This window comes from Cervus elaphus, chromosome X, assembly GCF_910594005.1.
Source record: "Cervus elaphus chromosome X, mCerEla1.1, whole genome shotgun sequence".
In the NCBI taxonomy this organism is placed as follows: Eukaryota; Metazoa; Chordata; class Mammalia; order Artiodactyla; family Cervidae; genus Cervus; species Cervus elaphus.
The window spans coordinates 44,500,766-44,572,854 of NC_057848.1; the positions used below are offsets into that span (position 1 = coordinate 44,500,766).

General features: G+C 36.9%; 2 pseudogenes; both read right to left on the bottom strand.

Moving 5' to 3' along the window:
* Nucleotides 1-23,229: 23,229 nt before the first annotated feature.
* Nucleotides 23,230-35,030, bottom strand: LOC122690276 (annotated as a pseudogene).
* Nucleotides 35,031-37,674: 2,644 nt separating this feature from the next.
* Nucleotides 37,675-38,323, bottom strand: LOC122690277 (annotated as a pseudogene).
* Between the last annotated feature and the right edge of the window lie 33,766 nt (nt 38,324-72,089).

Sequence of the window (72,089 nt, forward strand, 5' to 3'; positions counted from 1 at the left end):
GCTTTTTTGTTACTCTTCCCCATTTTGTCACTCTGTTCCTCATATTGCTGCTTTCTTTTGCATTAACTGGGTATTTTCTAATGTAAAAATTTCACTTTAATAAATTTTTTATAGTTTCATGTTAGTTCCTTCACAGTTCCTTTGTGGTTTCTTAGGCTTACTATATAAATCTTAATTTATCAGAATCTGCTACAGATTTATACTAACTTAATTCCAATGAGATAAAGAAATGTTACTCTGGTGTAGTTCAGTCTTCTTTTTCCTCTTTTTGTGATTATTATTGCTATGCTTTTATATGTTAAAAACACAACACAGTGCTGTAATTATTACTTTATATAAGTTTAAATCTTTTAAAGTATTTTAAAGAGCAAGGGAAACCATATATATTGGTAGCTTTTCTTACATTAACCTGATTTCCTATTTGTGGTTTCTTCATTCTTGTTGATTCATGTTGACATTAAGAATAATTTCCTTAATCCAATACACCTTTGCTCCCCACCACCTCCCTTATGTTTTTATTGGAAGATATATTATATTTCTATATGTTATAGTTCCAATAGTACAATGATATATTTTAAAACTGCCTTTTTAAAATTGGTTAAGAGAAGAAAGGAAAGAAATATGCACTTATTCTGCCTTTTATAATAACATAATGTCCTTTACAAGTGCTTTTTCCTTTCTTTGTGAAATTGGAAATATTGTCTGGGGCCACTTGCTTCCAGCCTAGTATCTCTTGTATGGTGGGTCTACTAGTGACAGATTCTCAGATTGTGTTGATCAAAGAATACCTTTATTTCAGATAGCTTTGAGGGATATAAGAGTCTAGGCTGACAGTTTTTTTTGGTGTTATCTTGAGCACTTTGAATATGTTTTCCCCTTGTCTTCTGGCCTCTATTGTTTCTGATGACAAGTCAGCTATTAATCTTATTGGGGTTTCCTTATAAGAGACACTTTGTTTTCTCTTGCTGCTTTCATGATTTTCTCTACGTGTTTTGGCTTTCAGCATTTTTACTATGATGTGTTTTTTTGTGGATCTGGTTGCTTTTATCATACTTGATATTCATTGCACTTCTTGAATGTATGTATTAGTTTTTTCATCAAATTTGAAAATATTCAGCCTTTATCTCTTTGAATATTTTTTTTTCTGTCCCATTCTTTCTCTTCTCTCTTCTGGGACTTCCGTTGCTTGAAAGTTTGTGTACTTGATGGGGTCCCGTATTTCTCTGAAACCCTTTTCATTTTCTTTTTTCACCCCCTCTATTTTTTGAATTGCAAATAACAATGGTCTCTATTCAAACTTAGGCTTCCTTGGTGGCTCAGACAGTAAAGAATCCTGCAATGTGCGAGACCTGCGTTGGGAAGATCCCCTGGAGGAGGGCATGTTAACCCACTCCAGTATTCTTGCCTGGAGAATCCCCATGGACAGAGGAGCCTGGTGGGCTACAGTCCATGGGCTTGCAAAGAGTCAGACAAGACTGAGTGACTAAGCACAGCACAGCACATATTCAAACTTAGTGATTCTTTTTACTGTCAGTTCAAATCAACTGTTGAGCCCATCTAGTAAAATTTTCCTTTTTAATTATCATACTTTCAGCTTCATAACTTCATTACATTTTCCCTTATAGTTTCTATCTTATTTCCAGCTGTATTTGAGACATTGTCATCACACCTTTGTATATTTAAGCATGGTACCATTTAGTGCTTTGAGTATGTTTCTAGTAGGTACTTTGAAATCTTTGAAGTCTTTGTCCATCAAATTTGACATTGGTTCACTCTCATAAGCATTTTCTCTTGCCTGTTTGTTTCTCCACACATGGGTCAGACTTTACTGTTTTTTTTGCATGTCTTGTCTCATTCCCAAAGGGAAACAAATACATTTTAGGTAATATATCATAGCAACTCTGGTCACTGAACCACATTCCTCCCCACCCTTGAAGGTGGCAACTTATTATATTTATTTGTAGTTTGTTTATTGCTAACGGGATCATTTGAATGAAATGTATTTCCTCCTCATAGTATGAAGTCTCTGATACTCCTTAAAGGACAGACTTTGGCACAGGTACAGTCACCCTGGCATAATAGTCGTTTTGGCAGTACTCTCTTTTCTCTAAAGCATAAATTACTCCACAGACTGATCCAGTTAAAATCTGATCCTTTGTTCAGATTTTTAAAAAACTGTTTCCTACAGACTCATCTCTTCAGATGTTTTCTCTTTCCTCCCTCCTTCCTTCCCTTCCTCCTTGTAATTTTCCCCTCCGCCTTAGTGAGATATAATTGACATATAGTGTAAATTTAAATTGCATAACATGATCTGATACATACATATATATATATATAATGAAATGATTACCACAGTAGGGCTACTTAACACTTCCATCACCTCACATAATTACCATTTTTTTTGTGATGAGAACATTTACTCCCTTAGCAGTTTTCAGCTATAAAATACAGTATTATTAACTATAGTCACCATGTTGCACATCAGATTCCCAGAACTTACATATCTTAAAACTCTAAGTTTGTACCTCTTGACCGATATCTCCCCATTTCCCCCACTCTTCAGACCTGGCATGAACTATTCTACTCTCTGTTCTATGGGATTGGCCATTTTAGATTTCACATATAAGTGAGGTCATATATCTGTCTTTTCACTGTCATTAATTAGCATAATGTTTGTTCTCAAGGTCCATTGATGGTGTTGTAAATGGGAGGATTTCCTTCTTTCTCATGACCAAATACTGTTTCTTTGTGTATGTGTATAAAATATCATACCTTCTTATTCTATTCATTCATAGACATTTAGGTTATATCCATATTTTGTTGTTGTTGAGTTGCTTGTTTATGTCCAACTCTTTGCGACCCCATGGAGTGCAGCACACCAGGCTTCTCTGTCCATCACCATGTCCCAGAGCTAGCTCAAATTCATGTCCATGGAGTCAGTGATACCATTCAACCATCTTGCCCTCTGTCATCCCCTTCTTCTGCCTTCAATCTTTCCCAGCATCAGGGTCTTTTCCAATGAGTCAGTTCTTCGCATCAGATGGCCAAAGTATTGGAGTTTTAGCTTCAGCATCAGTCCTTCCAATGAATATTCAGGACTGATTTCCTTTACGATTGACTGGTTGGATCTCCTTGCAGTCCAAGGGACTCTCAAGAGTCTTCTCCAACACCAAAATTCAAAAGCATCAATTCTTCAGTACTCAGCCTTCTCTATGGTCCAGCTCTCACATCCACACATGACTACTGGAAACACGATAGCTTTGACTATTCAGACCTTTGTCAGCAAAGAAACATCTCTGCTTTTTAACATGCTGTCTAGGTTTGTCATAGCTTTTCTTCCAAGGAGCAAGCATCTTTTAATTTCATGGCTGTAGTCACCATCTGCTATGATTTTGGAGTCCAAGAAAATGAAGTCTGTCATTGTTTCCATTGTTTCTCCATTTGCCACGAAGTGATGGGACTGTATGCCATGATCTTAGTTTTCTGAATGTTGAGTTTTAAGCCACCTTTTTCATTCTCCTGTTTCACCTTCATCAAGAGGCTCCATATCTTTGTTATTGTGAATAATGCTGCAATGAACATGTGAGTCCAGATATCTCTTTGAGATCCTGATTTCATTTCCTTTGAATATATTCCCAGAAGTGAAATTGCTGGATTGTATGGTAGTTCTATTATTAACTTGTTTGAGGAACTTCCATACTGTTTCCTGTAGTGGCTACACCAGTTTTCATTCCCCCAACAGTGCACAGGGGTTCCCTTTTCTCCATATCCTCGTCAGCACTTGTTATCTTTTGTGCTTTTGATGATAGCCATTCTAACAGATGTGAGATAACATCACATTGTGGTTTTCATCTACATTTCTCTAATTAGTGATATAGAGCTTCTCTTTGTGTGCCTGCTGTCCATTTGTATGTCTTTTTTGGTCCAGCCTTTTTTAAAAAAAATGTATTTTAAAAATTTTTTTGCTATGGGGTTGTGAGTTCGTTACACAATTTGGATATTACCATGTTATGAGATAATTTGCAAATATTTTCTCTCAATCTGTATGTTGTCCTTTCAACTTGTTGATAAAGTTTTTGATTTTTTCAGTGCAGAAACTTTAGTTTGGTAAAATCCCATTTGATTTTTTTGCTTTTGTTGCCTGTGTTTTTGGCATCATATCTAAAAAACTGATTGTGAAGGCCCATTTCAAAGAGTCTTTTCTGTGTTTTCTTGTAGGAGTGTTATCGTTTCAGATTTTACATTTAACTACTTAAATATATTTTGAGTTAATTTTTGAGTGGTATAAGACAGGGGTCTCTTTTTATTCTTTTGCATTTAGTATGTTTCAGGTACCATTTATTGAAGAGACTGTGCTTTTCCCATTGTATATTCTTGGCTCTCTTGTCACATATTAGTTAATTATATACGTATGTGTTTATTTCTCAGCTCTCAGGTCTGTTCCATTGGTCTATGTGTCTAGTTTTTATGCCTGTACCATACTATTTTGATTACTTTGTTGTTATTCAGTCACTTAGTTGTGTCCAACTCTTTGAGACCCAATGGAGTACAGTATATCAGGCTTCCCTGTCCTTCACTATCTCCTGGAGTTTGCTCAAACTTATGATGCCATCCAACCATTCTACCATCTCATTCTCTGTCTCTCCCTTCTTCTCCTGCCCTCAATCTTTCCCATCATCATGGTCTTTTCCAATGAGTTGGTTCTTTGCATCAGGTGACCAAAGTATTGGAGCTTCAGCATCAGTCCTTCCAATGAATATTCAGGGCTGATTTCCTTTAGGATTGACTTGTTTGATCTTCTTGCTTTGATTACCACAGCTTTGTAAAATAGTTTTAAATCGGGAAATGTGCCTCCAGCATATTCTTCTTTCTCAAGAAGATTGCTTTGACTATTTGGGGTCTTCTGTGGTTTCATACAAATTTTAGGTTTGTTTATTCTATTTTTGTGAAAAATAGCAGTGAAATTTCGAGATTGCATTGAATCTACAGATGGCTTTAGGTAGTATGTATATTCTAGCAGTATTCTGATTCATGAACATGGGATACCTTCCCACCTATTTTCATTTTTTTCAATTTCTTAAATCAGTGTTTTATACTTCTTAGTGTACAGATCTTTCCCTTCCTTAATTTAAATTTATCCCTCTGTACTTTACTGCTTTGACATTGTATGTGGGATTGTTGTCTTTCCTTTTCAGATAGTTCATTGTTAGCGTATAGAAACTCAAGAGGAAAAGGAGGGCCTGTTGCATTTACCCAAAATTTTACTCTTCTAATTATACTTTTTTCCTTCTTGGTGTTCCAAAGTTTCATCATTTCCTTTCTGCCTCATGTATTTTCTTTAGCCATTGTTTTAGGGTAGGTCTGCTGATGGTAAATTCTCCTAATTTTCCTTAAAAATAGACTTGACTTCTCCCTTTTTATGAAGACTATTTTTACCAGATGCAGAATTCTGCCAGTTAGGGATAGAAGTTCGTGTTTTTCACTTGGCCACCTTTAGTGTCCCAAAGGGAGGAGTTTCTTGTTATTTCTGGGCAGGGATAGAATTTCAAGTCCCCATTAGGCTTCTGCTGATACCACCCATACTGGAAGGGGAAGGGATGCCTTGATACTGCACTTAACATGGCCTCCATTGTCATCATGGAAGGGGGGGCCTCCTTACCACTGAGAAAGAATGAAAGTCCTGGTTATCTACTCAGCCTTCTGTGTCACTATCCTGACAGAGGGGAAAAGGTGCCTAGTTACAGCTTTGTAAAGGTGGATGTCTAGGTTTCCTACTTGGCCTCTGCTGTCATGGATTGAGGTAAGAGCACAATGTTTGCCCCATGGTGTTTGGCTGATGTAGCATGATTATTGTCTAAAAGTACTCTGTCTTACTAGGCTGCCTTTTTCCTGGTCCTTTGGCTAGAGAGAGTAGGAGTGTTTTTTTCCTGTACATATTGATGTGTCCTGGTTATAGGCTTGTACTGCACCCAATCCAGGGTATGTTAGGCAGAAAGAAAATTCAAAGAATTTAACACCATGCCATTCCTTGAGTCTTAGAGTCCCTATGTTCTTTCTCCTCTCCACCTCCAAAGTCAGCCTGTGTTTTTTATATATAATGTCCAGTGTACTTAGGGCATCTACTTCTCCATCTTATCACAGAACCAGAAATCCAGGGAACAATTAGATATAGATATTTTAGGTACTGGATACATTTTGATGCAGATATAGTGTTAGAACAATTATGATAAGCAATAATATTTTTATTACTAGGAAATAAACACTCTTGTTACTAGATTAGAATCATTCCTGCCTCTTGCTTCATAACACCTCTGACCTCCTTGGAAGTGGCAACTCCTTTATCTCTCTAAAGGAAAGCAGAACTGCCTGAGATTAATGGGTTCTGTAATGCTGGTGGGAGATTGCTTAAGAGGCCTTGTGTTAAATTTCAACCTTTGGCTTCTCCTGAGGTGGTGCCCATTGATGGCTTATATGATTACCTCAGGAGAAAAGATATAGCTTTTAACCAAGGTGGAAATAGAAACAGAAGTTGAAGTCTGTAGCATCTGAGTTATCCTTGCAGGAAATGAAGACTTAACTCAAGTACTTACTCTGAAGTGGTTATTAAAGTGGAGATGCATACTGTGATCAGCTTCGAGGTCAGTAATAGTAAACTGTATTCTAAGGCTACAAAAGCTACTGAAATAGTGCCTTAGCTGCCAGACTTTATGACCAGAACAAGGGTATGACCATAACCAAAGGGTAAATGGCTTGCTACTTTCCTGGAAATGCAATCACTATGTTACTGTTTATAGAATTTTCTCCTCATCTCTTTCAACTTGAAATGATGGTTTTTTCCACCAGCATCTTAACTCCTATTCTTGGGGACTGTCAGTTGGAAAGGGACCGAAAAGTAGGGGTTTGACTACCTAGTGTCTGTGCATGAAACCTGCGTGAACATTGACATATTAAGATATGGAATCCATATCCTCTTTAAATAATACTATTAAAGATCATGAAGAAAAATTTCAGATTTAAATGGCATTGAATAAGGACAGTTAGGATGTTCGTTCAATAAACTTATTCAGAAATTATATGATTTTTGAGATTGCATTCTCAATAGTTTTTCTCTAGATTTTTTTTTTCCTTTGAGCATTATGGCCTACCTCTTAATAGCTCTAACCTTGGAGTCTGACTACATGGCTTCAACTTCTGGCTTTTCCATTAAGTACTTGTTAGCCTTTGGCAAGTTATCTAAGCTTCCAAATTCTTGATTTCTTTAGTGGTAAAGTAAGCATCATGGTAGCACCTACCTCTTAGAGTTATTGTGAGATTTAGATGCAATAAAAATTACAAATGCCTAAAAAACCCTGGCCCATTGTAAGCATTCAATACATGTTAGCTATGTGAATGGGTCCTAACTGTTGACAATATTTAATGGCTCTTGTTTTCTCCTTTTCTGACCTCTAAAGTGTAGAGTTGGATCATGTTTTAGCTTTTGGCCACTTCATAGTATTACCAGTACCTCAATTCAGTTTTGGGGTCTTTCTATTATATGAGATGCTGTGGAAATCTAAGACATTTGTCCAGAAAATCTGGCCATTAGATGATTATGGGTAACAATTTTTAGAGATCTAAATTGATGTTTAAAAAATCAGGCAAACCTGCTTGATAAAGCTGTTACCTGTCTCATTTCAATGTGGTCTGGGTCTCCTGTGAGAATGTAGACCGTGAATACACCTATGTCTTGAACTGATGTGCCTATGTCTAACGTTCAGGCAGTACCTTAATCTCCCTTCAGGGAATACTGATACATGTGTACTGTTAGTTGTTAATAACATCTAGAATGACTTATTTATTATAAGTTTATGTCCAAGTAAAGCATTAGTAGTTTAGTCTTTTTGGCCTCCTTAAAGGGAATATGATATTTGCTTATCTAAGGAGTTATGCCAAAGGATAATATTTAGCTACAGCTAGGAAATAATCATTCTTCATCTTAAATTTTTAGAAAAATATATGTTTAAATGTTTGAAGAAAGATGGAACACATTAGAAATGAATATATTTTGGTTTGAAATATTAACTTGAAATGCAGTTATTTCTTGTGTCAAAATTTCAGTCATTGGTTATACAAGTCTTAGATGTTAAAGTGTTTTATTTATTAATTCACCAAAATTTGCCAGTTGCCTGCTGTTTGTTAGGTACTTTGTTGGGCTCTGGCTATACAACTGAAAATAAGATGAATAAGGCATCTGAACTCACGGCACTTCAATTTAGTGTGGAGATGAAAGATCAAAAGGTAAACGGATAAGGAAGGTTAAATTCAGAATGAGGGTTCTGAAATAAGCAGCATACTGTGATAAAGAGTAAGTAGAGGGGACTATTAGCATGATTTGGGAAGGCCTCTATGAAGGAGAGACATTGAGCTGAGATTTGAGGATGAGCTGGTTATTTAAGGGCATCCTGGGTGGCTCAGTGGTAAAGAAAGATTATTAAAGATGTGGGAGAAGAAATTCTAGGAATTGGAATGCATGACAGGAGGGAACTTTGTATGTTATTGTGACTGAAAGATTAATAATTCTTGAGAGAAGAGGATACTGTTACATGTTAATTCTTCTTTGAATGTTTGGTAGAATTTACTAGTGTAGCCATCTGGTCCTGGACTTTGAGAGGTTTTGATTATTGGTTCATTCTTACTTGTTAAGGCCTACTAATATTTTCTATTTCATTTACTTTAGTAGCATGGTAATTTATTGGCATAAAATTGTTCCTACTATTCATTTATAATCCTTTTTGTTTCTATAAATTTTGGAGCAATATCACCTCTTATATTTTCAGTTTTCCTTATTTGGATTTTTCTCTCCTTTTCTCTTAATCTAGGTAAAGGTTAGTCAGTTTTGTTGATCTTTTCAATAAATTAACTTTTGGTTTAAGTGATCCCTTCTTCTGTTTTGTATTTCATGATCTGTGCTCTAACCTTTATTATTCTTCTCTTTTGCTAGCAAAGTAAGGTTATTTGTTTGAGATATATCTCTTGCATGCAGGAGATTATTAGATATATATCTAATGCATGCATTTAGAGCTATACATTTCCCTCTGAGCACTGCTTTCACTACCTCTTATAAATTTTGGTATGCTGTGTTTTCATTTTAATTGGTATCAAGTATCTTCTGATTTTCCTGTGATTTTTTTCTTTGACCCATTGGTTTAGAGTGTGTTAATTTCCACATATTTGTGAATTTTTCAGTTTTCCTTCTGTTATTGATTTCTGAAATAATTCTGTTGTGGTCAGAGAAAATACTTTCTACCTTTAAAATATTCTGAGACAAGTTTTGTAGCCTAACATATGGGCTGTCCTGAAGAATATTCCATGTGCACTTGAGAAGGATGTATATTCTGCTGATATTGGATGGAGTGTTCTGCCTGTCTGTTAGGTGTATTTGGTTTATACTATTGTTCAAGTCCTCTATTTCCTTATTGATCTTCTGTCTAGATGTTCTATCCATTATTGAAAGTAGAGTATTGAAGTCTCCAACTATTATAGTAAAACTATTTCTTCAGTTCTGTCAATGATTTTTTCATATATTTTGGGGCTCTTTTGTTTGTGCATATGTCTATAATTGTTATATCTCCTTGATGAATTGAACTTTTTATCAGTGTATGTCTTTTTTGTCTTTTGTAACAATTTTTGACTTAGTCTATTTGTTCGCTCTTAGTATAGCTACTCATGCATCAGTCACTCTGTAGCTACTCAAGCTCTCTTTTGTTTACTGTATCCATGGAATGTTTTTTTTTCCCCCATCCTTTTACTTGCAACCTATTTGTGTCCTTGTATCTAAAGTGAGTCTGTTGTAGACATCATATAGGTGAGTCATTTTTAAAATCCACACTGTCTTTTAACAGGTGAGTTTAATGCATTTACACTTAAACTAATAATTGAGGAAAACTTTTGCCATTTTGCTATTTGTTTTCTATAATGCTTCTATTATTTTTGTTCCTTAATTACTTCAGTACTGCTTTCTGTATTTCTTTCCTATTGTACCATTTTGATTCCTTCCTCATTTCCTTTTTTGTATGTATTTTAGGTATTTTATTAGTTACCCTGGGAATTGCAATTAAGTATGCAGTTGAACATACAGAACTGGGAGAAGTCAAGGCTGGAGAAATAATCTGAGAATAATTGGTGTGTTGATGGCATTTAAAGCTGTGGGACTAGACGAGGTCTTTTAGGAAGAGAATATAGCCAGAGAAGAGCAGAAAACTGCAGGCACAATCTCATAGAACTTGAAAACCTCACTTGCTTATTGGTGGAGAAGTTTCTATCCTTTACATCTTATGAGGTCTTCCCTGGTGGCTCAGTCAGTAAAGAATCTGCCTGCAATGGGGGAAACCCAGGTTCAGTCCCTGGGTTGGGAAGATTGGACAGAGGTCACAGAGAGTCGGACATGACCGAATGACTAGCACTTTCACTTTAAGTCTTATAAACAGGTAACATAACCATCACTTGGATATCTTCATTGAATCTCATTGCTAAAGATACTAAGGTGAGAGATGCTAGCTGAGTATTAGAAAAGATGAGTCCCATTTTTTTCAGTTCTAAGGTTGTCTTTCAACTTTTTCTTTTTCTTGACTATTTCAACTCATTATTTATCAATTAATTTAGAAGCCAACTTTTTCTTCCCAGAGCTGCCATTGATCTCTTTAATTTTCTCCCTGGATATCATTCCTTTCTAGAGAAAGTAACAAATTCTATGTTTGCATTTGATTCCTCAGATGAGGCTGATTGATGAGGAGAGACTTGTGCTAATGAGGTCAAGGACATGCATATAAACCACATACATAGCATGTACAAGCCATATATGTCTTGTTCTTTGGCCACAAATTGCATTCCTGACTTGACCAGCATTCTCTTAAAAGCATATCTTTAATCTTAAGGGTTGAAGGAACAGAGATGATTGTTATGGAGGAGCAACTCTGCATACACATTTTGGTGGGGGAAAGCCAGAATTGTTACCTTTATATCTGAATGACACTTGTTGACCCCAACATAGCTCTCTGTAGGAGGCAGATGGGTTACTAATGACCATGCCTTGCCTAGACTGAAAGTTTAAAAAAATATGTAATAATAGAGGTTAATTGAACAGAGTTTACCATTTGTCTCTTGCCTGATGTCTAATTTCTGTTATTTGCTGTACGCAGCCTGTTTCATCCTTGTCTCTCTCAGCTGCTTGTCACCTGAAAAATAGATTTCTTGCTGTTTGACTCTTGGTATCTGAGAATCAGAGCACTGGCGAGTTGATATTCTGAAATACCCATTAGAAAAAGCAGGCTCGGGAAGGTGGTGAGCAGTGCCTGGTTGTGGAGCAGAAGCATTTTTCCAGCATAATTGCAATATCACTTGAGCAATGTGGATAACATGACCCTTGAAATTTGGATGAGGCCCTTTGAGAAAACTTTGTTTTCTTGGACTATTCTTCCCACCCAGCCTTCCATTTTTGCCTGATTTACAGAAGCTAGAAGACATTTTTGCTAAACTATAAAATTGAATTCTTAATCTCCTCACCATGGCAACCCCATCATTGCCTAGACATATGCCATATGTAGTTCTTTTGAGAACCCAAGTGTCTGTTAAAGGAGCCCACACAAGTCTTCTGTGGGGTTTTAACAGCCTTTCTAGAGAAGTTCTCATGTTGTTCTCAAATAGGAGCCTAAGCCCTCCTTACCCTTACTAGAGACAGAGTGGTGCGTGATGATACTTATATCAGGACTTCTTAGCCTGGTCTGTAGGGAGTGTGTGAACCTCCATAAACTGTGAAATTTGATGTGCATGTATTTTTTTTTTCTCCAGAGGAAAGAGTGGAGATTTGTAGCATTCATCAAGTTTTCAGAAAATTGGAAAACCATCCATAAGGGTGGTTTTGAGAGCTATTGAGAGCCCGTGCCTTAATTGCTAGATAAATCCAGAATTTGCTATATATAATTTTTAACCTTCATTAGTATACTGTGAAAATAAGTGAATCAAAATGGAATTTTTAAGGAAATGAGGAGAATCCTCAATTCACATTAAAACCCGTTACCTGCTTGCGACTCTGTTACACTAGTAACTGACAACCACACCCAAAAATTAACCACATTAAATGGCATGTGGTGTCCCCTGGAAAAGGGTATTGCCATGAGCTAAATGGTGGCTGCGGATACTCACTGCCATTGAGGGATTGGTGTGGCATTGACCCCAGACCAAATTATGAGGTACAATGAAAAAATAAATGTTGTGGTGGTTTACTGTCAGGTACTCTTGGACTGCAAGGAAATCCAACCAGTCCATCCTAAAGAGATCAGTCCTGGGTGTTCATTGGAAGGACTGATGCTGAAGCTGAAATTCCAATACTTTGGCCACCTCATGTGAGGAGTTGACTCATTGGAAAAGACCCTGATGCTGGCAGGGATTGGGGGTAGGAAGAGAAGGGAACAACAGAGGATGAGATGGCTGGATGGCATCACCGACTCGATGGGCATGAGTTTGAGTAAACTCCGGGAGTTGGTGATGGACAGGGAAGCCTGGAGTGCTGCAATTCATGGGGTTGCAAAGAGTCGGACACAACTAAGCAACTGAACTGAACTCTGCTACATCTTTTCATAACATTTTTTTTTGCAACCATATTGTGAGGTAAATACTACCATCCTAATTCTATGAATTCAGGACAAAGATTTGCTCAAGGCCTTAGAATCAGCAGAGTCAGAGCTGTGATGATTTCTCTTATTTCTCTCATTGCCTGGGATCTCATGAGAGCCTAGAATTTGGAGTAGGAGAGCATTGCATGGAGTATTTAAGCCAGATTCTCGTCTTTGAGCCTGAGAAGCGATTTACTTCCCACTCCTTTAGGAGAGGTGGGCAGTCTGTGCTCCACAATGATTCAGTGGCTCTAGCAAGTACAAGTCCCTATTGCTGGGGAGGCCACTGTTCTGTCCTCTTGAACAGCTCTGTCTTGATTCTGTTTGCATGTTCTCTAAATAACCCTGGCATTAGCCCACACTGAAACCACCTCCTCAGGATTTTGAAGTGCTGTACAAACAGTTAAGAGACAGCATTGTCTAAAGCCATATGAAAGAACTAGAATTTGTCTGGTGAACACAAATTTTGCAATCATAACACCTTTTACTCCCACGGCAAGCAGAACTTTGTGAAGGAAGCAAGCAAGCATTCTATTTTCAGAATAGCGACGTTCTTTAAAGGGGCAGAGCCAGCAGTATAGCGCTTGGTTTCCTTCTCTTTGTATTTAACGCCATCAGAGAGGAAAAGCAGATTTCTAGATGCAATTCTTCAAAGCCCTTGAAAGGAGAATTTGTGTTCCAAAAAAAAAAAAAGGAATTTCTGTTTCTTACTAAATTACTTGAATGGACCATTGGGATTCATTGACAAGCTAGTAAATTGAAATTGTGGACCACAGCATCCCATGACATCAGATCACCTGAGTGGTTAGATAAACTGCAGATTTCTGGACTCTACCTTATACGTGCTGACTCAATCTCTTGTTGGGGGTGGGGGGAATGCAGCCCAGGAATATGCATTGTAGCCACCCCTACAGAGATTTTAATGCACACCAAAATATGAAAACCGCTGCAGTGGAAGTATAAACTTCATGGTAATCCAAGTTAGAGTATTTTTGTTACAATGGCATTAAGCTAAAGTGAATCCAGCAACTACAATGCAAGGACCTTGACAGAAAGCCAGGTTAAATGCAGCTTTTCTGTAGTGAATTCACACATGAAAAAGAGGTGGAAAAAAACCCCTGTGGATTCAGGAGTTGACTGCCTTTAAGAGCTTGAAGGGCTGGTAGCTCTATTCTGCAATACCTCAGAGGTCAGAACTCGGGTCGTGTCTTAAAACAAGCTGGGGCAGACTTGGAAAGACTGAGACCTGCAACTAGACTGGCATAATGGGATTGAGGCATCGACTCAGCTGCAGGGTGTAGGCGGACATTCACAGTTCAATAGGCAGAACTGGATACCTCAAAATATGGGAAACATACAGAATATTGAGAGCCCAGGCCAGTAACTTACTCTGTGTGTATGTGTGTGTCTTTGAGATGGGATGAGGCATTGCAATGGGAAATGAAAGGTCAACAATATAACAAAGGCCCTCTTACCTGATCAGGATTAGAGTTAGCTAAAAAAAAAAAAAAAAAATCACACCAGGAAGTCTTTTTTTTTTATTATTGGAGTATAATTGCTTTACAGTGTTGTTACTTTCTGCTGTACAATGAAGTGAATCATCTATATGTATACATATATCTCCTTCCTCTTGCACCTCCCTCCCACCCTACAATCCCACCCCTCTAGGTCATCACAGAGCACGGAGCTGAGCTTCCTGTGTTATAGAGCAGATTCCCACCAGCTATATATTTTACACATCGTAGTATATATATGTCAATACTACTCTCTCAGTTCATCTCACCCTCCCCTTCCCCTGCTGTGACCACACGTCTGTTCTCTATGTCTGTGTCTCTATTCCTGCCCTGCAAATAGGTTCATCAGTACCATTTTTCTGGATTCCATATATATGCATTAATATATGATATTTGTTTTTGTCTTTCTGATTTAACTTCACTCTGTATGAGACTCTAGGTCCATCAAGAAATCTTAAAGATATATATTTAAATATTTCATTCTAACTTAAACGTTATTTTTAAGAGCTTTAGTAGTATTCTCTATCAAATGACATATCCCCAAATATCCTGGTATTAGCCACACTTCCTCTAGTTTTCTGTCTGAAGTTGGGAATCTTCAAATTGTCTTGATGGTCCTGAACTCCACAGCTGGAATTAACCTTTAGATGAAAAGGCCCTCCCTTCCCCCACCCCAGTCCAGAGCCAAACTTCTGTGGGGAGCTTAAGATGAAAATTCTAGCTATGGGAAGTGTTCTACCCTCTTTTTACTTCTTCCCCCTAGGGACAAAACTAAATCAATGAAATCTAATTATGACTTCCTTTGCCATTTTTGGAATACAACGGGGTAGATTTCTCCCTAATTTATCTATGGAGACACACACATAAAAGAGTAAGCAAACAAGTAAGCAAGTGAACAAGCAGTGTTTGCAAATTAAGGGGATTCAATCAGGAAGCCACTAGATGTTACTCATTTTCCCTTAATGAAGATAAGCAACTTTAGGAACAGAGCTCAAAGACTTTGGCCTACCTTCGTGAAAACAATAGTCCTAATTTATTAGTTTCCTCTGTTCTGGGGAAAAGAGCGTTTGGATTTTGCATCATAGGTAATTTTGAGCTCACGTCTGACTCCAGAGCCATGAGTCTAAATTCAAGATCTAGCCTTAGAAGGAATTGAACAAATGTGAATGCTGAGGGTAGACCCCTGGGCAGTAATTCAAGCCAGGTGTATTAGATGTCATCCCTTTCCTCCTCCTAATCATGTCTTGACCTTTCCATTTTGAGGTATATCATCCAAGGAAAAATTAGAAATAGTGCCAGGAAGAAATTATTTTTTTAATTTAATTAGAAAATTTTATCAAAGTGATATGTGCTCTTAGTTTAAAAGTTAAACTGCTAGTACTGCAAGGCACATGTGTAAAAGCAGTAGTCCCCTACCTGTCCTCATCACTCCTGAGTCCTGTCCCCCAGGGTTATTTCTTCTGTTATTACCTTCATATTTTAAAATGCTTTGTTGTTTTTTCTTGATTTTTAACTTTAGCATTATCTATTGATTTCATACTATTTAATATGGAGATTTAGTTATCAAAATCTTTCTTCCCTCACTCACACTTCCTTTCCTATTGTCCCAACATACAGATAAATCAGTATTATTTACAGCTATATAAATATCGTGCACAGCCAGCTGAGCTACGTATTGTATTATTATTTTCTTTTTGCCATGGTCTGAATGTTTGTGTCTCCCTAAGATTCCTATGTCGAAATCCTAACCCCCAAAGGTGATAGCCGCTATGGGTCTTTGGGAGATGATAACAACATGGTGAGGAAGGAGCCCTCAGTGGGATTAGTGAGATCCCACAGGGCTTACTAGCGCCTTCTGTCACAGGAGGATACAAGAAGAAATCTGCCGTGCAGAAGAGAACTCTGACCTGACCATGCTGGCACTCTGATCTTGGACTTTAGTCTCTAGAACTGTGAGAAATAAATACCTGTGGTTTATAGGCTACCCGGTTAGCAGTGTTTTGTTATATAGTCTGATTGGATCAAGACACTTTGTTATAAATTCTGTTTTACTTTGGGATTAAAAATGTGTTCATATTTGGTGTAGTTTTCTATGTAAACTTTCATAATCCCTTCAGAGTTGTAAGCTTTTCTTAATACTGGAAGGCACAGGAATCAGTTTGTTCTACTTTTTTTTCTTGGAGACATGCCTCCTGAAGTTCCCCATCATGTCATTTCAGCCTGGACTGGCTGCTCTTTAGTTCTGCTGTATAACTGTTATCCTGGAGCTGCCTTTCATCATTATAAAACAAACAGAAGATACAAAATACCCTTTCTCTTCTGTACTTCTCTAGTGGTTCTGTTTTCCAGATCTCCTGGTGCCATCTTTTCTTCATTTACTCACTTCTTTCTGATCTTTTATTTTTTGAGACCTTATATGTCTCCTGGAGAAGGAAATGGCAACCCACTGCAGCAATCTTGCCTGGAGAATCCCATGGACAGAGGAGCCTGGCGGGCTACAGTCCACAGGATCTCAAAGAGTTGGACATGACTGAGCGACTTCAGTTTCAGTTCAGTATATGTCTCCAGTGTCTTTAGTCTGTCTTCGTATTTGATTGATATAAAGTATGACATTCATGGTCCAAAAAATTTTCCCTCAGAATTTTGAAGGCATTTATCCTCTTTTACCTACTAATGTTGCTGTTGAGAAACTTAATGTCATTCTCTTCTGTATTTCATTGTATGTTTAACATTCTTTCTCTCTGAAAGCTTTTAAAATCTTCTCTCTCTTCTGGGTGTCCCAAAGTTTTATGATGATGTGCTTTGTTGTGGGTTAATCATTGTGCTGGACCTTTTTCTTTTAAAACTGAAAACATGAGTCTTAAATGTAGAAATTTTCTCTGATTATTTCTTTTAATTTTATAATCTTTTTTCCTTCTCTGAAAGCAGTATTGAATGACCTGGGTTGATGCTATATTTATTTATTATTCCTTTTTTGGTTGTTTACTATATCTTTCCTTCTAAAGTTTTAGGAAAAATTTTTGAATTTTTTTCCAATCTGTAACTTATTATATCTCATATATAGATATGAGTGAATATATATACACATGTATATTTCTATATGTGTATATTTCATTTCTAAGACATCTTGCTTCTGATTTTTCCTTTTCTTACAGCATGTTTTCCTTGTTTCATGGATTAAATATCGTAACTCTCTAAAGATATCATAGTTCTAAAAAAAGTTTTCTTCTGCTTTCTATATTATCTGTTTCCTACCAAATTCTTTTGTTTGCTTCCTGTGTTTTATGTTAGAGGCTCTCCTCAAATACATAGTGGTTTGTGACATATTTAAGTGTGAGGCATTTAAAGCTAATCGAGAAGCATTTCTGACCATGATGAAATAACTGATACAGACTTGCCCTCCTGCCAAAAAAACTAGAAAATTGTACAAAATATGCAACACAACTGTTTTTCAGACTTTGGACTATGATTTCTGAGGGAGGGGAAACAAGGTGAGCTCTGTGATCATATCCACTTTCTGCATAGAGGCACTTTTCATACCTCAGGATAGGAAGAAGGTACCCAAGCAAAGAAATGGAAGTCTCACTGAATTGAGGAGCTAGAGACTATAGTTTGGGGAGTCTGAGGCGGCTGGAGTTTGTAGTGCAGCATATCTTGAAATCGACCATGTTTGGAGAATTTATACCTTGGCAGTCAGCAAATGCTACAAATCAGCATTTTTTGTTTGGTCGTTTGTACCCATGTTCCCAAAGTGCCTGTTGGTAAACATTTACCAGCATGTTGCTGGTAACATTCTTTGTCCTTAAGTATACTGTGACTTAGAGAAACGAGATGGAACAGAGCATCCAGAAATAGACCTACACATATATGTTCATTCAATTTTTGATGAAATCGCCGAGGTAATTGACTGGAGAAAGATAGCCATTGAAGCAAATGGTATGAGAACAACTGGAAAAAAATGAATGTTGGCCATTACCTCATATCAACACAAAACCTACTTTAAATTCCTTATAGAACTAAACATAAAAAAAATGATATAACATTTCTAAAAGAATCATGGGAGGAAATCTTTGCAGCCTTGCACTAAAACATAGAAGGAAAAAACCCTTTTGTTCTTTGAGAAGAAATTTGAAAGGCAAGTCATGAGCAGGGTGAAAATATTTGTAATACATGCCTCTGATAAAGGACTTTCATCCATAATATACAAAGGACTCTTACATCTCAATAAGACAAGCAGTACAACATAAATGAGAAAAAAGATTTAAACAGACACTTCACAAAAGATATGAATAGTAAGTATATTAAAAGATGTTTAACATTAGTCAACAGAAAGATGCAAATAAAAAACACTATGAGATACTACATACCACAATGGCTAAAATTAAAATGACTGTTAAGTTCCAAGTTTTGGGACAAATGTGGAACCTTTGGGACTCATATATGTTGCTGGGGGTTGTGTAAAATGGCACAGCTATTTGGGAAACTAGTTGGGCAGTTTTTTTTAAAATAAAGGTCAATGTTGAATATTAGTTTGCTATTTCAAATCCACTTGTTTATGACTAAAGTGAAATCGTTTTAATTTACTTGTTTATGATAAACACAAAACAGTTGTTTATAGAAGTAAAGTTGTTTTGATATAAGAATGAAGTAAGTTATCATCTGTTGTAATTGATAAGCACTTGGTAGCCCAGCAGCTGAAGGGCCCTCCTAGGGGCTTATTGGTAAGAACAGAAGGAGAAACAACTATGGCAAGGAGATATTTAGACTGTAGATACTGAGAATTTGTGAGAAATATCTGAGTTTCAGTCTGTGTAAAAGCTACCCTTTGCTAATAACTCTTTGAAGACCTTGGGGCATTAGTTCTGCCTAGGTAAAAGGCAATGCCTTTATTGGCAGTGGTCTGAACTGTAGCCAGAGGAGTTCAGCATACCCATGGGCACAGGCACCACTGTTCCCTAGCAACACGCTCTAGCAACTAGGGTCTTTTATTTTTATGCTAGCAGCTGGAAGTCAGATCTTGGTTGGCAAAGCCTTCTCTCAGGAGAAACCAAAACTCTTAGTAAAGATACACCTTAACTAAATTTGGACTTTATTCCTTTTATCTAACCTTGTCTGGTACAACAGTGTAATTAATCTATTGTTTGTTTTGAGTATGTTATTTCTTAATTGGTTTATTCAGAGACATCCTATATTCTCTTGGCTAGTGAAATTATCATAATTCCCACAGTGAATCTGTGTTAAATTAATTGCTGGCAAAGACAAACTTAGCCTCTGAGCTTAATTTGCCCCCAAAACAAAACAGTCAAAATACTCTTATGGTATAACCTAGCATTTTGGACTTTCAAAACAACCTAGCATTTAGAATGTACAAGCATGTACATAGTTGTACATTCCAAATAAAATGAAACCTGTTTACAAAATAACTTACACGTGAAATGTGTTCATAGCAGTTTTATTTATTTTAATCTCAAACTAGAAATCAACCAAAATATCAACATTTAAAAGGGAAAAAAGTGGTGTATTAATACAACGGATTAATACAATTAACATATTAATACTAACTCACAAAATTACAATCTGATATATTCAACAGCATGAATCAGTTTCAAGAAATTAGTTGGAACAAAAAATCAGAAAAATCCATATAATTCCGTTTAGATGAGATACTGCAATATGCAAAACTTATCCACAGTAACAAAATAGATTGGTGGTTGTCTGAGGCTAGTGGTGGGGTGCAGATTGACTGCAGAAGGACTGGAAGGACCTTTTCGTTGTATGGAAATGTTCTCTCTCTTGATTGTGGTATATGCTAGGGTACATATTTGTCAAGACTCATAACTGTACATTTAAGTGGGTGCATTTTACTGAGGGCTTTACTACAGAAAACTTGACTTAACTTCCAATCAGTTTTGCTTTTTTTTAAATTTATGGTTTACCGGGGTTTACCTTTTTGTGGGCCTCACTGTAGGGTGACCATTTGTTTTGTTTTTTTTCCACTAGGAGACTGCCAAATGTTAGTAGGTTTTTCCAAAACAATATAGCTTTTTATGGAAACATCTGTGTGTGTAGTCATGTATCATTGTTTTGTCAATTCTATTTTATAAGGTAAGTTCAGGTGATTTACAGTAGATTTGGAAGCTAAAATATTTGACTCTTAAGCGTATAATTCAACTGATGGAAACTAAAAGTGTGAATGGATTCTATAGCATAGTCTATATGCTATGAGCATTTAGCATTCTGAAGGCATCTGTATGTTTTACAGAGGAGACTGAGCACTTCACTAAACCTCACCAATCAGTTAAGAAGAGTCTAGTTAAGAGAACTAACAAATTGAGGCAACCATGGGGCAGCCTGCAGCAGGTGACTCCAGCTTGAGATCAGTGTTGTGAGGTTTTTTCCACTGGGCTGGAGAGCCAGGGAAGGACTTTTGTCCTGAGATAGGTGGCTGGTGATGGGAACTATGAACATAATATCCCCTGCCAAGCCAATAAAACCTCTCCACAAATGCAGAAAATAATAAAACAGTAGTAGTATTGAATAAGCATTAAACCAAACTGTGATGCATATCACAGGCAATCCCCTAGAGAGATTGTAAAAACAAAAAAGAAATCTTACTCTTTTATAACCAAGCAGATACAATCCATTATATACATGGAGCTAAACTGCCACAGATGTGAAAATAGGGCACCACCCTGTTTGATGTTTTTCAAAGACATGGTCCCTTGGCCCTCAATAATGACATTGCTGGGATATAAAACTGGTAAGAAACTTTACCATTTAAAAATACTTATATGTGTCTAAAGAGGCAGAGAGAACATTTATAATCTCAAGTTTTCTGAAGGAAATGCTAAAAGGAAAGGGAGAGGGAAAAGTTCTTTCCTGTTTTGCACTAAGGGAAATTTAAATTTTTTTAGATTTTAACTTATAATGTCCCCTTTCTGTTGCTATTTTCTAATAAAATTACAATTTCTAATTATCTACAATTACATTTATCTTTAACAACAGTCTAAGTATATAACAGTCTAAGTCTAAGGCCATAGTGAAACAGAACAACGCATTTTATCAGAATTACAGTCGGATGGATTTTAAAATTAGTATAATATTTGTCTTGAGGAAAATGAAGTATATCATTATAATGGTGAATGGTTAAAGCAGATTCTTGATTAACAATGTACAAAAATTCTCTTTTGTCATAAGTTACTTTTATAAGTTGTTATATCTTTGAGTTTTAAAATACTTAAGTATTGCTTTGTAGTTTTTTATAATATTCCATCCAATCTAAATCTGGACTAGATTCATTGATTAACTCTGGAGCCTGATAATGTAAATTTTTAACTGAGTTTTTCTTAAGCCCCAATACATTTCCCCTCACAGAAGTAACATTATAATTACAGAATAAACTAGACCCTTCTGTAATTATTCAATCTTCCTAAATACTTCTCCCAGATATAAAACACAAACACATGGCCATTATCTAGTATCAAAGTCCTACTATGAGACACCCACTGAAGGGTATAGATTAAACTTTCCCTCTCCCCTTCTAGGTTCTTGGCTGAAACCCCTTTGTAATAAAAGATTAACAGAAAAACAAACAGAAATTTAATAACATATATACATATATACTTCCCTGGAAGGACTTCCCTGGTGGCTCAGTGGGTAAAGAGTCCGCCTGCAGTGTGGGAGAACCATGTTTGATCCCTGGCTTGGGAAGATCCCCTGGAGAAGGAAATGGCAACCCACTCCAGTATTCTTGCCTGAGAAATCCCGTGGACAGAGGATCCTGGTGGGCTGCAGTCCATGAGGTCACAGAGTTGGACATGACTGAGGAACTTTTATTCACTATACCTCCCATATACATGGGAGAGACCCAGGAAAACTGAGTAACTCTCCAAAATGGCCCAAGCCTTCAACTTACATACCGTTTCTAGCTAAGACAACTGAAGATGTTGGAGGTGGGCTGGCAGTTATGGGAGGTGACTAGGCAACACACAAAAAACTAGGATATAGTTGTTATGCAGATTTGAGGTGCTGCCTTCTCCACTGATACATTTCTGGAGGTTAAATCATCTTCCTTTTCCTGGCACAGAGAGGGAGACACCCTTAGGAATGAAGATTTCTCTTATAGATGTAAATATCTCTTATAAAAGGGTAACTTCCACTCTACTAATAGCTTTTCCTGTATCTGCTATTTCTTAAAAATACGCAACTTAAGATAATCCTTATGGCAGAGAGGCATTTTGGGGAGTGGCAAATTCTCCCCTTCAACTTCCAGTGTTCAAGATACATGGCACCAATCATTTATGTCTTGAGGACAAACCCAACCTCTGGGCCATTTTTCACCTCTAACTCAGTAGTTACCCATGGATATTTAACTATTATAAATAGTATCAGGTGGGCCAAAAAGTTTTAGATTTTTCCGTAATATCTTGCAAGAAAATCTCAAAAAAATTTTGGTCAACCCAATATAATAGACATGTTTGTCTGCACTAGAACTGGAAAAACTTGTATCCCAAAGTGACTAACAGTGACATTACACCTGTATTCTGTAGTCTCTATCCATAAATGCCAGATTCCTGTTTTTCTATCACTAATCATATATACTAATCATTTCTATTACTAATATATACATATATAGTAATCATTTCTATTAGTAATCATATAATCATATTACTAATCATGTATACCACTCTTACAATCGTCTAGTTAACAAAACATTATTTGTGTCAAATTTGGGGCTTGAATATCTGGATGCATATTAGTTATTCTCACCTTAATATTATAAAAAGTTTGTAATGAATACAGTTCTTTTTTTCCTGCCAATAATCAAATTGTTGGATTTATAAGCCCAGGCCCTGTCCATCCTGGGAGTACAATTTACAGCCAATGAGAAATGTGTGACTCAGGAACCATTATGGGAGTACAGAGAGTGGTATAACAAATAACCTGTTTGTTTGCTAGTAAAATGTGATTCTTAGAGTAATGAAACAATAAATAATTCACTATTATACTTCTATTTCTTAATATTTTGAATAAGATAAGAAGGCAGTCCAGTCTGAGAATAGTAATAAGTTCTTTATAATACCTCCAGTTGAGTTCAGTACCAACACCATTTATTCCAGAAAATTTAAGTTTCAAGTCAGTTTTGCAAACCACAGTTGGGTCCTCTTGAAGAGCTGGCTTCATGTGGGAAGCATGAACCTATCTGGGTTTTCTTTCACTTTGGCCATTTGGGTGATCAGTAGCATCTGAAGTGGCCCCTCTGCATGGTGACAGTGCATCTTTTCTCCAGGGCACTTCTATAGAAACTAAATTGTTCAGTTGAATAGGAGTGCCAGACTTCTTCCAGTAGGTCCCTTTAGGGTCTTCTGATTTTGTCTCAGGGTTTCTAGGGAAGATAAATCATGATCATCTATTTGATTAGGATCTGGTAAAACAATAGCAGAAAAAAATAAAGCATGAGAGTTCCAGAAAAACACCTATTTCTGCTTTATTGACTATGCCAAAGCCTTTGACTGTGTGCATCACAACAAACTGTGGAAAATTCTGAAAGAGATGGGAATACCAGATCACCTGACCTGCCTCTTGACAAACCTGTATGCAGGTCAGGAAGCAACAGTTAGAACTGGACATGGAACAACAGACTGGTTCCAAATAGGGAAAGGAGTACGTCAAGGCTGTATATTGTCACCCTGCTTATTTAACTTATATGCAGAGTAAATCATGAGAAACACTGGGCTGGAGGAAGCACAAGCTGGAATCAAGATTGCCGGGAGAAATATCAATGACCTCAGATATGCAGATGACACCACCCTTCTGGCAGAAAGTAAAGAGGAACTAAAAAGCCTCTTGATGAAAGTGAAAGAGGAGAGTGAAAAAGTTGGCTTAAAGCTCAACATTCAGAAAACTAAGATCATGGCATCTGGTCCCATCACCTCATGGCAAATAGATGGGGAAACAGTGGAAACAATGTCAGACTTTATTTTTCTGGGCTCCAAAATCACTGCAGATGGTGATTGCAGCCATGAAATTAAAAGACACTTACTCCTTGGAAGGAAAGTTATGACCAACCTAGACAGCATATTAAAAAGTAGAGACATTACTTTGCCAACAAAGGTCCGTCTAGTCAAGGCTATGGTTTTTCCAGTGGTCATGTATGGATGTGAGAATTGAACTGTGAAGAAAGCTGAGCGCCAAAAAATTGATGCTTTTGAACTGTGGTGTTGAAGACTCTTGAGAGTCCCTTGGACTGCAAGGAGATCCAACCAGTCCATCCTGAAGGAGATCAGTCCTGGGTGTTCATTGGCAGGACTGATGCTGAAGCTGAAACTCCAATACTTTGGCCACCTCATGTGAAGAGTTGACTCATTGGAAAAGACAGAGGATGAGACAGCTGGATGGCATCACCGACTCAATGGACATGAGTTTGAGTAAACTCCGGGAGTTGGTGATGGACAGGGAGACCTGGCGTGCTGTGATTCATGGGTTTGCAAAGAGTCGGACATGACTGAGCGACTGAACTGAACTGTGGTAGGGGAAACTCTGAAAGTGAAAGCATTAGTCGCTCGGTCATATCTGACTCTTTGTGATCCCATGGACTGAAGCCCACCAGGCTCCTCTGAACATGGAATTCTTCAGGCAAGAATACTGAGTGGGTTGCCATTTCTTTCTCCAGGGGATGTTCCCTATCCAGGGATTGAATCTGATTCCCCCGCATTGCAGGCAGACTCTTTACTGACTGAGCCACCAGGAAAGACCTAGGGGGAACCCTAGGCAGGGCCACAGAAACAATGGAACACAGAGTAGAAACTGATTTTCTTAGGGGAAACTCTAGGCAGGGCCTAAAAATCAGTTTCTACTCTGTGTCCCACTTGTTCTGTGCAGCCCAAGAGTATTTGTTTACAAAATATTTGTTTTTCCATTTCCATGTGACTTGCTTTCCTCCCCTTTGAAGTCTCAAACCAATACCCACAGCATCCTCTTCTGTCTTTAGCTGAAGATGGTATTTCAGGTAATAGCTTTGACCATTTTGGTCAATTACTTAGTTTTCCTGGGTCTCTCCCATGTATATATGGGTTTCTTAAACTTTTGTGCGATTTTCCCCCCTGTTAACCTGTGTCATTTAATTCTTAGATCAGTCAAAAAATCTAGAAGGGTAGAGAAAAATTTCTTCCTCTACAATAGACTGCAGAGACAAAAAAATGAGCTCTTACCCTTTTATATGGGATTCCCTTGTAGCTCAGTCAGTAAAGAATCTGCCTGCAGTGCAGAAGACCTGGGTTCAAACCCTGGGTTGGGAAGATCCCCTGGAGAAGGAAATGGCAAACCCACTCCAGTATCCTTGCCTGGAAAATCTCATGGATAGTGGAGCCTGGTGGGCTGAAGTCCATGGGGTCACAAAGAGTCAGGCACGACTGAGCGACTAATATTTACGTACTTGCTTTACCCTTTTATATACTTGTTGACCCATTAACATGTATATATAACTGTTAATCCATTACAGATACATCAGTTGTATCTATCAGAGGAAAAATAAAATTTCTCATTCTTTTTCAAGCAAGAAGTTAAGTCTTAGAACTAAATCCCCACAGACAGGGAGAAAGGGTACCACTCTTGCTTGTTTACTGTTCAAACAAATGGCTCCTTGCATGCTCAGTCACTTTAGTCATGTGCAACTCTTTTCGACCCTATGGACTGTAACCTGCCAAGCTCCTCTGTCCATGGGATTCTTTCCAGGCAAGAATACTGGAGTGGGTTGCCATTCCCTTCTTCAGGGGATCTTCCTGACCCAGGGACTGAACCCGGGTCTCCTGAATTGCAGCCATATTCTTTGCCATCTGAGCTACAAGGGGAGCCAAATTATAGCTTTGGCTTTCCAATGAATGGAATCTTAATCTAATCACCTTACCAACACCAGTTTGGTAATCTAACTAATCCCTGTCCATGCTTAAGGGAAAGTAAACTTGCAATAACCAATCTGCTTTTTTGCCTAGGATAACATCCTTGTTCCTGTTTCTTTCTGCCTATAAAAGTTGTTCTTTTTATACAGCTCCTCAGATCTCCTTGTTAAATTGAAGACTGCCTGATTTGAACACATTTTTACTTAGATAAACTCTAAAATTTTAATATGCCTCAGTTCATCTTTTAACATAGGAAAGGAGCAGTGCCCCGTTAAAACTGGGGCATAAGATCAGGGTTGAACATTTGAATCATAGGTGTCCTAGAAGAAGAAGACAAAAAGAAAGGGCATGAGAAAATACTTGAGATAATAGTTAAAAACTTCCCCCAAATGGGGAAGGAAATAGTCACCCAAGTCCAAGAAACCCAGAGAATCCCAAACAGGATAATGCAAGGTGAAATACCCCAAGATGCATATCAATCAAACTAACAAAAGTTAAACACAAAGAGCTTATATTAAAAGCAGCAAGGGAAAAGCAACAAATAACACACTAGGGGATCTCCATAAGGATAACAGCTGATCTTTCAATAGAAACTCTTCAGGCCAGAAGAGAATGACAGGACATACTTAAAGTGATGAAAGAAAAACCTACAATCAATATTACTGTACCCAGCAAGGATCTCATTCAGATATGAAGGAGAAATAAAAAACTTTACAGACAAGCAAGAGCTGAGAGAATTCAGCACCACCAAATCAGCTCTTCAACAAATGCTAAAGGCTCTTCTCTAACAGGAAACAGAGAAAAGATTTATAAAAAACAAATCCAAAACAACAAAGTATATGGTAACAGGATCATACTTATCAATAATAATCTTAAATGTAAATGGGTTAAGTGCTCAAGCCAAAAGACAAAGACTGGCCAAACAGATTAAAAAAACAAGACCCCTATGTATGCTGTCTGCAAGAGACCCACCTCAAGCCTAGGGACACAGATAGACTGAAAGTGAAAGGCTGGAAAAAGATATTTCATGTAAGTGGAGGCCAAAAGAAAGCCGGAGTAGCAATACTCATATCAGATAAAATGGAGTTTGAAATAAAGACCGTGATAAGAGACAAAGAAGGACACTACATAACGATCAAAGGATCAATTCAAGAAAAAGATATACAAATGCACCCAACATAGGGGCACCTCAATACTTAAGGCAAATGCTAATAAGTATGAAAGGGGAAATTAACAGTAATACAATAAGAATGGGGGACTTTAATATGCCACTCACACCTATGGATAGATTAACCAAACAGAAAATTAGCAAGGAGACACAAGCTTTAAATGATACAATGGACCAGTTAGACCTAATTGATATGTATAGGGCATTCCACCCAAAAACAATGGGTTTCACCTTTTTCTCAAGTGCATATGGAACATTCTCCAGGATAGATCATAGGTCATAAATCTAGCATTGGTAATAAAGAGAAATCATTTCAATCTTTTCTGATCACAATGCAATAAGATTAGATGTCAACTACAGAAAAAAAACTATAAAAAACAAACAGGCTAAACAACAAGTTTCTGAATAACAGATCATAGAAGAAAGCAAAAAGAAAATCAAAATGCATAGAAAGAAATGAAAATGAAAACATGACAATTCCAAACCTATGGGATTCAGTAAAAGCAGTGCTAAGAGGGCAGTTCATAGCAATACAAGCCTATTTCAAGAAACAAAAATAAACAATCTAACTTTATACCTAAAGCAACTAGAAAGAAGAATGAAAGAACCCTAAAGTTAGTAGAAGCAAATCATAAAAATCAAAGCAGAAATGAAATGAAGGAGACTATGGCAAAGATCAACAAAACTAAAAACTGGTTCTTTGAGAAGATAAATAAAATAGACAAACTGTTAGCCAGAATCATCAAGAAAAGAAAGGGAGAAGAATCAAATCAACAAAATTAGAAATGAAGATGGAGAAATCACAACAGACAACACATATACAGAAGATCATAAGAGATGACTATGAGCAATTACATGCCAATAAAATGTGACAACTAGGAAGAAATGGAAAAATTCTTAGAAAAGTATAACCTCCCAAAATTGAATCAGGAAGAAATGGAAAATCTTTACAGATTCATCACAGGTGCAGAAATTGAAACTGTAATAAAAAATCTTCCAGCAAACAAAAGCCCAGGACCAGATGGCTTCATGGGTGAATTCTACCAAAAATTTAGAGAAGAGCTAACGCCTATCCTACTCATACTCTTCCAGAAAATTGCAGAGGAAGGTAAACTCTCAAACTCATCCCATGACCACCATCACCCTAATCCAAAAACCAGACAAAGATGCCACAAAAAAAGAAAACTATAGGCCAATATCACTGATGAACACAGATACAAAAATCCTTAACAAAATTTTAGCAAATAGAATCTAACAACATATTAAAAAGATCATAAATCATGACCAAGTGGACTTTATTCCAGGGATTCAAGGATTCTCCAATATCTGCAAATCAATGTGATACACCACATTAACAAATTGAAAGATAAAAACCATATGATAATCTCAATAGATGCAGAGAAAGCCCTTGACAAAATTTAACACCCATTTATGATGAGAACTCTCCAGAAAGCAGGCATAGAAGCAACATACCTCAACATGGCAAAAGCAATATATGACAAACCCACAGTAACCATTACCCTCAATGGCAAAAAATTGAAAGCATTTCCTCTAAAATCAGGAACAAGACAAGGGTGCCCACTCTCACCACTACTATTCAACATAGTTTTGGAGGTCCTAGCCAAAGCAATCAGAGAAGAGAAAGAAAGAAGAGGAATCCAGATTGGAAAAAAAGAAACTCTGTTTGCAGATGACATAATCCTCTACATAGAAAACCCTAAAGATACCACCAGAGAACTACTAGAGCTAATCAATGAATATAGTAAAGTTGCAGGACATAAAATTAATACACAGAAGTCCCTTGTATTACTATACACAATCAGTGAAAAAACAGAGAAATTAAGGAAATAATCCCATTCACTATTGCAACGAAAAGAATAAAATACTTAGGAATAAATTTACCTAAGAAACAAAAGACATATATATATATAGAAAATTATAAAGCACTGATGAAAGAAAGCAAAGATGACACAAATAGATGGAGAAATATACCATGTTCATGGGTTGGAAGAATCAGTATAGTGAAAATGAGTGTATTACCTGGAGCAATCTATAGGTTCAATGCAATCCCTATGAGGATACCAATGGTATTTTTCACAGAACTAGAACAAATAACCTCACAATTTGTACAGAAATGCAAAAAAATCTCAAACAGCCAAAGCAATCTTGAGAAAGAAGAATGGAATTGGTGGAATCAACCTTCCTGACTTCAGAGTATACTACAAAGCTATAGTCATCAAGACAGTGTGGTACTGGCACAAAAGAATATGGATCAATGGAACAAAATAGAAAGCCCAGAGATAAATCCATGCACCTATGGACACATTTTTGATAAAGGAGGCAAGGATATACAGTGGAAAAAAGACAATCTCTTTAACAAGTGGTGCTGGGAAAACTAGCCAATCACCTGTAAAAGAAGGAAACTAGAATACTTTCTAACACCATACACAAAAGTAAACTCAAAATGGATTAAAGATCTAAATGTGAGACCAGAAACTATGAAACTCTTAAAGGAAAACATAGGCAGAACAATCTGACATAAATCACAGCAAGATTCTCTATAACCTACCTCCCAGAGTAATGGAAATAAAAACAAAAATTAGGGACCTAGTTAAACTTAAGAGCTTTTATACAACGAAGGAAACTGTAATCAATGTGAAAAGGCAGACTTCAGAATGGGAGAAAATAATAGCAAATGAAGCAACTGACAATCTCCAAAATATACAAGCAGCTCATGCCTCTCAAATCCAGAAAAATGAACTCAATCAAAAAGTGGGCCAAAGAAGAGACATTTCCCCAAAGACGACATACAGATGGCTAATAAACACATGAATACATGAAAAGATGCTCAGCGTCACTGATTATTAGCAAAATGCAAATCAAAACCACAACAAGGTATCATCTCACACCGTTCAGAATGGCTGCCATCAAAAAGTCGACAAACAATTGCTAGAGAGGGTGTGGAGAAAAGGAAACCCTCTTACACTGTTAGTGAGAATGCAATCTGGTACAGCCACTATGGGGAACAGTGTGGAGATTCCTTAAAAAACGAAATAGAACTGCCATATGACCCAGCAATCCCACTGCTGGGAATACACACTGAGGAAACCAGAATTGAAAGAGGCACATGTACCCGAATGCTCATTTAGCACTGTTTGCAACAGCTAGGATAGGGAAGCAATGTAGGTGTCCATTGGCATTTGAATGGATAGGGAAGTTATAGTACATATACACAACGGGATATTCAGTTCAGTCGCTCATTTGAGTCCGACTCTTTGCGACCCCATTAATCGCAGCACGCCAGGCCTCCCTGTCCATCACCAACTCCCGGAGTTTACTCAAACTCATGTCCATCGAGTTGGTGATGCCATCCAGCCATCTCATCCTCTGTCATCCCCTTCTCCTCCTGCCCCCAATCCCTCCCAGAATCAGGGTCTTTTCCAATGAGTCAACTCTTCACATGAGGTGGCCAAAGTATTGGAGTTTCAGCTTCAGCATGAGTCCTCCAATGAACACCCAGGACTGATCTCCTTCAGGATGGACTGGTTGGATCTCCTTGCAGTCCAAGGGACTCTCAAGAGTCTTCTCCAACACCACAGTTCAAAAGCATCGATTTTTTGGCACTCAGCTTTCTTCACAGTCCAACTCTCACATTCATACATGACCACTGGAAAAAACATAGCTTTGACTAGATGGACCTTTGTTGGCAAAGTAATGTCTCTGCTTTTTAATATGCTATCTAGGTTGGTTATAACTTTCCTTCCAAGGAGTAAGCGTCTTTTAATTTCATGGCTGCAATCACCATCTGCAGTGATTTTAGAGCCCCCCCAAAATAAAGTCTGACATTGTTTCCACCGTTTCCCCATCTATTTCCCATGAAGTGATGGGACGCAGCTATAAAAAGGAGCACATTTGAGTCAGTTCTAAAGAGGTGGATGATACTGGAGCCTATTATACAGAGTGAAGTAAATAAAAAAGAGAAATTACAGTATATTAACACATATATATGGAATTTAGAAAGATGGTAATGATGATCCTATGTGCAAGGCAGCAAAAAAGACAAAGATGTAAAGAACAGACTTTTGGACTATGTGGGAGAAGGCAAGGGTGGGATGATTTGAGAGAATAGCATTGAAACATGTGTATTACCATATATAAAATAAATAACCAGTGTGAAATCAATACATGAAGAATAGCACTCAAAGCCGGTGCTCTGGGACAGTCCAGATGGGTGGGGTGGGGAGGGAGGTGGGAGGGAGTGTTCAGGATGGGGGGACACATGCACCCATGGGTGATTCATGTTAATATGGTAAAAACCACCACAATATTGTAAAGAAATTATCCTCCAATTAAAGTAAATTAATAAAAAATAAAAGTCATTCATATCTTTAAAAAAAAGATCAGGGTTGGAGTAGTAAGAGGGATTTGATGCTGGATTTGACACATCTGGGCCAGAGCTGCTTAAATACTGCTGGTTTGTGTGATGTCAAGAATCCAGGGCAAGGCTCAGCCTGAAAGATGGTTTGGGTCAAACAGCTTAAGTTAGAGTAAAGAAAAAGCAGTTTGGGCCTGGGAACAAGAATGGTAGAAGTTACAAAGAGACAGATATATGTACAAAGGCCTTATTGTTTTTTTACGAGCATATTGAAATTTGTTCTTTTTACCCAGGTTAGGAAAATACATCACATGAAAAAGTAAATATTGAATTTAACAAAAACAACACTTATGAAAGAAAAAGACAGCACCGCCCCCCCCAGTGCCTTTGGAAATAATATTGCAAATGGTCACTTCTGAGTCAGTTTACTATACTACAGGAACAAAGTTGTTAAAGCATAGTTATTCTCAACTGAGCCACTTATCTGCACTATAGTAAAGTACTTAAAATCACTCCCAAGATCAAGCCTTAAAACCATTTTAAGTGATTTTAAATGTTTTATAGCCTTTTTTTTTATAGCCACTTCTGTAAGAGGTGCTTTTCTTTCCCCAAATGTTCAAAGCTTAATTAGATAGTTGACAATACTTCCCCCCCATCAAATCTTCTGTTCAAAATAATAATATTTTACTATAATAATAATACTAATTATTATATATAATATATATAATATATATATTTATATTTATTTATATTTATACATATATACATATATAAATATATATTAATATTTATTAATATATATTTATAATTATATTTATATTTATAATTATATTTATATAATTTATATTTAATATATATATTTTATATATAAATAAATTATATCTATATATATTTTGTATATATATTTTTATATATAACAATTTATATATATATTTATATATAAATAAATTATATATATATTTTATATATATTCTATATAAAATATATATATATAAAATAATACATAACTATATATATAATATATATAATTTTATAAGTGTATTATAATTTATAATTTATATATCTTTATATATCTTTATATATATTTATAAATTATATATATTATTATATTTATATATATTCTATATAAAAATATATATATAAAATAATAACTATATAATATATATAATTTTATAAGTGTATTATAATTTATAATTTATATATCTTTATATATCTTTATGTATATATATTTATAAATAAATTATATATAATATATTATTATATTTATATATATTATATATAAATTATATATAATTTATATTTATATTAATATATTTTAACATTACATATATAATATTATATATATTAATTATTTAATAATTATATAATTATTATATAATAATATATATTATTAATTATATAATACATATATTAATATTTATAATTATATAAATTATATATAATATATAATTAATATATGTTAATAATTATTATATAATAATATATATTATTAATTATATATTATATATTATATTAATATTTATATTAATATATATTAATATATAAAAAATATATATTTATAACATAATTATATTATAATTTATAATGTATTTATATAATAATAGTTTATATGATTTATATAATATTTATTAATATATAAATATATATTTATAACTTATAATTATGTTATAATTTATATTTATATATATATTTATATATAAATAAATTTATATTTATATAATAGTTTATATAATATATATTAATATATATTATATATAAATATATATAACATAATTTATAATATATATTTATATATAAATAAATTATATTTATATGATTTATATGTATATAATTTATATAAAAATATAATTATAGATATATATATTATGTAATATATATAATTTATATAATTTATATATAAAATATAAATTATGAATTATAAATATATAAATTATAAATTATATATATAAATATATGTTATATAATTGCAATATAAAATATTGTACAATATAAAAGTGCAATATAAAAGTACAATATAAAAATATATATTATATATTATAATATATAATAAGTACAATAATACTAATAATACTAATAGTACTAATACTACTACTATTATTATTAAACCATGGTTTATACTGGTTACTACTGGTAACATGGTTTATATCTTGTGTGATCTAGGAAACGGTCCAAGAAATGAGGTTTGAAAAAGGCAGACACTGCTTTCATGGTGGAAAGGGTACAGGGCACATACTATGACTTACTTCCCCTGGTAATATGAATGAAGTGCTCAGAGTTCCTTGATATTCAGTAAACTGGGGTAGAGAGTAAGCATAATAATGGTGAGAAGGGTTTATATTTACAGGTGGCTTACCCTGTTGAGGTGAGATAGGTCCTGGTGGAAGATATTTCATACAAGGTGGCATCTGAGCAATAAGACGTCTATGGAGAAGGTAGTGGAATAGAAGTCACCGATGTATCTGAAACTTGGCTATCAATCAGGTGAAAAGTACCTGTGGCCTGGGAAGGATGTGGCCTTAGATGACGTATTGATGGCAGAGGAGGTAGTGTGGCATAGAATATCACTGTGATGGCACAGTGTGATGAGAATTCAGTACCACTGGTCAACTCTGATATTTAGGATGTTGGTGAGCAGTTGCAGAGACAGGAGGTAGTGGTTCTCAAGTACCTGAATTTGAGTCAATCTGAATAGGAACAGTTATTAAATCGCTATGTTTTCTTGTTGAGACAAAAAGACTTTCTGACTCAGTTTCTTGACTCACTGAAGGATGTAGAGATGAAGCCACAGACAATTAATTCTGCTGTAGGAGCATGAATATCTTGTGACTGATTATGCGGCTTGAGCAACTCCTTTGCAAAGAAGGTGGTGGTATCATAAGGTATTGCTTTGGTATAATATGGTTCATATGATGCTTGTCTGGCAGCTTTTTAAGATAATCATAGATTTTAGCTGGTGGTGGGACAAAATGCTGAATGAATATTTTCAAGTTAATTATGGGGAATAGAGTTTCCAGCTCTCACGTGGCGGAAGTTGATATGAGCCTGTAAGTCTCTCTGAGACAAATAGGATCTCTTGCATCCTTGAACAGTGCTACACACAAAGACAGAACCTTGACTATGCTGCTCAATTTGCTGCACAAAATTACTACAGCTTGGGCATATCTTATCCCCTTCTTTTCCATGTAAAATAGCACAAGTGTAGCAAAAAGCGTGCTTGCATGGAAGCATCCGCCCATAGATTCTAATCGGTAATTCGCATTTGTCACAGAAATGTATTATGGTTTCATCCTTTTTACCTAAAATGTTTATCTTAAAGTCCCAAAAAACATTTTCAACAGATTCTCGCTCATCTAGTAAAGATTCACCCCCAGTGGAATCATACCAGTTCTCCTCACAGGAAGGATCGCGTCTTTGTGCGTTCTCCATGACGCTCCTCACAGAGCACAAGGGGAGGGGAAGTCAACCTTATATCCCCAGGGAGCGCATGCGCTGTACTCTCCTGACCGCAGGAAGTAAAAGTACATCCAGGTCACCATATTTTTGACCCTTTATTATCTACTCCCATTCCTGTGAGAAAGTCAAGCAGAAGGAGAGCGTGAATATATGAAGTGTTTCGGTTCTGAGGTTGCTTAGGCTTCTCTTGTTATGCTTCGGGGCGGGGGGGGGGGGCGGGTGGCGGGTGCGGGGAAACCAGCCTTTAATTGGAAAAAGAGACTAATCTGAAATGGGGAAAAAGGAAAGCGTGCATGTACACGACGGCATGCGCAAGTGCAGTAGTACCTGAAGGCAGAAGCCTAGATGCTGTAGATTTAGCTTCTCAAACTTTTCTGACAGTGTACCCATAATGGGAGAGAAGAATAAACTTTTAAGTGTGAGGGTAAGAGGGGCAGAGTTCTAAGTACTTTTGAAAGTAAGATATTTCTTTAAATAGTTGTACTTTAAAATTATAAGAATATTATATGAATATAGATTTCTTTTTAAGAATGTTTGTTTTAATAAAAAATACTGCTTTTGATTACTTAATTAAGTCACTTGAATCTTTCCCTGCCCCTAAAGTCTTTGAGTAATAGTGAAGTCCCAGGAATTTGTTCCAGGATATGCACCAAATCTTGTCACACACTGCTGAATCCTCCCACACTATTGGTACACTAGTTTGTGATGCACAATATAGAGTGACTCCTTTACTGAATACAAGGTCATCCAGTAGGACTTGGAAATCCTTTTTATACAGAATCCTTTATAATGGTATTTGTATATAAGAGCATTTTTTTTATACATGAAAGTTCAAAGTTAAAATCCCCAATGAATTAGGGACATGATTTGTAACATTATAAAATGCCTTCCCATATCCCTCAATTTCTCATTTTGTTTCTTTAAATATTATATTCTCTTGGTATATTTGTATGTTTATAGAGTACTAACAGCTTGGAGTAGAGACCTTAGTAAAATAAAAATTTAAGAGATAAATAATCAGTAGTGATGACTACTCAAAGATGGATATGAAACATGTTAGATATGGTCATATTTGTTTGTGGAAAGATACAGCTGGTTATACAGAAATGTCATTTGTACCCTCCTTTTGGGAACCTAGTCTGCTGTAAAGCGAGACTCACCCTTCCTGTGAGAGCTTCATTTCATGTACAGAATAAGTGTTATCATTCTTATTTACAAAACAACTTTGCAAAGGGAGTGATGAACTACCAAAGCCAAAGATGCCAAATTGTTACTTAGGCTTTTGATTTCTTTGGCCTTCTGCCAAATAGCTAATGCCATACAAGCAAATATATGTGTATAAGGGGACCTTGTCACTCAATGCACACCCTTCTTTTTGCAAATTACCTGAAGTGGTTTTCAAAGCTTTTTCTATATTCAGAAGGCTGCAGCTGCTCTGAGTGAAGTCAGAGTTGGGGAGTCCTGAGTCTTTCCTCCTTAACACTCCCGCACCTCTCGCATCCTTTTGCCCCCTCCTATAGTCATCTTTTAGGCAGTTCAATGAAGCACAGTTTGACTACCACTTCTCAAATACATATTTTCTCAACTGATGTATAAAATGTTTATAACCATGTCATATATCCAAGAGAATAATAGATGAGCACCATTTATCTACCAGCTAGCTTAAGAAATAGAGCATTATGAGTGCACTTGAAAACTGCTGCACCCTCATGATAGGAAGGAACCATACTGAATTTGTGTTCACCATCCTCTTGCTCTTTTCAGTTTTAAAAATCACGTACATATGTATGTGTATATACATATATTTATAAAAATATTGTTTATATTTGCATGTTTTTCACTTCATAGGGATGGAATAATACTGTGACTTTCTTTATTCCATTAACAGTATATTTCTGAGATACTTTTATGACATTGCATGTATTCATTTTCAGTATTCCATTGTGTGCATATTTTATAACTTAAATTTTTTCTATTGATGAATAAGTGGTTTGTTCTCAGGTTTTGGCATTATAAATGCTGCTGTGAAACATTTTTCTTCTTTATTTACATTTATTTTTAATTAGAGGATAATTTCTTTGCAATATTGTGTTGGTTTCTGACATATATCAACATGAGGCAGCCGTAGGTATACCTATATCTCCTTTCTCTTGAGTCTCCCTCCCTGAAACATTCTTGTAGATGTTTCTTGTACATGTTCAAGAAGTTTTCTAGGGTATGTGTATAGGAGAGGAAGTTTCTTGATGATAGAGAATAAGCATATTCAGCTTTTCCAAAGAGTTCATATCAGTGTATCAGCAGAGTGTAAAAGTTTTGTTACTCCTCATCTTCACCAACATTTATTAACAGACTTTTAATTTATTATAAATTTGTTGTAAAATTCATATCATTATGTTTTTATTTTGTGTTTCTCTGATTAAAATTGGTTTGCAGCTTTTCTTGTTTTCTTCCCCCCTCACAACTAAAGACTTTTATTGGGAAAAGGAAGTTGACTTAAAAGTGGGTTCCAACATCCTCACTGCCTGACGCTGCCAGAGCCGCCTCTACAAGTCCAGGAAAGAAGGGACCACCCTCAGTAGGCTCAGATGTAGAGGTCAGAGTCAGTCTGTTTGGGTTTCTAGAACTGGCGACCAGGAGGATCCAGCTTCCAGCAATAAACCCCATCCCGAAAGTAGCCTTTATGAGGGGAACTGGGCTACCTAGCCCCCTTGTTGCCCCCTTTGCCTACCCCTCAAGTTCCCAGATGCCTCAGTGCCCAACCACTGTCTCTCTTGGCAACATCAGCTCCAGACTGCCCTCCAGGAGGGCTTGGGTGCTCATTGGCATCTGGCCAAGCTGTTGTTGTCCTCTGAGTCTGACAGAGGCTGCTGATCGGGTGGCCGCTCTCTGATCTTCACCCAATCAATGTTGTCCGGCCAACTGTCTCAGATCTGAGCATCCCAGTTCAGGAAATAGCTGTCATTGGCCTCAAAGTGACCTTCCTCTATCTCCTCGTGCAGCTTGAAGAGCATGATCCTCACACCTCCATCACTGGAGAGTGTGGCTGCTTCCTGACCTTCCACATCCTCTGAGGCCAATATGTCATATTTGCTGGACCCTTCATCCTCCTCTTCCTCATCACTGTCCAAAGAGTGTTTGCCTTTGAAGCGGCTCCTAGGGCCCCCTACCCCAGTCACAGGGTCCACTAATTTTTTCTTGGGGACACTGATTTCATCCTCCTCATCCTCATCTCAAACACCTTGGAAGGTAACTTTCCTCTTTGGCATGACTGGATGGAAGGACTGTCCCAAAACTAAGGATCTGGAAAAGGTGGGGGAAGAAAGGGAGAGAGGTTTTCTCTAGGGCTGCATCCAGGCCACCTACCCACCACCCACTTTTCATGTTTTATAAGTGAAAGAAAGTGAAAGCCGCTCAGTTGTGTCTGACTGTTTGCAACTCCATGGACTATACAGTCCATGGAACTCTCCAGGCCAGAATACTGGAGTGAGTAGCCTTTCCCTTCTCCAGGGGATCTTCCCAACCCAGGGATCAAACCCAAGTCTCCTGTATTGCAGGCAGATTCTTTACCAGCTGAGCCATAAGGGAAGCCCATGTTTTATAGGCCACTTAGAATTCTTTGGTCAAAAACCTGTTCGTATCATTGGACCATTTTTCTATTGCACAATTTGTGTTTTTCCTTATTTATAGGGATTGTTTATGTCTTTCTGATACTAATTCTTTGCCAGTTACATGACTTAATAATTTTGTCTCCTCTAAGTTGCCTTTTATTAATTTATTTTTTTTTAGGTAAAAAAAAAGGTTATTTTAATTCCAAGAAGTCCTGGAAGAATGTTATAAAATTTGTACTTTCAGCATTACTACATTTTTTTTTCTTTTTTTTTTTTGCTTTTATGTATTTTTTTATATATATAAAAATTATTTTTTTAATTAGTTGGAGGCTAATTATTTCACAACATTTCAGTGGGTTTTGTCATACATTGATATGAATCAGCCATAGAGTTACACGTATTCCCCATCCCGATCCCCCCTCCCACCTCCCTCTCCAGCCGATTCCTCTGGGTCTTCCCAGTGCACCAGGCCCGAGCACTTGTCTCATGCATCCCACCTGGGCTGGTGATCTGTTTCACCATAGATAACATACATGCTGTTCTTTCGAAACAATCCCACCCTAAGTTGCCTTTTAATTACTTTGTGGTGTTTTGTGATACACAAGTTCTCAATTTCGATGCTTCAGACTTATCAGTCTCTTCTTTATGATAGGCATTTTACTGATATACTTAGAATGTTTTCTCTAACCTGAGATCCTAAAAGATATTTTCCCTTAACTTTTTTTTTTTAAGTTTCACCTTTCAAATGAAGTCTTCTTTAATAGATCTGCAACTGATTTTGTATGGTGTAATGTAGGGTTTCAATTTTATTTTTTCATCCATATAAATAGTTAGCCCAGAACCATTTATGAAATAGCCCATTACTTTCCCTTCTGATCTTTAGTGGCTAACTCAGTCATATGTCTCGTTTTCACATATGCAAAGTCTTATGTTTCTGGATTCTCCATTCCATTGGTCTATTTTTTTATCTCATCCTAATTACTATCACTTTATAAACTTTTAAGATTTTGGAAAGGGGAGAAAATCTCCTCAGCTTTTCAGGATCATTTTGTCTATTCTTGGCCATTTGCTCTGTGAAGATATTTTAGATTGGTTGGATATTGGAGAGAGGGATGAAGGAGTTATTAAGGAAAAGAAAGGGAGAGGTTTACAAATAAACATTTGCTCATGTTACAGTTATTCTAAAGTTATTCTAAAAGTCAACTCTGCTTTTGAAGTCAGATATTTTCAAAGATCAGAAAATCTGCCTGCCTACATTTATTCACATCACTATAAATACTCTGTGAGATGCACAGGGATAATGTCATTTTTATTTCTTCTAAGATTTATTTCTTTGGGATTTCACTGTTTCTTGGGATGCATTGTGATAAACATGGCCTCTGCTGTCAGGCATACTTATGTTTAAATTCCTGCTCTGCTACTTACTACCTATGTTACCTTAGGAATAATACTTAATCATCCTGAGACTTATTGTCTTTTTGGTCTGTGGGTGGTGGTGGTAGAGATTATGATGATGATAATAATAAAATATCATTAACCTACTGTGTTATTTTTATATTGTTGCTATAACAAATTACCAAAAACTTAGTGCCTCAAAACAACACAAATTTAATATCTTATTTCTGTAGGTCAGAAGTCTGACAAGGCTCTTCCTGGACTGAAGTTTTCTGAAGGATTCCTTTCTGGAAACTTTGGGGAGATTCCATTTCCTGCTTACTCAGATTATTGGCAGAATTCAGCTCCTTGCAGTTACTTGTTGGCTGTCAGCTGACAGACAGTCCCAGCTTGTGGAGGTCACCTGCATTCCTTGGCTTGTGGTCTGCTTCCTGCATCTTCAGAGCCAACAGTGGTGGATGTGAGTCCTTACCTTTCAAATCTTTCTTGCCTCTTTTTCCATCACAGAGATACAAAAGAGAAGCACAGGAGAAAGACCATGTAATGATCAAGGCAGAGAGTGGAGTGATGCTGCCAAGAAAAGCCAAGAATTGCAGGCTGCCACTAGACACTAGGAAGAGGAAAGGAAAGGTTCTTTAGAGCTTTCAGAAAGAGCATGGTCCTGCTAACACCTTGATTTTGTACATCTAGCCTCTAGAACTGTGAGAGTATACAGTTCTTTTGTTTTCACCTAGTTTGTGAAATTTTGTTATGGTAGCCCAGGAAACTAATATAACCACTTTTCTCAAATTTGATTTTCTTTGAAGTAGCATATGAAAAATGATCTTGTTAATTTCCACTGTATAAGACACCTACATTCGGACATATGTCCTAAGGTACATGCAGTACCCTAAGAAAGATTTGTTTGGCATAGCCCCTAATAGTAGAATGAAGATCAATAAGTTAAAGTTCTAAGGAAACTGATTTTTAGTTCAATATATAAAATAGAGTTTTCTAACAAATACAATAGTACATGGCCATAAGAGCTACCCTCATCGTCAGACCCCAAACTTTTGGCTGAGGTCGTGGAACTAGTTTTTCATGAATGTTTAGGATAAAAAATTAACTTTAAATGGACTTAGATGGGGAGGGAAGGATTGGGAGTTTGGGATTAGCAGATGCAAACTATCACATAGGATGGAAAACAATAAGGTCCTACTGTATAGCACAGGGAACTATGTTCAATATCCTGTGATAAACTATATTGGAAAAGAATATGAAAAAGAATATTTTTGTATAACTGAGTCATTTTCCTATACAGCTGTACTTCCATAAAATTTTAAAAAATAGAATTAGGTATTTTCGTGGTAAACAAAATTTTTTTTTCCATTTTAACATAAAAGTCTGAACTGTTGCTTGCTTACATAGATGTATATAAGAAAAATACAGAATGCTCTTACCAACATTTTTTGTGTATAGTACAAACAATTGGTTGGTCTGGAATAGAACTCAGTTAAGTGATTGCCTATATTATAAGGCAATTGATTCTACCGATCAATTGGTAGAATTTTTTTTTTTTTTGAAAAGCAGCAAGTCATCCCTTTATTGAGTGTTCCCTGTGTGGTACAAGAGCTATAGATGATGTCATCACTGCCTTAGTTGATTTTATACTCTGGCTGAGTTGTGCAGTAGACGTTTGCTGGGTGCCTTTACAGGATACATTTTCTTCCTAACAATACTCAAATTTTCCTTCTTATATCCACCCCTGTCCTTCATAGGCTATGTGTTTCAGGTTACCTAATCAGGGTGAGTTTTACTTCTCTTGTTTGGAATGCTGCTAGGATGTCTGTGTGTCCCTCTGGAGATTAATAAGAAATATGTAGTCTTAATCGTGGCTGGCAACTGTATAATTGCCAAGAGAAGAACCAGTTTTATTTTTTATTTTTTTTTTTTTTTAAGAACCAGTTTTAGGATAAAGCTGACACTGAGGATGTCAGAGCAGAAAGATGTAAGGAAATTGAGTCCTTGAAACATCATTGAAGTATTAGGTCAACCTATATCTGGATGATCCAGTTAAGTAAGAAAATAAATCCACTTTTTGTTTAAGCCAGTTTGCATTGGGTTTTCTGTTTATTCCAGCATAAAATCTTATATGTTCATAAATCAATTGAAGAACAATAAATGACAATATATAAAATATGCAGTCCAGTGCTAGATATACTAAACCACTAGCAGCATCAGCATCATTCCAGAGAACTTGATAGAAATGCAAATTTTCAGGCCTCAAACTTTCTGACTCAAACTCTGCAGGTGGGGCTCAGGAATCTTAGTTTTAACAAGCCCTACAGGGGATTCTGAGGTATGCTAAGGTTTGAAAACCACTACCCCAGAAGTTCAGGAAAGGAAGACTTCATGGAGAGGGTGAGACTGACTAAATATAGCAGCAAGATAGACTTTTGAAAAGAAGATGTGTGAACCAGAATGGATAAAGGCACAGAGGTAGGAATGAATGTTATTTATTGAGCATTATCTGGCTAATTGTGACTTTAATAAAATAGTGAAGGATTAAAATTTCCTGGGAAGTAGGGTAGTAGAGAGTTGGTGGCAGACATTGTTTTTATTTTTTGTCCTGTTACTCTCATTTTTTCTGAACTCATTAAAAGTTCCTGAGCAATAGAATGAAATGCTGCTACTCTCCATTGCAGGCAATATATTTTGAGATCAACCTGACTGGACTATAGCCATAGAAAATTAAGAGCATCATGTCACAACACGAGGATGGTCTAGTCCTACTTGTATTGGTGTCAGGTAGATAGAGAAGCCTCCTTCCTGTACTTCAAATTTTTGTTTGAAGGGAATTACTTTTATCCTGTCAAAATCTGACAGAAACAGGGTGACACCAGCAGTAAGAATTTAACCTGCCCTGGCTTTATGAGATTTTGGGTATAATTCTTTGTCTTCTTCCTCCTTCCTTGCCACATTTTGTGGGAGAAGTTTCCACCTTAAACACTCATGTCCTGTCCAAGGTTGTCCACCACCTGCCCATACTGTAGGCTCTGTTTGATAATGTGTGCTCGGATGGAACTATTCACATTTCACCTTTTTCCTAAAGTACTGTGAGCCATGCATAATGATGCAGCCTGTGGAATTATGGAATTGGAGCTCACTTCGGCTCAGAGGGAGTGCTAGAAAATGAGAGAGAAGCATTTTATAGGTTAAAAATGCTAACTGCTGCAGTAAACCAAACTCTAGATCTTAACGTCTCTTTCCCAGACTTGTCTAGACCTAAGTTTATGGTGGGGGTGGGTGGGTGGGTGGGGGTGTGTGTGTGTGTGTGTGTGTGTGTGTGTGTGTGTGTGTGTGTGTGTGTGTGTGTGTGTGTGTGTGTGTGTGTGTGTGTGTGTGTGTGTGTGTGTGTGTGTGTGTGTGTGTGTGTGTGTGTGTGTGTGTGTGTGTGTGTGTGTGTGTAAGTGACAGGGGACGTTGAAGGAGGAGAAGGAAGAGTTTTAACCTAATGATGCAAACACTCTTCCTTATTGACAACTAGCTTTCTGCTATGGAGTGCCAGAACAGTGAAGAGGCATTTCTAAAGCAAAAGCACTGTGTAGTGTATTTAGTCATTGTTTAATTAGTCTTGTTAATGGGACTTTATTTTAGAGAGGATTTAATGGTCTCGATATTGGGTGACCTTGGTATGGCAAGACAGGTGTGTGTCCTGTTTGTAAAATGCAAATAATGGAAGTGGCTTTGGAGTTGAGCCAAAAAACCATCAGTGCCAAGCTAAGGTTACTTTACATCTGCTCGCTTTGCAGGTCAGATTGAAGGATGCCTGAGACGAGCAATAAATCCTTCCCCTCTGCCACTATGGCAGGATGAGTCAGCCAGTGAATCACTTATTTTTTGTTCAGATAGACCAACCCATCATTTCCCTTGCTTTGGGGGTCTAAAGTTTAATTTTTTTTCCTTTCTTACGGGATAAGGGAGTGATTGTGGGAAGAAAATGGTCAAATTATGGGCCACTAGTGAATTGTAGGGCTAGATAAGTCATTTCGACCTCACACTTTGCTTGGAGAAGCACCTTGGAGCTATGCTATCTTGTTCCCTGGTGGGACAATTTCTGCAGGCAGAATGGTTTCCATGGGCAAAAGCTGGCAGAGACTTGGATTTCCAACGCTTTTTTTTTTTTGAAAAGGTGGTGCTTTAATAGTCTTAACTAAAGACTGATAGTGTAATTGCTGCACGTTATCCTAGAGTATCTAACCAGTTTTTGCTAGCTCTGGGCTGTGAGGCTATTGAGGGATGAATATGTGCATGGCTTCCCTTCTGTACTTGGAAGGTTTCAAGCCCTGGTATGTTTCTAATGGACCCTTTTAAATGCTCCACTTCTGGGTTCATTTTCAATTATGAAATGCATCTCTAGCACTCAGTGTGAGTTGTTTGAAGCTAAAGGAAGATATTTAGTTTGACAACCCCCACAGTGTCTGTTGTGAAATGTTTAACATGAGATAAGGCCCTGCTGCAGTCAGCATACCCATGAGACAATTGACAGGTATGTAGTAAACATCTACTAATGATTAGACCCTGGGGTCAAAGTGAAGATACAAAGATGTTAAATATCTAAATTATCTGCATACAACTGGTTTAGTGATTTTGTTATTTTGTTTCTTTTACAAAATTTACTGGGGGTTTTTTGGGTTGATTTTCCTGTTGGTGAGTACAAATTACCCTTAGACTGCAGTTCTGCCTCTCTACTGTCTCAACAGTGTGCCTTTGGGTAAGTCTTACCCTCTCAGTCTCAGTTAACTCAACTGTAAAAAGAGATAACCCTTGATCTTTGTCAGACATAGAATTTTGTAAGTGTACTGAATAGTCCCAGTTGAAGTCTAAGCTGGTATTAGTCTACTAATTGGGCATCTCTGGGCACATCTGGAAGGACTGTGAGGCACATTTGCCAGGAGTCAGTTCTTATAAAGGACCTCAGAGTCTCTTAGAAAAGAACTCCTAAGGAAAAAAAGCTTCAGTCACATGAACTTGCCACAGAAGTAGTGCTCAGAAGCCAGAAAAAGGGAAATAGCAGAGTCTTGATAATCAAGACTAAGCAGAAAGATAGTTGGTGCACTTTAGTCTAAGCAACAGGCCAGAACAGCCTATATTGTAGTTTTAGTGAAATAAATGTAGGAGATGAAAATCACTTTGGGAGGGCTAAGCAAAGAGCTATGACAAGAAAGGAAATGATGGTCACTAGAGACTGGGTTCCACAGACCTTCTAAGCATCAGGAGAGAGGTTGTGTCTATTATCTGTTCCTGGACTATGGGATTTACCCACTAGATGGAACAGTAGTTTTGCATTTCCTCTTCAATGTATAGATAGTAATTCAGAGATCTTGTTATAAATAAAATTTGATCAAGCAAAACTGGATGAAAAGGTGGTGGTGGTGGTAAGATCTGGTGTTCTCACTTTAGCTGTGGGCCTGGGATGTTGAAATAATCAGTTAGGGATCGTGAGTGCAACATGGGCAGGAGCTCCTCTGTGGGAAAGAAGTTGGCTGTTGCTCTTAGGAGAGCTGGCTTCTGCTTCACAGAGTAGGATAAGGAGGCAGGCAGGTAGGAGCCTGATCAGAGAGGAGCTTACAAGAAGACTGACCATGCATCCCAGTCTGCCCCAGGTAAACCCAATATGTGCCTGTAGTTATGGCATAATTATTAAGGGGATCCTCTTTTCATCCCTCAACTTCTGTTTTAGATGGCAGATTATATGGCAAGGTGCTTGAGGGAGGTTGATCAGTCCTTTTGAATTCCTATGCTGCTTTGCTGTCTGGCCCTTAAGTTGACAATAACTTCACTTTGCCTGAGGCATCTGAAGTGCTCTACTCCCCTTCTGTTAGGTTCCTCTTCTGTCTGCTTCCTTGTTACTCTTTCCATACATCTCACCCTCTCCTTTTTCCCATCTCTTGTCTGCTTCCTTATCTTCATTTCTTTTCCCCATCCCAGGCTCTTGGGAAATTCTTTATGCTTGTGACTTTTATGACTTTTATGGGGATTGTGTAGCTTGACCCTGGCTTTGTATCAGGCTGCAATGGCCCTAATACTTGATTCATTTTTGTCCTTTTGCCATTTTTGAGTTTGATGACCAAATACACAAACAAGAATTGTCTTTTTGTTCTATTGGTAGAAGTCAACCTTGCACATCATTTACATATCTTTTTTAAAAAGTGATTTATTTATTTATTTATTTTTGCCCTTTTTTAAAATTTTATTTTTAAAGGCTGATTCATGTCAATGTATGACAAAACCCACTGAAATGTTGTGAAGTAATTAGCCTCCAACTAATAAAAAAAAAAGAAAATAAAAAAAAAAATTAAAAAAAAGTAAAAAAAAAATAAATAAAACACTCTAAGTCTCCACATCAATTTAGCTATTTATGGGCAAGAAAGGGCTCAGAGAATAGTCCTCTAATAGTACAATGTCTTCTGTACCACACACCTTCATGCTCAGAGTATCTGGTGATGGATAAGGAGATGGTGAGGCCCACAGAGCACAGGGCTTGTTCCTGGCAGGGGATCACCAGTAGAGTCCTGGCCCCCGCTTTCCAGAGGCTTGTTAGCAGCCGAGGTGTCTATGGCCCTGATGCCAGAGGAGTTATTTTCAGGATAAGCAGAGGCTGGCTGGCTGCTGGAGACTGAGTTGGGGACCTTTGACCAGTGCCCACCTGTATTCAGAATAGCATCACGAGTGTTATTTATTTTTTTAATTGGTGGAAAATTGCTTTACAATTTTGTGTTGGTTTCTGCATATGTACAACAAGAATCAGTCATAATTTATCTATATCTATATCTATATCTCCATTCCTTCCCTTCCAAACCTCCCTCTCCTCCCCCCATCCCACCACTCTAGATCATCACAGAGAGCCAGGCTGGGCTCTGTGTGTTATTTAGCAACTTTTCACTAACTCTTTTATACATGACAGTGTCTATATATCAGTGCTACTTTTTCAATTCCTCCCACCATCACATTCTCTCATCGTGTCCACAAGTCCATTCTCTATCAGGTTCATCAGTAATGTTTTCCAGTACTAGATTCCATATATACGTGTTAATATATGATACTTATTTTTCCCTTTGTGACTGACTTCACTCTGTAAAAGAGGCTCTAGTTTCATCCACCTCACTACAGCTGACTCAGATTTCTTCCTTTTTATGGCTGAGTAATATTCCATTGTATAAATGTACCACAACTTCTTTATCCATTCATCTATCTATAGACATTTAGGTTGCTTCCATGTCCTGGATATTGTAAATTGTGCTGCAGTGTACATTGGGGTACATGTGTCTTTTAGAGTTGTGGTTTTCTCAGTGTATATGCCCAGTAGTGGGATTGCTGGGGCATATGGTAAATTTATCCCATTTTTTAAGGAATCTACATACTGTGTCCCTTAATGGCTGCATCAGTTTATATTCCCACCAACAATGCAGGAGGATTCCTTTTTCTCCACACCCTCTCCAGCATTTATTGTTTGTAGATTTTTTGATGATGGCCATTCTGACTGGTGTGTGGTGATACCTCATTATAGTTTTGATCTGCATTTCTCTAATAATGAGCAATGTTGAACATCTTTTCATGTATTTATTTGTCATCTATATGTCAGAGTCAAGGCTTTGTGAAATTAGGTACTGCCTACCTGTTAACCATGGTCCTGGTCTGAGAGATGGTTAACCTTCACTATAGCAAATACTGATAGCAATTTTCCCCAAAACAATGTGTACCGCTATCCTTAAAGGAAATGTAAGAAAATAAAAGTTCCTTGGAGATAACCAGGAAAGCCTAGTCATCCTACCTGGACTTCTGCTAATAGAGCCCATTAACCTAATGTCAGGATTTGGCCCACTCACACTCTTCCAGCATAGGACAGTGAAACCAATAGCTGTATGAAATGTGTAGATTCTGTATTCATCTTCATTATCATTCAGTTTTTATATTTCTAGGGAGTGAAGACAGTTAAACACAAGAGCAATTTTATAGGTTTATCAGGGCACTGATGTCATCTGGGGATAGCATACTTCACTTATGAATCATGTGTGAAAAACAGAATCAGACACAAATCACTGAGAAATGCAGTTAATGTTTTATGAGTTCATAAATCCAGAGCTATGACTAACACTGGGACCTCCAGTGGAAGCCTCCAGCCTTATAATTCAGCAGCTCCAAGGATTAATTTTATCATACAGAGTTTGGGCCGGAAGCTGAAATACATCTGCATGCAAATTCAGACCATGGAGAATAGCTGAACACATTTCTGCATGGAGATTTGTGAATGTGCACTGGTGAAATAACCTCATAAGGGGCCTTTGAGTTGTCACTTGCTAGTTCCACATACAGTGTGAAGTATCCAGGACAGTACACCTTCTGTTCAAAGCAATCCTCAGTGTTTAATTATAAGAAAACTAGTCATATAAAATTTGTGATTGACAGTCATTGTCTCATATGATTATGTAAATTTGCACCCCAATTTTACAGAGAGAAAATTGAGGTTAAGAAATGTTAAATACACTGCTCAAGATCACAAAGTTGTAGAACTGGGCTTTCTGATTCCATGGCTGATTCTCTTCCTATAACATCACACTGTCTCTGATGAGAATCCAGTGAAACCAGCCCATCTCTTTTGCACTTTCATACATATTAGGCTTCATGGATGGTGACATATACATCCAGGAAGATACAGAAATGAGGATGCTTGTGGGAGGGCATCCCTAAGTAATACATATTGTATTCACCAGGAAAGAATTTGATCAGAACTGGAGCTCCACTACACATCAATGCTAAGGGGAAAAAGGCCCCTGTTTTCCATCTAACGATCTGTTTTGTACAACCACAGTGGATTTCCAGCAGCCAAGGCTGACCTTACATGGAAGCAGAGTTGATGACTACCTCTGTGGTATGAATTAAAGGGACTGGGGAGGCTACCTTCCCATCAACACTAGTAGAGATGTATTCTTTATTCATCTCTACTGAGAGATAAGTATAACCTTTTATTTTGAAATAATTAAAGACCATGGGAAGTTATAAAAATTGTACAGAGAGTTTCGTGTACTCTTTGCTTAGCTTCCTCTAATGTTAATCTTATATAAAAGTGTTGAATAATTTCAAAACCAGGAATCTGACATTGGTATAGTACTGTTAACTGTACTACAAGACTGATTTCAGTTTTATTAGTTTCTACATATACTTATTTAAGTCCCTCTGTGTGTAGTATGGACACAGTCAAAGTTGCTTCAGTCATATCCAACTCTGTGTGACCCTATGGACCATAGCTCGCCAGGCTCCTCTGTTCATAGGATTCTTCAGGCAAGAATACTGGAGTGGGTTGCCACTCCCTTCTCCAGGGGATCTTCCTGATCCAGGAATCAAACCCGGTCTCCTATCTCCTGCATTGGCAGGAAGGTTCTTTACCACTAGCACCTATGTCTCTGTGTGTAGGGCTCTATATAATTTTATCTCTAGATTTGTTTTTTTTTTTTTTTTAGTTTAAGGCTCTTGTCCTTATTGTAATACAGTCTTCTCCTTGGAGAGAGGTAGTGTGTTATGACAGAAGGAATGTGGGCTTTGAAACCTGATAAGATTTGGATTTCATGTCCTTGGGCTTCAGTTTTCTCCTTTGTGAAATGGGCATGATAGTTTCTAAATCACATGGCTTTTGTGAGGATGAAATGGGATGATATATATAAAATGTCTGACCCAGCAAGTGTTTCTTTCCCTCATTTCTCGTTCCTTGAGTGAGGTAGCATTTGAAGCCATTTTCAGTTCTTTGTATCCTTGATTCTTCCTAATAAGAGCAAGTTTTAATGGGCAGAGATGAGAAATGGATGAAAGCATTGTGAATAGTGGCACCAATGAAGGATTTCAATGATTTAATCATTTTGCCTGGCATTAATCCTCTTGGTGGTGGTCTGTGGGTTGTTCCTGTATAACATGAATGTTCATAATAGTCTTACCCCTATACTTTTGCTTTTGTCATAAATTAATATTTAATACACATCATAGTCATCACTTCATATAGGTCTTATCTAGAAATTCTACTTGCCATTCTTATCACAAATTCAGAATCATGTGCTGAGGGGAAGTCTGAGGGAGTGATGGTGTGAAAGTCAAACATTTCTAGAGATTTGACTATTAAACAAATAGTAACTAGTAGATGTGAAGGCTATACTAGATGTGAAGGCTAGCCTGAGTATATGATTAGGTTGTTTCTATTGCTTACTTACTGGGTAGAAGTGGTGACCACAGGATGGAACTGTCTCTATGACTGGGAAGATGATTTTTTCCCCCCAATATGATAGAGTATATACTACTGAATTTTTTTAAAGCTAAAGTTTTGTTTCCTTTCATTTATATATTGTTAAAAGTCAGATTTATTAATCTTTTCAGAGAACTAGCATTTGATTTCATGATTCTTTTCTATCATTTTTTTTTGTTTTCATTGACTTGTGTGGTTTCATTATTCTGATTGCTTTGGCTTTGATTTCTTTTTCTAGTCTTAAGATGAAATTGACACCATTGAATGAAGTCTTCTCTAATTATAGCTGTTAAATGCTATGTAAATTTCATCCTAAACACTACTTTAGCTGCATCCAGACAAGTTTTAGTACATGTGTTTTTATTGTTACTCAGGAGTTTGCCAATTTCCAAATATTTGGAAATTTTCCTGATTTTTTTTGTTATTCTACTTCAGTACCTTTTCAGCCAGAAAATATACTCTAAATGGATTCAATTTTATTTAAAAAATTGAGAATTATTTTTTGATCCAGATATAGCCTATTTTGATGAATTTTCCATGTGCACTTTTGTATTTGAGTGAAGTGGTCTATAAATTTTAGTGAAATCAAGTTAGCTGCCAGTGTTGTTCAGGTTTTTTGTATATCCTTAGAGATTATCTATCTACTTGTTTGATCAATGATTGAAAGGATATTGAAATATTCAACTATAATTTTGGATCTGTCCAGTTCTCTTTGCAATTCTATCAGATAAGGGTTGGGTTTATGGAAGGTTTTTTTTAATGTTTTCCTGTACCACCCTTGACTTTCAGGCTTACCCATGCACCTATACCTTGGAGGGGTGTGTGGGCATGGGTTTCCTCCCATGTTCTTGCCTCCCATGCCAACAGTAGACTGCTGTTGCTGGTTATTTAATGCTTGGTAGTGTGGTGCTGGGGCCAGAGGAGATTCTCTGGTTTCATTTTTAGGCCTGTGTGTCTGCGTCTCATGGGTTGGAGCTTTCTCAGTTATTCTGCCCTTTCTAGCCAAACTCTGCCTTGTATCATTGGATCTTGGACAGGAGAGTTTCCTGCCATCCCCCGGTGGCAGGAGATTACTGATGGTTCTAGCACAGGCTTCAGAGCTCTGGACTATTTCCTGCTTCTTTCCCAGTGGTGGAATAGTTTTCTTTTTTTTTCTTTCTTTCTTTATTTTTTCAGTGGGTTTTGTCATACATTGATATGAATCAGCCATAGATTTACACGTATTCCCCATCCCGATCCCCCCTCCCAATAGTTTTCTTTTACACTTCCCTCTGCCCTAGTGGATCTTCACCTGGGCCCTGGGAGAGACAGGGTTTGTTGCTCCTCTGCTAGTGGCTTAAAGACTCTTACTCTCTGGTGATAAGAGTCCGGGAGGAGTTTGCACCTTGCCTGCAGTGGCAACCTCACCAAGTCTACACCACTGAGAGGCTCTTTGCATTCTCCCTCCTGCACAGTCTTTCCAGGGAACACCTGACCGAAGTCTCTGGAGAGGAGTCTGTGAATAGGGGTAAATTCCCCTTGTGTCTGAGGTGCCCAGGAGTTCTATTAGCCAATTCCTGGTTTTTAACAGTACATTGCAGTTTCAGCTAAATTCTTCTTACTCAGTTGTATGGTATTCAGTGTGTCTTCCTCCTGTGCCCTACCATCGGTAAGCCAGTGTTTGTGACCTCGCTCTGTCATGGGAGGTGCCTGTCTTTCCTTGGGTTTCAGATTAGCTCTTTTCCCTGCGATGTCAGCTCTTTGGTGGCAGCAGATAAAAGTAGGATTTTGTTGTTTATCTGGATTTTTCTTGTTAAGTTGATAATAATGCTCTTTCTAGCTTTCTGCATGCAAGATGAAATGCCTTTTTGTTTTTTTGAGCAGTTTTTTATTTGTAAAAGTATTACATGAACAGGGTAAAAGAATCAATGGGTTTGTAAAATGTTAGGCAAAATTTCCCACAAGCCCTACTCACTAGAGGCAGCAAGTACTAAGAAACTTTCTGTTTTCAATTCTTCCATTTCCAGTGGCACCTGGGAACAGGGTCATTATGAGAACCCATCACCAATTTTTCAGGAATTTTACAAGTCCATTGGTGTCACACTGGTGCTTGCAATTGGCTATAGTGGGAATATTAGGCCATGGAAACCAGCAAAATCTATAAATTAGAACTCCCCTCCAGGCAGCTGGCTAGAAACATTGACCAATACACAACCAATTATGACTCTAAGCACCATACTTACAGCCCCGTTTCTTGATTTGTTTTCTTTAAATAGTAATTATTAACTCCCCACAATGAAGTGTAAATTTAACACATAGTCGAACACCCTTCCCTCCCATGTTTTTATTTTTAGATCTTGTATTCTTTGCCTTATGATATTAAATAAAAACCAGGTTCTCTCCTTTTCCATCCATTCATTACTCCTGGTCTTAGTCCCATAGTAGCTAGTTTAAATCATTTCCTTTTATGCTTTTTTGTTAATTACCATAATTCTAAACATGTTTGCATCCATCTTTTGATTTAATGTTAAACAATATATTGACTCTAGCTATGATGCACCCTTGTCTACTTCTATCCCTTCTATTTCCAAAGTTTTAATACCATTATTATTTTTACATTGTTCAGAATTTTTAAATGTTACAATCTCTTATGTACCTAACTATAAATTTTTCTGTTTATGTATGTTAATTCTAAAACCATGTTAAACTAATAAGACCACATTTATAATTACAGAAATATGGAAATATTATTCACTGTGGAATCACAGGGATTTTAGTCAAAGAGCAGGAAATAAGTTGTTAAATCCTTGCCTCTAGCAGGAAAATTGGATGTTTCAGGTGTGTTTACTCTTAAAGCTTTTTACGTTTCTTGACTTCCTCTGGGTTATTCTCATCTGCCACTCTTTCTTGTATCCCATGGTTACCTCCTCCTTGGGTTAGATTTTAATCTTATTGATTGATCATCTCAATTAAATTTTTTATATATTATGAATAGATATTAAACTTTGAGTCCTTGCATGTCCCCAAATTTTTGTTTTATCTCATCCTCGATCAATACTTGGTAAGTTTTACAGTGCTAGACACAAGGCCATTTTCCTTTAAACTTTGGAGATTCACTTCTGTTGTCTTTTACCACTTTGTGATGTTGATAAAGTCTTATGCTAGTCTGTTTATTTTTTGGGAGGGAGATTATTTTCAGTGTTTTATTGTGATATTTGATACATTTTAAGAATATAACACATATAGCTGGTGAATTTTGATAAAATGAACATCTATAAAGCCACCACCCAACTAGAACACTACCATACTCCTGCCATCTATCTGTGTGTTCCTTCCACTTTCCACCCTTATTTTACTCCAGTATGATTGTTTTGAATTTTGTGTTTACTGTTCTTGTTAGTAATGTCTATTGAATATGTATGAAGCCCTATACAATATATTACATACTTTTTCTTGTCTTTTTTTCCTAGTTGTAGTTTGTTTTATTGTGGTAAAATATATATAACATAAAATTAACTATTTTAATAATTTTCTGGTGTCCAATTCAGTGGCATTAGGTCCAGTCATACTGTTGTGCAGCCATCACTATCCATCTCCAGAGCTTTTTTAAAAAAATCATTCTAAAACAAAGTCCTCTTTACCCATTGACCTCTACCCATTCCCAGTAACTTCTCTTCTACTTTCTGTCTCTATGGGTTTTCCTATTCTAGCTACCTAATGCATATGGAATCATTGAATATTTGTCCATTTGTGTCTGGCTTTTTTATTTAACTTACCATAATGTCTTTAGGGTTCATCTGTGATGTAGCTTGTGTCAGAATTCATTCCTTTTTTATTGCCGAATAATATTTCATTGTATATATATACTACATTTCATTTATCCATTCATCTGTTGATGGGCACTTGGGTGATTTTCACCTTTTAGATATTGTGAATTCTGTTGCTGTGAACATAGATGTATATGGGTTATGTCTTTGAGTTCTTGTTTTTAATTCTTTAGGGCGTGTATGTGAGAGCAGAATTGCTGGGTCATATGGTAATTATGTTTAACCATTTGAGAAACTGCCAAACTGTTATCTACAGTGGCTACAGTATTTTACATTAGCACCAGGAACATGCAACAACATACAACATACAGCATTCTCCATATCCTTGTCAACAATTGGTATTTTCTCTTTTTTATTATGGCTATTCTACTCAGAATACAGTATCACATTGTAGGTTTTTTTTTGATCAAAAGCTTTTTAATGCAAACATTTCTTCTGTAGTTATGCATTTATTTTTTAAAAACAGTTTTCAAAGTGAGTTTTTCTAATTTCATTTTTATTGAAGTATAGTTGATTTTACAGTCTTGTGTTATTTTCAGGTATAGAGCAAAGTAGTTCAGTTACACACACACACACACACACACACACATACTCTTTTGCAGATTATTCTCCCTTATATATTTTTATAAAGTATTGAGTATAGTTCTCTGTGCTATATAGTAGGTCCTTGTTGATTATCTATTTTATATATAGCAGTGTGTATCCATTCCCGCATTTCCCCTTTGGTAAACACAGGTTTATATTCTGTGTCTGTTGGTCTATTTGTGCTATATAAATTCATTTGCCTCATTTCCCTTTTAGGTTCCATGTATAAGTGATATATTTGTCTTTGTCTGGCTTACTTCACTTAATTTAATAATCTCTATAACATATCTTCTTTATCCATTCATCTGTTGATGGACATTTAGGTGGCTTACACATCCTGGCTATTGTAAATAGTGCTTCACTGAACACTGGGGTGCTATATCTTTTTGAATTATGGTTTTCTTTGGATATATGCCCAGGAGTGGGATTTGCAGAATCATATGATAACTCTATTTTTAGTCTTTTAAGGAAGTTCTGTACTGTTCTCTGTACTAGCTGTACATTTACATTCCACCAACAGTGTAGGAGGATTTCCTTTTCTCCATACTCTCTCCAGCATTTGTTCTTTGTACACATTTTGATAATGGCCATTCTGACGTATGAGGTGATAACTCGTGTAGTTTTGATTTGAATTTTCCTAATTAGCAGTGTTGAGCACCATTTTGTATGCTTTTTGGCCATCTGTGTGTCTCCTTTGGATAACAGTCTATTAATAGATTTTCTGCCCATTTCTTGAGGTTTTTTTTTTTGGGGGGGTAGTGAACTGCATGAGCTGTTTATATTTTGGAAATTAATCTGTTGCTCTTTATATCATTTGTAGATACTTTTTCCCATTCTGTGGGTCATCTTTTCATTTTATGATTTCCTTTGCTGTGCAAAAGCTTTTAAGTTTAATTCAGTTCAGTTCAGTCACTCAGTCGTGTCCGACTCTTTGCGACCACATGAATCACAGCTCGACAGGCCTCCCTGTCCATCACCAACTCCCGGAGTTTACTCAAACTCATGTCCATCAAGTCGGTGTTGCCATCCAGCCGTCTCATCCTCTGTCATCCCCTTCTCCTGCCCCCAATCCCTCCCAGAATCAGGGTCTTTTCCAATGAGTCAACTCTTCACATGAGGTGGCCAAAGTATTGGAGTTTCAGCTTCAGCATCAGTCCTTCCAATGAACACCCAGGACTGATCTCCTTTAGGATGGACTGGTTGGATCTCCTTGCAGTCCAAGGGACTCTCGAGAGTCTTCTCCAACACCACAGTTCAAATGCATCAATTCTTCGGCGCTTAACTTTCTTCACAGTCCAACTCTCACATCCATACATGACCACTGGAAAAACCATAGCCTTTACTAGATGCACCTTTGTTGGCAAAGTAATGTCTCTACTTTTTAATATGCTGCCTAGGTTGGTCATAACTTTCCTTCCAAGGAGTAAGTGTCTTTTAATTTCATGGCTGCAATCACCATCTGCAATGATTTTGGAGCCCAAAAAAATAAAGTCAGCCACTGTTTCCCCATCTATTTCCCATGAGGTGATGGGACCAGATGCCATGATATTAGTTTTCTGAATGTTGAGCTTTAAGCCAACTTTTTCACTCTCCTCTTTCACTTTCATCAAGAGGCTCTTTAGTTCCTCTTCACTGTCTGCCATAAGGGTGGTGTCATCTGCATATCTGAGGTTATTGATATTTCTCCTGGCAGTCTTGATTCCAGCTTGTGCTTCTTCCAGCCCAGCATTTCTCATGATGTACTCTGCATATAAGTTAAATAAGCAAGATGACAATATACAGCCTTGACGTACTCCTTTTCCTATTTGGAACCAGTCTGTTGTTCCATGTCCAGTTCTAACTGTTGCTTCCTGACTTGCATATAGGTTTCTCAAGAGGCAGGTCAGGTGATCTGGTATTCCCATTTCTTTCAGAATTTTCCACAGTTTATTGTGATCCAAGTAATCAAAGGCTTTGGCATAGTCAATAAAGCAGAAATAGATGTTTTTCTGGAACTCTCTTGCTTTTTCGATGATCCATCGGATGTTGGCAATTTGATCTCTGGTTCCTCTGTCTTTTCTAAAACCAGCTTGAATATCTGGAAGTTCATGGTTTACGAATTGCTGAAGCCTGGCTTGGAGAATTTTGAGCATTACTTTACTAGCGTGTGAGATGAGTGCAATTTTGCAGTAGTTTGAGCATTCTTTGGGATTGCCTTTCTTAGGGATTGAAATGAAAACAGACCTTTTCCAGTCCTGTGGCTACTGTTGCATTTTCCATATTTGCTGGCATATTGAGTGCAGCACTTTCACAGCATCATCTTTCAGGATTTGAAATAGCTCAACTGGAATCCCATCACCTCCACTAGCTTTATTCGTAGTGATGCTTTCTAAGGCCCACTTGACTTTGCACTCTAGGATGTCTGGCTCTAGGTGAGTGATCACACCATCGTGATTATCTGGATCATGAAGATCTTTTTTGTACAGTTCTTCTGTGTATTCTTGCCACCTCTTCTTAATATCTTCTGCTTCTGTTAGGTCCATACCATTTGTGTCCTTTACCGAACCCATCTTTGCATGAAATGTTCCCTTGGTATCTCTAATTTTCTTGAAGAGATCTCTAGTCTTTCCCATTCTGTTGTTTTCCTCTATTTCTTTGCATTGATCGCTGAGGAAGGCTTTCTTATCTCTCCTGGCTATTCTTTGGAACTCTGCATTCAAATGAGTATATCTTTCCTTTTCTCCTTTGCTTTTCACTTCCCTTCTTTTCACAGCTATTTGTAAGGCCTCCTCAGACAGCCATTTTGCCTTTTTGCATTTCTTTTCCATGGGGATGGTCTTGATCCCTGTCTCCTGTACAATGTCATGAACCTCCATCCATAGTTCATCAGGCACTCTATCAGATCTAGTCCCTTAAATCTGATTTCTCACTTCCACTGTATAGTCATAAGGGATTTGATTTAGGTCATACCTGAATGGTCTAGTGGTTTTCCCTACTTTCTTAAATTTAAGTCTGAATTTGGCAATAAGGAGTTCATGATCTGAGCCACAGTCAGCCCCTGGTCTTGTTTTTGCTGACTGTATAGAGCTTCTCCATCTTTGGCTGCAAAGAATATAATCAATCTGATTTTGGTGCTGACCATCTGGTTATGTCCATGTCTTCTCTTGTGTTTTTGGAAGAGGGTGTTTGCTATGACCAGTGTGTTCTCTTGGCAAAACTCTATTAGCCTTTGCCCTGCTTCATTCTGTACTCCAAGGCCAAATTTGCCTGTTACTCCAGGTGTTTCTTGACTTCCTACTTTTGCATTCCAGTCCCCTATAATGAAAAGGACATTTTTGGGGTGTTAGTTCTAAAAGGTCTTGTAGGTCTTCATAGAACTGTTCAAGTTCAACTTCTTTAGTGTTACTGGTTGGGGCATAGGCTTGGATTACTGTGATATTGAATGGTTTGCCTTGGAAACTAACAGAGATCATTCTGTCATTTTTGAGATTGCATCCAAGTACTGCATTTCAGACCCTTTTGTTGACCATGATGGCTACTCCCTTTCTTCGAAGGGATTCCTGCCCACAGTAGTAGATATAATGGTCATCTGAGTTAAATCCACCCATTCCAGTCCATTTTAGTTCGCTGCTTCCTAGAATGTCGACATTCACTCTTGCCATCTCCTGTTTGACAAGTTCCAATTTGCCTTGATTCATGGACCTAACATTCCAGGTTCCTATGCAATATTGCTCTTTACAGCATTGGACCTTGCTTCTATCACCAGTCCCATCCACAATTGGGTATTGTTTTTGCTTTAAGTTTTGCTTAAGTTTAAATAGGTCACTTCAAAAATATTTCTTTCCTTATTCTAGGAGGTAGATACAAAAAAATATTGCTGCCATTTGTGCCAAAGAGTGTTCTACCTGTGTTTTCCTCTAAGATATTATAGCTCTTACATTTATGTTGTTAATCCATTTTGAGTTTATTTTTGTGTGTGGTGTTATAGAACGTGCTCTTTTCCTTCTTTTACATGTAGCTGTCCAGTTTTCCCAGCACCACTTATTGAAGAGACTGTCTTTTCCTCATTTATATTTTTGCCTTCTTTGTCATAGATTAATTGACCATAGGCACATGAATTTATTTCAGGGCTTTCAATCCTGTCCCATTGAGCGATATTTCTGCTTTGTGTCAGTACCATACTGTTTTGATTGTAGCACTGTAGCTTTGTAATGTAGTCTGAAGTCAAGCAGCCTGATTCCCCCAGCTCTGTTTTCCTTTTTCAAGATTGCTTTGGCTACTTGGGCTCTTTTGTGTTTCCATACAAATTTAAACATTTTTGTTTTGGTTTTGTGATAAATGCCATTGGTAATTAGGTTGGGATTTCATTGCATCTATAGATTGCTTTGGGTAGTATAGAAACTTTGACAGTATTGATTCTTCTAATCCAAGAACACGGTATATCTTTCCATCTGTTTGTGTCATCTTCAGTTTCTTTCATCAGTGTGTTATAATTTTTGGAATACAATTCTTTTGACTCCTTAAGTAGGTTTATTTCTAGATATTTTATTCTTTTTGATGCAAAAGTAAATGGGATTATTTCTTAATTTCTGTTAATGATCTTTTGTTGTTAGTGTATAGAAATGTAAGATATTTCTTTATATTGGCTGATTCATGTCAGTGTATGACAAAACCCACTACAATATTGTAAAGTAATTAGCCTCCAACTAATAAAAATAAATGAAAAAAAAGAAAGAAAAAAAATAATTTTGTATCCTGCAACTTTAACTGAACTCATTAATGAACTCTGAGCTTCCCTGGTGGCTCAGACAGTAAAGAATCTGCCCGCAATGCGGAAGACCTGGGTTCAATTCCTGGGTCAGGAAGAAACCCTGGAGAAGGAAATGGCTACCCACTCCAGTATTCTTGCCTGGAGAACTCCATGGACAGAGGAGCCTGGCAGGCTAAGTCTGTGGGGTTGTAAAGAGTCACAGCTGAGTGACTGACACTTTTACTTAATGAACTCTAGTAGATTTCTGGTAGTGTTTTTAGGATTTTCTATGAATAGTATTATGTCATCTGCAATTCCCTAATGATTAGTGATGTGGACTATATTTTCATGTGCTTGTTTGTTGTTGACCATTTGTATTATCTCTGAGTAATGTCTATTAAAGTCCTTTGCACATTTTTGAATTATCTTGTTATTTTTTTTATAGTTCTTTGTTTTCTGGATATTAATCTCTTATCAGGTATAAGATCTGTCCATATTTTCGCCTGTCTTGGTAGTATTTTTTGATGTATAAAGGATTTAAATTTTGATGAAATCTAACTTACCTGTTTTTTTCTTTTGTTGACTATTATGTCCTAGAAATAACTCCAAAATTCAATGCTCTGAAGAACTTCTCCTATCTTTTTTCATGGATTTTACTATTTTAGCTCTTAAATTTAGGTCTTTGGTTCATTTTGAGTTAATTTTTGTATGTAGTGCAAGGTAAGGATCCAAATTTATACTTTTGCAAGTGGATATTTAGTTTCCCCAGCTTTATTTGTTGAATGACTCTTTTCCCCATCAAATGATCTTGGTATCTTTGTTTAAAAAATCAATTGATCCGATATGTGGGGGTTTATTTCTAGGCTTTCTATTCTAATCCATTTGTTTATACATTTGCCCTTGGGCCTGTACTGTATTGGTTTAATTACTATACCTTTGTATAATAAGTTTTGAAATCAGGAAGTGTGAGTCCTCCAGTGTTTTATTCTTTTTCAAGATGGTTTTGTTTTTTCTGGGTCCCATGAAATTCCATGAATTTTAGGATAGCCTTCTCTATTTCTATGAAAAGCATCATTATGATATTCATAGAGATTGTATTGAATCTTTAGATCACTTTTGGATAGAATTGTCATTTTAGCAATATTAAATAAATGTGGGCAGTTTTTTTTTTTTTTACTTATGCCTTCTTTCATTTGTTTCAGCAGTGTTTTGTAGTTTTCATTTTATAAATCTTTTACCTCCTTGGTTAAATTTATTTCCAAATATTTTATTCTTTTTGATGCTACTGTAAATGGAAGTAATTCCTTAATTTCTTTTTTTGGATATAGAAATATAACAATTTTTTTCATGTTGACTCTGTGTTCAGAAACTTTGAGTTTGTTAGCTGTAACTTTTTTGTGTGAAATATTTAGAGTTTTTACACATTAGATCATGTTGTCTGTGAACAGAGATGATTTGACCTCTTCTTTCTAATTTGGGTGCCTTTTATTTATCTTCCTTGCCAAATTGTTCTATTTAGAATTTCCAATAATATATTGAGTAAAAATGCAAAAATGGGCATATTTCTCTGGTTCCTGATCTTAGGGGATCCTGTCATTTTTTAAATGTGCCATGTTATATGCTGTTTTCTACAAATTCATTGTTTCATTTGCAAATTTTCTAACAGTTTCAGTCAAAGCTTCTAAGATACTTTCATTTGTGATTTGTAGCAAACTCAATTTTACTGATAAATTATATTTACAAGAATATTGCATATCTATTCTTTAACCACTAGACATTGTGGTTGTTTCTGTTTTTCTGCTATTACAATATTACCATGAAGATATTTCAACTTATCTCTCTGTATGCCTCTGCAAAGTTTCTCTAGAGTATATACATAAAATTGTTAGGTCAAGGGTGAGCAAGTTTCCAATTTTAAAAGATAATAGTAAATTGTTTTCTAAAGTGGTTCTTTAAATTTACATTTCCATTGCAGTAAGTGAAAGTTCCTGTTCTTCTGCATGATTGCCACCATGTGGAATTATCAGAGTTCTAAAGTTTTGCTTATTTTGAAGGTTTAAAATAGTATCTCATCATGATTTTAATTCACATTTCCCTGATCCCTACTGGAGTTAAGAATCTTTTCCTATGTTGATTCAAAATTTGTGTCCTTTTCTGTGAAATGCCTGTTCATGAGCTTTTGTATTGATTTGTAGGAGTGCTGTATATTTTCTTTATATAAGATGCACATGTGTTCTGTATTAATTCTTTATATAAGATGCACATATATTCTTCCATTGTCCCACTTTCCTTGTGTCTCTTTTTTTTTTTTATTGAAGTATAGTTGATTTCCAATGTTGTGTCAGTGTCTGGTGTATAGCACAGTGATTCAGATATATATACATATATATATGTGTGTTTGTATATACTTTTACATTATGGGCTTTTTATAGCATTTTGTCAATAGTTTCCTGTAGTATATAGTAGTACCTTGTTGTTTATCTATTTTATATGTAGTTTGTGTCTGCTAATCCCAAACTTTGATTTTATCCCTCTCTCACCTCCTTTGCCCTTTGGTAGCCATAAGTTTGTTCTCTATATCTGTGAATCTTTCTGTTTCATAGATATGTTCTTTTGTGTCATCTTTTAGATTCTACATGTAACGAATATCATGTGATATCTGTCTTTCTCTGACTTACTTCACTCAGTTTGCAGGGTTTAAAGAAAAAGGGTAGATTTAGTTCTCAATGATTCTAAGTCAAAAAGATGGGGAAAATTGGAAATGTTAATTTAGAGAGTTGTGACTAGACATTGGAGGAAACTATACTTTAGCATCAGTCCAATTTATAGGCAGAAAACACAAACCTTCAAAGACAAACAACTAGAATCTAATATTCACAAATATGTGTTACTGGAGCATATTTTTTTTTCTCTAAAGTCGCCATTGTTCTCACCTAAGATAATGAAATTGAGACTAATTTGTTTGCAAAATAAGTCTAGTCTCAGCAAACTTTGCTGGATCATTTGTTTAAGTACAGCAAGACCAGTCATGGACCATGTAGGCTTTTAAAAAGTCTATTTTGCTGTAACTTTTCATAAGGAATTTCAGATTGGACTTTTAAAAGTCTCAAAGCTAGGAAGACAAAACAAAGAATTATCATCAGACTTGGCAGCAGCATCTATAGATTTGAGTTAATTCCTCCCTTCTCTAAGTCCCCCAGATATCTGGTGGTTCCTGCACTTGCCAGGAATTGACCTTTCTTATTCATCTAGTAAGGCTGCTGGAGACCCTGTTAGCAAGGTACCAGGCTCCTTTTCCAAGGGGCTTTATTGACTGTATAAAGTCAACCTTGGCTACTTAAAGCCGTCTCGTCATATGTGAGTCTATGCATGCCTCTTTCAAATATGATATTCCACTCAAAGCCTTGGTAATTAATGTATGCAGTGTTTCCAATTGTGTCCTGTTACAAGGAAAACAAATTGCTAGTGAACTTAGGCAAATAACTATATTGCCATGAAAATAAGAATACTCACTTAGACTCTGAGTTCAGAGGGGCAATCAGGTAGGGAGAAATGTTTCATCTTTTTTTCACAAAGATATATTTTACCAAATTGCTGTAGGTCAGAGGTGGCTTAAGAGAAAAAGGTTTCCTTAAATCTGAAAAAACAAAACATTAAAAAAAATCAGCAATATTTCAGGTAAGAAGTCATGAAAGTTTATAATCATAATTCTCAGCTCATTTAGCCCTATTTTATTAATATTTATTCTGCTTGTATCATTCTCCCAGTAGTTCTGGAAATTCTTACCCAGTTCAGTTGTTTGATGTTAAACTTACCAGAAAGCTATACTTGTCAAAAGTGTTTTCCTTGAATCTCTTTGAGGGTGAAGCACTTTTGCAGTATGCTCTTGTAAAAGCATCAGAGTAAAACAATAATTCTCTGTAAATGAAAAAAGACTAAAAAATGCTCATTGTTAAATATCTGATGAGAATTTATTATGATGGAAATGACAAGGAGTGAGTTATTTCTATAATATGTAACATTTTAAGATAACTTGAGTTATGACTGATAACATTATATGGGACATATCAGATTTCTAGGGATTTCAATTTCTGGAATACTTATAGTATATACACAACATAAAGAAGATAGTATTGTTGCTTATTTGACAACTCTTCCTCGTGGCTCAGTGGTAAAGAATCTGCCTGCAATGCAGGAGACACACAGGAGCCAAGGGTTCAATCCCTGGGTCAGGAAGATCCCCTGGAGAAGGAAGTGGCAACCCACTCCAGTGTTCTTGCCTGGAAAATCCCATGGACAGAGGAGCCTGGCAGGCTAGAGTCCATGGGGTTGTAAAAGAGTCGGACATGACTTAACGACTAAAACAAACCCATGTAATTTAACATATCAAATAAGCCTAACTCCTGTCACATTTTCCTTTTTATAAGGAGAGAGAACAAATCTTTTAAAATATTCCAGGGCCCTCTGGAGAATTTCAAAATTAGTTTGAGGTAAAAAACAAAAACAAACCACACTTCATTTAGAATTTGACTTTGGGAAGTTCGTCAAAATAAGAAAAAGATTTTAAAACACTTGGTCAAATAGGATCATAGTTCACTGTGAAATAATGCTTAGTTATCCTTTTAATCAAATTGACAACAGAAGGTATTAAAGGCTAAATAGTTTAAAAAAATACAGCTAAATAGTTGCAAAAAAAAACCAAAACAAAACACCTTATCTCTTTTAATACAGAGAAGGTTCGGTTTTCTGAACACAGGAAATTATTTTGAGAAAACAGAGAACCCTTGCTTTTTTTAGGCAGATTATTTTAAAAGGTAAAGTGAAGCCTTTTGCAATCTCTTATCAAGAGCAGACAAATAGTGAAAGAAAACTTTATCCTTTTAACAGAAAACCAAATTTACATTTTGTACCAGCTTAATTTTAATATTAAATCTCATTTGCTTAATTAAATTCATTACAAACTTAGTTTTGACCACACATAAAATTGCTTTCCAAAGATTTTCTCATAAATCTTCTTTTACCCAAAGCGTACATCCTATTTTCCTGTCATATGGAAATGTTCCCTTTATTATTTCTAGTAGCTTTAATCACATATATTAGATTTTTTTTTTAGCCCTTTCGTGTTCTTCAGTTGCTCAATTGTGTCTGATTCTTTGCAACCCCATGGACTGCAGCATGCCAGGCTCCCCTGTCCTCCACTATCTCCTGGAGTTTGGTCAAATTCATGGCCATTGTGTTAGTGAATACTGTCTAACCATTTCATCCTTTAACCTGTAACCCTTAAAACCATTAATTTCTAGTGAAAACTGAAAAAGTAAGTAGTTGTGAACTGTCTTTTACATTAGTGTTTTGTATGTCAGAAAATTTATAAATACTTTTTGAAATTTCTAGAAATATGATTTTTCATAGAAAATTTCTCAGCATGGCACCAAATGAGTTAACTAATACACTCAGATATCTTTAGTTTTTCTGTAAGAGGAAGCCAGCGCATGGATAAACCTATATTTTGTAATTAGGTAATTAGATTAGGGAGCCCTGGAAAGGAGGAAGAATTGTAAGGGACAGCAAAGCATCCCTATTACGTATCTTGAGCGTTTCTACTAAATTCATTTCCTGGCTTTCTGTATTTACATGAGTAACCTGGTATACTCTGGGCCTTAAAGTTAGGGTGGAATGCTCTCTGTAAGTCTTGTAAAGAGAGGGAAGTCAAAACAGGCAGTTGAATGTTTAAGAGATTTTTCTGGGGAAGTTAGAGGAGTTTGAATATTTTAAGAAATTTGCTGAGCTGATGGGACTGGATTTTGAGGGGAAATTTATGTTGGATGTAGACATTATTTTCTGTTCTAAATCTAATTTTTAAAAAAATCTTATTAAGGGGATCCCTAAGACTTTTATGCATCTTCGTGTCCTTAAGTTGGTCTTTCCATAGGTATTAATGTGACAATTGTTTAGGATGAGAGCTCTCCTAAGAAAAAATTTTTTTTCTTTTAAATACAGCCAATGTAGGGCTTCCCTGATGGCTCAGTGGTAAAGAATCTGTCTGTAGTGCAGGAGACACAGGTTCAATCCCTGTGCCAGGAAGTACCCTGGAGGAGGAAATGGCAACCCACTCCAGTATTCTTGCCTGGAAAATTCCATGGATGGAGGAGCCTGATAGGCTACAGTCCATAGCGTTGCAGAGTAGGACAGGACTGAGCACGCACACACGTGCTGTTCAGGTCCAAGGTGAGGAATCTAAATATAGCCAATTTAAAGGATTCATCATTTGGTGATTAAGAAGGATTTTATATTAACCTTGTTCAGTTCAGTTGCTCAGTCATGTCCGACTCTTTGCGACCCCATGAACTGCAGCATGCCAGGCCTCCCTGTCCATCGCCAACTCCCAGAGTCCACTCAAATTCATGTCCACTGAGTCTATGATGCCATCCAACCATCTCATCTCTGTCGTCCTGTTCTCCTCCTGTCCTCAATCTTTCCCAGCATCAGCGTCTTTTCAAATGAGTCAGTTCTTCGCATCAGTTGGCCAAAGTATTGGAGTTTCAGCTTCAATATCAGTCCTTCCAATGAACACTCAGGACTCATCTCCTTTAGGATAGACTGGTTGGATCTCCTTGCAGTCCAAGGGACTCTCAAGAGTCTTCTCCAGTTCTTCTGTGCTCAGCTTTCTTTATAGTCCAACTCTCACATCCATACATGACTACTGGAAAAGCCATAGTCTTGACTAGATGGACCTTTGTTGGCAAAGTAATGTCTCTGCTTTTTACTATGCTGTCTTGGTTGGTCACAACTTTTCTTCCAAGGAGTAAGCATCTTTTTATTTCATGGCTTCAGTTACCATCTGCAGTGATTTTGGAGCCCCCGAAAATAAAGTCTGCCACTGTTCCCACTGTTTTTCCTTGATAGTGACCTTGATATTAACTTAATATTCCTTGATATTAACCTTGATAGTGACTCAAACCAATAACTTTTTTCATGGCTTAATCGTGGAGGCAAGGAGCATCCTCAAAGGGGAATGCAAAATATGCAGCCCTCAAAAGATCCAGAAATTTTATCAGAGTTAGCCTAAGAAAGCAAGAACTGTTGTCACAGGCCATATGAATGGTATAGAGCAAGCAGTCTCTCCAGTTTCCTGTGAGAATGGGAGACACCTCCAGGTATAGACCCACCAGTGTGACACTGGGCAAGCCCTACTGGAATGAAACTTTTTCAGCACTGAAGAGACTATGAACATTGACACAAAAAAGTCCTCTAAAGGACTGGGGCCCCCTTTGATGAAGTCTCCTGAGAGCCTTCATTTGTAGTCAGCCTTCGTTTGACTGTAGCACAAACAGAATTCCAAGATACCAGTCATAAGCCCAGGTTGTTACCTGTGCTTCTAACCAACCAGTTTATTGGTCCCACAGCCTACTCATTTTTGTTTCCAGATTCATGTCAGTACATACATCTGCCAGTTGCTGGAGAGACTATTCTCACTGGTTCTAAAGCCAAACTCTCAGAACATGGACAACTGAGACAAAACCATGAATGACCATCTATGGGAGGAAAGGAATCAATAGAAAACAAGAGTGCTCATAACACATTTTTACCGAAGTTGCTATATCTGAGAAATTAGTTCCACAAATATTTCCTCCAGCTAATCTAAATTTAGAATCAGAAAAAGGCTGTCACTGTTCTTACTTTCCTTCAGACCCTGCAGGTAAAGGGCTTTTTGTCAGAGGTCCCAGGATTTCTTAGCTACATTAGCCTTAGAGGCAGCTGAGTCCAGCCAGGGAAGTTTATCTTGCTAACTACATCAATTGTTGGGGGGGAAAAATTTTTTTCTTTACATTTCTGGGTTCTTTGGCTAGTCTATAATAATTAAGTTACTATAAGACAAATTAACAAGCGAAAAACAAGTTTAATGACATAGGTATACATGGGAGTGACCCAGGAAAACTGAGTAACTCTCCCAAATGGCCCATGTCATCATCTTAAATACCAGTTTTAGTCAAAGACAAAAGAAGGTGTTGGGAGTGGGGAGTCAGTTAAGGGAGGGTAACAAGAAAATACTTTGACCACCTGATGTGAAGAACTGACTCATTTGAAAAGACCCTGATGCTGGGAAAGATTGAAGGCAGGAGGAGAAGGGGATGACAGAGGATGAGATTGTTGGATGGCATCACCGACTCAATGGACATGAGTTTGGGTAAACTCCAGGAGTTGGTGATGGACAGGGAGGCCTGGCGTGCTGCAGTCCATGGGGTCGCAAAGAGTCAGAAGCGACTGAGCAACTGAACTGAACAAGAAAATCACAGTAGATGAATATGGTTGTTATGCAGATTTAGGTGATTGGTTTCTGAATTGATAATAGTTTCTAGAGATTTAGATGCCTTCTTCTTCCTGGTACAGTGAGGGAGACATCCTTACAAGTAGAGGCTGCCCTTGTAAGTTTAACTGTTTCTTTAAAAACAGTAGCGCCTTGTAAGTTTAACTGTTTCTTTAAAATCAGTAGCGTCTACTCAATTTTCAGAGCTTCTGCTGTATCTACAGTTTCTTAAAAATGATGAGCCTAAATTAATCCTTATGCCAAATACACATATTTTGGGGTGGCATATCTGATCCCCTATAATTATTTAGTATTATTTACTGTACATATTGATATACATACAGTAATATATATATATATAATATGTACTTTGGGCACACCATCTTACAGGATCTTAGTTCCCAAATTGGGAATCGAAATCTAGCCCCAGCAGTGGAAGCACAGAGTCTTAACCACTGGGCTGCTGGGAAATTCCCAATATATTAACATAATAATATTGTTATATTAATGCATTTTATTATCAGAATTTAAAATTCCACAGATATACACATACTGTTACCAAATTAAGTCATGTAGACCCTACTCAGGCCATAGCCCTTGATGAGGCCCTCTGTCTTGGTTTGGGGGTAAGGGGTGAGTTCTTTCTCTGTTCAGTTTCAAGCAGCCATTAACATAGCCAAAGCTGCAATCAACACAGCACAAGTTTTACTCAGTGGCCAAAGAATGGAGAAATGGGAACTAAATTCACAGATCAACTTCTCTCCTACCCGGGGGGAGATTTAATTTTAAAGGGTAAAGACCAAGGGAGGAGGAGTGAGGCTAATGATGGGGCAGTGAATGCATTAATCTACTGGGGAAGGGGCTTGCTTTTCCAGGGAAGTGGGATGCCATGCCCTTTTTATCCTTTTTTGGTCCTTAATGTCTGGTCATGGCTGCTGGCAGGTGTATAATTTAATATGCTAATATTAGATCAACATATAATGAGACTCAGGGTCTGTTGGAGGTCAGATTCATCTCCATCTTGGTCCCAGCTTGTTCCAGCATTTCTTGTTTATTTTCAGCTTCTTTTCTTATTTTTGGAACCTTTAACTTAAAAAATTTAGCTTGACTCCTGTTAAAGGTGAGGTTAGCAGTTTTTGAGCTAAGACTTGGAGCAGCTCTGGCAAAACTCGGATATAGGCTTATGCAACCATTTGTGTTTTTTATTGGTATTGCATTTAATCTGTTGAATACTTTGAAGAAAATTGATCTATTCATGATATTGAGTTTGGGTTTTGGTCTTTAAAACATATATAGGTGAAAAAATTATACTTCTGCTTAGGATGTAAAAGGACACAAAACCTTTTTTGCACCTGGTGCTCTGAATCTTTTCTTCTGTCAGTAACATTTTTCCTTCCCCCCTCCTCTTTCGTTTAGGCTTTCTGAAATGTAAAGAAGCTATGTATACTTATGTATTTTTACCCATTAGTTGGCATTTGGTGACTCCTTTCACCAAAGGAGTTTGTTTTTAGTTTAGAGGAGTTTTCTTGTATATTTTTCTTTCATTGTGTCTATTCTTGAATTCTGTAACTCATTTTAAATACTTGTTAGACATCCTTAATCTAGCCTTCATTATCTTAACTCTTTTCTCATATTAATAACTTCCATCTTTTTGTCTTCTATATGTCAATGAAGATTTCCTTGACTTCATTTTTTAGATGGATTGAGTGGTTTCATACTACCCATTGATTAAAAAAAAATTTTATATGTGAAATAGATGGCCAGTCCAAGTTCAATGCATGAAAAAGGACATTAAAGCTGGTGGACTGGGACAACCCAGAGGGATGGGATAGGGAGGGACATGGGAGGGGGATTTGGGACAGGGGGGACACATGCACACCCATGGCTGATTCATGTCAATATATGGCAAAAATCACAACAAAACTGTGAAGTAATTAGCCTCCAATTGAAATAAATTAATTAAATACAATTTTTTTCTGGGGTAATAATGGTTTTAATGTATACAAACTCTTACATTTTGTTTTTATTTTGACATATCAGAGTTTGCTCTTTTATGAATGCCATATCTTTTAAAATATCTATGAGGACAGTGATAAGAATTTTTAAAGTTGTCTTTCTTCTCTGAATTATTTGTTTATCTCAGTTTTCCTTTTTCTCCTTTCTTTGATTATGGTGTTCCTTTTTGTTGATCTTGATCCTTTTCTTTGGTGCTTCCCCCGGCTCCCTGCCCCCCAGATGTCTGGCTATCATTAGTTGTCCATTCAGATCTACAAGTAAAAGGCTTGAGATAAATCTATCAATAAACTTTGAAAGGAATGACTGACTTGATTCTGTACAAGTGTGTTTAGAGAATTGATGGGCAGCTCTTATAGCATATGGGTTCAAGGATCAGTTCAGTTCAGTTCAGTTGCTCAGTCGTGTCTGAGTCTTTGCAACCCCATGGACTACAATGCGCCAGGCTTCCCCGTCTATCACCAACTCCTGGAGTTTACCCAAACTCATGTCTATCCAGTCGGTGATGCCACCCAACCATCTCATCCTCTGTCATCCCCTTCTCCTCTTGCCTTCACTCTTTCCCAGCATCAGGGTCTTTTCTAGTGAGTCAGCTCTTCCCATCAGGTGGCCAAAGTATTGGAGTTTCAGTTTCAGTATCAGTCCTTTCAGTGAACACTCAGGACTGATTTCCTTTAGGATTTACCGGTTTTATTTCCTTGCAGTCCAAGGGACTCTCAAGAGTCTTCTCCAACACCACAGTTCAAAAGCATCAATTCTTCGGCACTCAGCTTTCTTTATAATCCAACTCGCATCCATACGTGACTATTGGAAAAACCATAGCTTTGACTAGATGGACCTTTGTTGGCAAAGTAATGTCTCTGCTTTTTACTATGCTGTCTAGGTTGGTCATAGCTTTTCTTCCAAGGAGTAAGCATCTTTTTATTTCATGGCTGCAGTCACCATCTGCAGGTATTTTAGAGGCCAAGAAAATAAAGTCTGTCACTGTTTCCATTGTTTTTCCATCTATTTGCCATGAAGTGATGGGACCAGATGCCATGATCTTAGTTTTTTGAGTGTTGAGTTTTAAGCCAGTTTTTTCACTCTCCTCTTTCACTTTCATCAAAAGGCTCCTCAGTTCCTCTTCACTTTCTACCATAAGGATGGTGTCATCTGCATATCTGAGGTTATTGATATTTCTCCCAGTAATCTTGATTCCAGCTTGTGCTTCTTCCAGCCCAGCATTTCGCATGATGTACTCTGCATATAAGTTAAATAAGCAGGGTGACAATATATAGCCTTGACATACTCCTTTCCCAATTTTGAACCAGTCCATTATTCCACGTCCGGTTCTAATTGTTGCTTCTTGACCTGCATATAGATTTCTCAGGAGGCAGGTCAGGTGGTCTGGTATTCCAGTCTTTTTAAGAATTTTACAGTTTGTTGTGATCCAGGTAGTCAAAGGCTTTGGCATAGTCAATAAAGCAGAAATAGATGCTTTTCTCAAACTCTCTTGCTTTTTCTATGATCCAACAGATGTTGGCAATTTGATCTCTGGTTCTTCTGCCTTTCTAAATCCAGCTTGAACATCTGGAAGTTCTCGGTTCACATACTGTTGAAGCCTTGCTTAGAGAATTTTGAGCATTACTTTGCTAGTGTGTGAGATGAGTGCAATTGTGCAGTAATTTGAACATTCTTTGGCATTGCCTTTCTTTGGGATTGGAATGAAAACTGACCTTTTCCAGTCCTGTGGCCACTGCTGAGTTTTCCAGATTTGCTGGCATATTGAATGCAGCACTTTAACAGTAGCCTTTTAGGATTTGAAATAGCTCAACTGCAATTCCATCACCTCCATTACCTTAGTTTGTAGTGATGCTTCCTAAGGCCCACTTGACTTTGTACTCTAGGATGTCTGGCTCTAGGTGAGTGATCACACCATCGTGATTATCTGGGTCATGAAGATCTTTTTTGTATAGTTCTTCTGTGTATTCTTGCCACTTCTTCTTAACATCTTCTGCTGCTTTTAGGTCCATACCATTTCTGTCCTTTATTGTGCCCATTTTTCCTTGAACTATTACCTTGGCATCTCTAATTTTCTTGAAAGATCAGGCAGGTAGATTTACAATGACTACCCACAATCTCCAAAGTAAGGTGAGATTTACTGGGAGTGTGGTTTTAATGATTATTTTTCCTGAATAGAAATAGTTTGCCTTTATTCTCCCTTCCTTTATTAATTGTGTTAGTACAGTCTCTGAGCTATTTTGGTAGTATGTTTTAACACTAACATTAGAAATGTACCCCTTCCCAAAAATGAATCCTATATTGATTGAATACTTTAAATT